Here is a 72,089-nt window from a genome sequence, read left to right as displayed (position 1 = left end):
AATCAACAAAAATTTTAATTTGTTGCATATCTATAAAATAAAATACACAGATAATTTTTTTTTAATAAAGGGATAATAGAAGAGGAAAAGATCAGAGACGCTTCTTTCTGAAAAGGATGAACGACGTTGGTAGAGAGAGGATGTGGAGGGAAGCGCTGGCGAATCTGGATGACGATGGATTTGAACTCTCGTAGCCCGAACCCTTCGAAAGAGAAGGAGGAGCAGAAGGGTTCTTGATGGAGGAGCAATAGCTATCGACGACAAAAAAAAATGAACGCAGAACATTCATCTACATAATAAAATTAATTGTAAAACCAGAACATTCATCTACATAATCAAATTTAAAAATAAAAATAAAGAAGTACAAGAAGATAGAAACAAAATAATCGTAGTACAATGATACTTACATTAATATTAATCAACTACAATCAAAATTTAACCGTCAAACTAAACTCAACCAAATCTGTGTTCAAATATTATTATCTAAAAAAGAAAAAATCTTTGAGGTAAAGTTGAAATAGATATAATAATGGACACCTGCAGCACTCACATTGACGGCGAGTCTGAAACGGTGAGGGAAGAGCGATGCGGTGAGACCCGTGACAAGGAGGGAAGGAGGCACGGCGAGATGCAGAAGCGCAAAGGTAAGAGGCAGAAGAGAGACAACACAATGGTGAGAGGAGAGGTTGAGTCGGCAGAGTTCCAAGTGAAGGATGCGGCTAGCAATGGCGGCAAGGAGATTGAGAAAGGCCGGAGGCGAGACAGTGGTATGATTTCTAAGAAAGAAAGAAAGAAATAAAGAAAGAAAGAAAGAAAAAAGGAAGGAAGAAGATAAGAAGGGGGTTGAGGCACTCACAAGGAAGAGAGAAGGGCCAAATAGTTTGGATAAATCTGAAATTTTCAAAAAATACTCAGGATAAATTTGTCAAAAATTTTAGTTTAATTTGTGTCTCACGATGAAAATTCGTATCTCATAATTTGGGAAAGACACAAAATACACGTATTTTATGTCCTCTTGTGTGTAACTATGTCTCTCTCTTTTTTATGTCTCACAAAATAAATAACACACATGTACTTGGACAAGAACACTAAACAAACACTACCTAAATGACTTAACCTGTTTTTAGTTAATCAAACATTTATTTTAACTTAATTAACCAAACTAATTTTACATGATAAAATTGATTATTAATGAATTAGAACATAAAAAAATATTTTTAAATATTTTTGTAAATAAATTGAATTTTTTTAGATTGAAAAACTGGTTTTTTACACCGAAAAGATGGGTTTTAAAAAAAAATCTGACTTTGAACAAAAACAATTTTCTAAAAAAAACGAACTTTTTTATTTTAAAATTGATTTAAAATTTAATTAGATAAATTTGTGAAAGTAAAAGATTAATAAAAATTATTAAATTTTAATTTTTTTATATTTTAAATGATATTATTAAATATTGATTAAAGAAAAATAAGCTATTTTTACTCAATTAACACTTGTTTTAAATTTTAACTTTTAATTGTTATTTTTTGTGTTTTTTCTTTCATTTCTTTTTGCATTTGTTCGTTGTTCCTTTTTAAAAATTTCGACTATCACTGATTTTTTACCCCTTTTTTTCATTTTAAATTCAAAAATTAATATTAAAATTCAATTTTTTATAGTTCAATAAATAATATGATAATGTATTGAATTTTTATGAACATATTTAAAGGTTTTGGGTAAACATTTAAATTTAGTGATGTATTATCATCCTAAAAAAATAACTATTTAAAAACATAAATTTAATTGTATATCACTCCTTTTAAACACATAAATTATTTTAACCACGTAATATAAAAAACATTAAGCTTACTAAAGAATTTTTTTTTTGTCCTTATAAATTTATTTGATTTTGAATTTTTGAAAATATAAAATGTAGAAGTAATTTATTTATATTTTAACTCGATACATTAGCACCATTTTAGCTTATTTCGTTATTATTTCATTTAATAATTAGTGCAGACCGTTAATTATAATTACGAAAATGGACTAATTTCAAATTTAATTGAAGAAAAATCAAAACATATTGTTAGGAAGAAAAAAAATATTTAAACCAATATTTTAAAAACTAGTCCGAATTGGCCAATCGAACCGTTTTGACCAGGAATCAGGAAAAAAAAGGTCTAATCCACTATTTATAATTTCATAAACCGTTTTAAAATTGTTGAATCGGCAAAAAATTAGCTGGTTGGATTGGATTAAAAACCGACGGAGTTTGTATAAACGACGTCGTTTTGATTTTTTAAAAAAAAAAAATCCACCTTGTCAGACTCCTCCACCTCTTTCCCAACGGAAATAGATCCTCTACATTTTTTTTGTCATTGGAGAGAATAAAGTGTAATCTCCTACCTTTAATTCTACAAGTGGGACCAGAAATAAATGAGAGAGAGAATGCAATGAAGGGTGAAATCTTTCACTGGATAACATCCAGTTTTTTTTCCACTGGAGAGGATCCACTCCCTTCCCGAACCCCCCTCGCTCACGAATTTCACACTCACTCTCAGACTCGGACACTTGACACTCTCACTCATCCCATCTGAAGTCCAAAATCCTAGCTTCCTCCGATCCTCAACAGTTTTGTCGCAATACCGTTGTCGTCCGTGGCTTCCTCCTTCCCTTTTTCCAAACCCAAGCCATTTCTTGTTGGCTGTAGCTCGGCACGTCGTCCTCATCGTCCCTGACTTCTCTGTTCAAGGCTTGGAGTAGTTCGCCGTCGTCTCGTTACTCGTCGTCTGTTTTTCCGTCAAAAGTTAGTGTCGCTGCTTTCACTTCTCCGTTTCTTCACTTCTTCCTTTTATCAATCTGTTTAGTCCGATGTTCTAAAAATTGGACCGGATTGGTCGGTTTGACCGATCTAACTATAAACCGACAACAATTACGGTTTAATTTGTCTCCTGAAACCGTTTCTCCAAAAACCGAGGAAGAACTGCCGAACTGGCCGGTTGAACCGGACAGGGAACCGACCGGTTTAAAAGAAACGGCGTCCTTTTTCGCAAATTTGGCTTACTTTCATCTTGGTTCTGAAGCTCCCTTTGTTTCTTTCTCCCTTTCTCCCTCCCTTTCTTTCATTCACAGAAACTTAGCCAAAAAACCCTAGCACTGTAAGCCTACACCACCGCCGCAAGGAGTGGCATACTGCCGCCGTCCGTCCGTCTATCTAGCTTCCCTCGTGCTCCAAGTCTTCACCACCCCTGTTCGCTGTCACCGATCGCAGCTGCTTCCTCGAGCTCGGCGTCCCTCGTCTTTGTCTGTTCAGCCGCGCTTCCGCCGCCGTTTGTTTGCCGTTCACGTTCGCGTCTTCGTTCAGCCGTCGTCTTCGTTCGCGTTCTTCGCTGTTCAAGTTTGCTCGGCGTTCACCGTTCGCGTTCACTCGCCGTTCACCCTTCGGGTTCGCATTCGCATTCGCATTCGTCTGGAAGCCACGTTGCTCTGCTTCAAACTCTGCGACCAACCCGCGCGCTCCACCTAGCCGTCGAACTGCTCTCTTTTGTCGCCGCCGTGAGTCCGCTAAACCCGCCACCAGACAATACACTCACTCAACACCAATACTCTGCTTCAAACTCTGCAACTTCTTATTTCTATTACAATAAGTAATTATTTGATTTAGTAGTGGTTTGGATTTTTTTCATAGACTGAATTAAAGTTTAAGTTTTACAATAAGTAATTATTTCGTTTTAAGTTTACCGCACTCAACATGTTTGATGAAATGCTTTAACCATATTTCGGGTTGTTTTTTATCATTTCTAGCTTTTAGAAACTTAGTAAGTTGATTGCATGTGAAATTAGAATAATCGGATCTTAGTAATTAGGAAATATTAGCTGCACAAATAGCATCTTTATAGAAAACATATTAGCATGATGATTCCACTTGCATTAGTGTTCTTCTTGTAAATTTTTGGGCTGCTGTTGTTTTAATTTGCTAAATTGTTAGGTTTCTGCGATTTAATTTGTTGGATTTTCTATTTAGGTCTTGTTCTTGTTTATTTGCTAAATAATTGTTGTGTATTTATTGTTGTCTTTGAGATTCTTGCTGGATATTGGTGATCATTGATTTATTATATGCTTCATGTTTTCATTGTTTTCTTCTTCTGAAGGAAAAAAAAATTATGTTTTCATTGTTTTGTTTCAGAAATTAATTTTTTGTGATCAATGCTCAAACTCTAAATGCTGTTCTGCTGGTTTTGCTGTGTTTGTTTTGTTTCAGAAATCATTTTTTTGTTATCAATGCTCAAACTCTGAATGTTCTGCTGTTTTTGTTTTGTTTCAGAAATCAATTTTTTGTGGTCAATGCTCATACTCTGAATGTTGTTCTGTTTTGTTTTAAGGCTGTGTTTGGAAGAGATGATTGATTTCTGAGTGTTGTTTTGTTTTTGTTTTAAAGCCGTGTATTGTGTTCAATTTTCATTTTGTAGGAAATTCTGAGGTATATAAGAATTAAGAAGGAAGACTATTTCAATGGTATTACTCTGTTGATTCTGGTTCGCTACAAGCTTGAACATAGAATTGAAGAGAGAAACCCTTTATTATTTCATCATTGGCCTATTTTTGGCATTGCATATCATTGTAGTTTGTTTATTCATAGAACTAGTTGTTTATGATCCCCTTTTGAAGTAAAAAAGTGCAGTAGAAGAGTGTTTAGAACCAGTTGCTTTATTCATTGAATTTTTATAGAATTAGGTGTTTATTATAAAACGGTTTTCCCTGTTGAATTACGGTTGAACCGGTTGAACCAATGAACTAATGAACCGGTAACTAAAACGGTTTGATGACCGGTCCGGTTTTCAGAACCTTGGTGTAGTCTGAAAGTTCTCTTGTGAGTTGTGAATCGATTAACGGAAAGGAAATCATTATTCAAATTTTGTGCTGCTACTCATTGATTTTGTGCTGTTGCTGTGTTTTTAATTTCTGTAATTTTTGTTGAAATTTGGTTGCTGCTGCTAAACAGGGAAATCAAATAAATACTGAAATTTTGTGCTTCTGCTCATTGATTTTGTGCTGCTGCTATGTTTTTAATTTCTGTAATTTTTGTTGAAATTTGGTTGCTGCTGCTAAACAGGAAAATCAAATAATTACTGAAATTTTGTGCTTCGGCTCATTGATTTTGTGTTACTGCTGTTTTTTCAGTTTCTAAATTTTTTTTTGAAATTTTCTTGCTGTTGCAAAAAATAGAAATCAAATCATTATTGAAATTTTTTATTTTTGTTTATCTTTATTGATTTCAGGTTTAGTGTGGTTACTTATGCTTGTTTTGTAATGTTTGTTGGGGATGCTGATTGTTCTTGATTCTTGGCTCTGTTTAGCCTCTTGTTAATGGTGTTTTTGATTGGGTTTATCCTTTGAGAGCTGCTGTTAGTGTGGTCTGGTGTTTATTATTGATTTCAGATATGGTCTTATGGATGATTATTTGATTTCTGGCTGTGCTGCTGCTGTTTTTAATTTTGTGCATGATTTATTAATTTGAGTTATGGATGATAGTATTAATCAAGAAGCAATTGCTAATAACAATGCATCTGTGAATAATGACTTGCCTGCCAATCATTCTACTTCGAATGAGGGCTGCTAATCCTAATCCTCCTAGTTCTAACGATAGTCAGTCACAAGGTTCTAATTTACGGGGAAAACAGATTTAGCTCAGAAATATGTTGCTCTACAAATAGTGAATGGAAAACCACAATATCAATGTTTATTTAGCTTCGAATAATTATATTTTAGGATGCTTATTTATAATTTATTTATTATTTTATTCTAAAACGGTTCTTCCGGTTGAACCACCGGTTGGACCAATAAACCAGTGAACCAGTAGTTAGAGCGGTTTGATGATCGGTTTGGTTTTCAAAACCTTGGTTAATAGGCTCCGTTGTTGCAGTGTGATTGTTAATAGCTTAATTGGAATTGATTGCTAATTGCCTAATTGATTGTTACTATTATTGGGTCAAATTAAGATATTATTGTAATATTGACTAATTTTATATTTATTTTTGTATTAGTTATTTTAGAATTTGAAATTTGATTATTGTTAAAGTGTTAATGAAGATATATATTTCCAAATTTAATTTTACATTCTTGATTATTTTATATTTTTATTTAAGTAGGATTGGATCAGCCGATTCAACCAATAAGTCATTGGTTGAGCAACTAAGACAAGATAAGCGGACTAGCCAGAAATTGTCTTGTAAAAAGTTTGCGGTCGTCGTCGCAAAACCTTGGTTAAACCTCTCGTACCCAGAGGCTTCAACTCAATCCTCTAAAGACTTCACAGAATAGAGAAAGAGAAAGAACATGTTGGGAAGGCGATTCCTAAGTTCAATTGTGAAGCGCAACAAGTATTCTTCATATCACAATCACCAACCCTTAATAAGAACAACAAAACCACCCTCTTCTTCCTCTTCATCCACCCATGAAACCATCAAGCTTCTCTCTCCTCCCATCATTGCTAGGCACTACTTCATCAATGCTTTTCGTCATCGTCCCCTTCTCAAGGTCTTTCATTTCCCATTTCCCTCTCCAAGTTTCAATTTTTATTTTTGTTTTCCTTTCATCCCTGTTATTTATTTATTTATTTTTTTAAATTCTCACAGCATCGAGATGCTTTGGTCCAGCATCAGTTTGTTGAACACGTGATTGTAAAATTAAATTTGAATTTTTCATTAATTAATTTATATACAATTTTGCTAAGCTAAGTGTTAAGTTTTCAACTTCCATACACCTAATTTCAATTGAATCATGTATCACAATTAAATTTCAATGTTCTTTTTGGGGAAGAAATTTTTTTAGCTTACTTCTTGTTGATCTAACTATATGTGTGAAGAATGGGTAAATGTAGTTAGATTTGTTGTTTTGTAGCTTCCTTCTTATCATTGTTCTTTCATTATAAACTCAATCCATTACATTAAAGATCTGTTTTTGGTTCTGATCTTCAATGTTGTTCATCTAGTGTGTGTGAATGTTTGGTACATGTGGTTTAATTGAAAGGGAGTTGTGGTTGTGCTTTGTAGGGACAGAATGTGCCTTGTTTCAGGAGCTTTTCTAGGGCAGCCTCTGTTGGAGCTGAGCAGAAAGAAGGGTTGAAACTGCTTGTGAATGGGGGTGTTCAAGCCCAGAAAGCGGTTGGAACATGGCTGTTTTGCTCAGCCGCATGGGTGTTTAGTTTGGTGGTACTTGGTGGCATTACCAGGCTCACCAGATCCGGTCTTTCCATGACCGATTGGAAGTTCACTGGTACTCTCCCTCCGATGTCTGACGAGGAATGGCATCAAGAATTTGAGAAATATAAGCAGTCGCCTGAGTACAAGCGGTAAGGCTCCAAGTGCTACTATGACCGGTTTCTTGCAAGCTCGCAGTGTCACCGCAAGCTTGCATTACATAGAGATGAGCATATGCTGCGGTAAACATGTTATTTATGAGGGTTTTTTAGGAATTACTGTATAATTTCACTCGTGCAAGAATGACATGATTGTGTATTTTAGGGTACAAAGGTTGCAATTACCATAGGATATAATTTTGTGGAATAGTTTACTACCTTACTTCATGAACCAATGCCCAAATGTTTTGTTTGGAACTACTCCAATACTCGTGTGCTGTTTCTATATGGAAATAGGGAAAATGCAGTTAACCCTTTAGCTCATTCCCTTCTCATAATAAACTTTAAAAATGTTTAATTTAATTGTTAATGGTACAAAAGTCCTTTATTAACTTTTCATTCAAAATTACTCATTGAATAATGGATAGTTTTGCCAATAAAACAAATTTTCTGAAAGGATATTGGTTAACAGGAGATCTTTTCCACGCCGTTCGACAATTTTAGGGACACAAATTGCAAATTTTAGAAGTTTAAGGTTTAAAGTGTTAATGGGCCAAATTTTAAGGGGGGGGGGGGGTAATTGCACTTTTTTTCCTTCTTAATGATCCTGTTTGCAGTTATTATGGATGTTGTGATGGTAATTTTGTTTCGCATTTGTCTCAGTGTTAACAAAGGGATGAAACTTGAAGATTTCAAATTCATATATTGGATGGAATATGCACATAGAATGTGGGGAAGGGCACTGGGAATTCTGTTTGTGTTGCCTTATTCATATTTTCTCCGGAAGGGGTACATTACAGTGAAATTGGGACTGAGACTCTGTTCTCTGTTTGCTCTGGGTGCGGGGCAAGGTTTCATTGGCTGGTGGATGGTTAAAAGTGGTTTAGAGGTTGGAGAATTGGATAAAATAAGTTGCTCTATTTGTTTGAAGTTAAATTGGATAGAACTACCTCATTCTAATAACATTTTCCTTCCTTAGGAACCACCATCAGAGTATGTGCAACCAAGGGTAAGCCCATATCGTCTTGCAGCTCATCTTACGTCGGCATTTGCTATTTATTGTGGTCTCTTTTGGACTGCATTATCTGTTGTTATGCCTGAACCACCAGCTGAATCACTAGCGTGGGTTCGTGGGGCTGCCAAAGTGAAGAGACTTGCATTACCTATCAGCTTACTTGTCGGTCTTACTGCTATCTCGGGTGCATTTGTTGCTGGAAATGATGCTGTACGGTAGCCTGGTTATTCAGCAGTTTCATCCCTTTGGTATTTGTACTTGACATAATAGTTGAACCTTTGATGAGGATGAAGGATAATTGTTCTGCTTGCATGTTGATTACCAGGGGCATGCATTTAATACATTTCCGAAGATGGGTGATACATGGATACCTGATGACATTTTTGAAATGACACCTCTGATTTGGAATTTCTTCGAGAATACGTCAACTGTGCAGGTAAATTATTTGTGCTGATATAAATGAAGAAGTTTGAAAAATCACAATACCTTTCTTCTCTTGACTTTTTGTATGGTTGGTTTTTTAAACCTTTTAAGTATTGAGATATTTGAAGTCATTGTTAAGAAATGCTTTTTGAAGCACCTATATTTGGCATGAAAGCCATATATTTATCCTTTTAAGTGTGTCTTGATAGGAGAAGTTTTGATTTCAAATCTCATTTCTTTATTCCTTCAAAGGTTTTTTAAGCCTATACATGGAAAATTTAACACAACCTTCTAATAATTGTTTTGCCTTCAACAGCTTGACCACCGTATACTTGCCACTGCATCTCTACTTTCAGTCGCCATTTTATGGTTGTCGACAAGAAAGCTGGACATACACCCTGCAGTAAGAGCACTGATTGGGGGCACTCTTGGCATGGCAGCTCTTCAGGTCATTACTTCAATTTTCAGTTTTATATCGTCTTTTAACATTTATAAGTATGTTCTTGACCAGCTACTTTGCAATAGTTACCTCTTCTCTCTTTTCTTGTTGATTGCACCTTCTAGACAGACAGTAGGTAGGCAAAAGAGTTAACAAGGTGTTAAGGTTTATCAAAACTGCAAGTTTTTGCCGAGGAAATAAACTGTTAAAGTTTCCAGTGCGATAAAAACTTAATGTTTCAAAATCTTAACAAATGCCCTTAAAACACTGGTAAGCAAAACCTTACTTTTATGATTAGATCATGAGGTATATTGTGGAATATGGTTACAGGTGACCTTAGGAGTTTCAACACTTCTCTCATATGTACCTGTTTCACTGGGATCTGCACATCAAGCTGGTGCCTTAACACTTCTTTCATTTATGATATTGCTTAACCACACAACTCGAAAGCCTTCATTATCCCTTCTCAAATCATTACCTGCAGTTGTCAAATCACAAAACTTCTGATAGTATCTATATTACTTGACAAGGGAATTGCTATTATTTTCAATTTACTTGATAAAGTTTTCATTGAATCTGGAAAATTCATGATGGTACCACCAATCTGTTAACTGTATCATCTGTGTGATTTATGCATTAAAAGTTAGTAGAGAATCATCATGTAATCTAATGTTTCTTACCTTTTTTTTCCCTTGTTATTTCTTACTATTACTTTTGATACATGCTTAGTTCAGTATAACAAATAAAAATGCTTAGTTTGGAATCATTTGATTAGAGCAATGTAATTGTTACCTTAAGCAATACTGCATCATGTAACACAATATAGTACTGATTGGCATGTGATTGAAAAGAAAATTCTAAACAAAATTGACATTTCATTTGTAAAATTTGAAATGGTTAACTTTAGTCTGAATTTCTCATGCAAAGCATAACAGCAACAAAAAAAAGGGACCATAATGGTTTATTCTTCATAGAAAGCTTACAGTAAAATGCTTTATTTCATTAATCACACCGCATGTGTGTCTGACTTATTCTTACAAATGCTTTATTTCTTCATAGAAAGCTTACAATAATGTTGCCACTAATCACATCCGATGTGTCTGACTTATTCTTACAAATGCTTTATTTCTTCATAGAAAGCTTAGAATAATGTTGTCACTGATCACACCCCATGTGTCTGACTTATTCTCACAAATGCATTTGTCATTTCACAAAAGGAAGGACCATCTTGAGACCAAGCTTTTTCTGCTATGTGCTTAAGCTCCTTAACTCTTTTCCTCATTGCACAACCTTCAATGTCCTCCTTATCCATTATCTTACATATAGTTTTTGCTATCTCTTCACTTCCAACTACATTTGTAGATTGTGTCACATTCAATCTAACTCCAATTCCAATTTCTTTAGTTATAATTTCAGCATTCATCATTTGATCCGCAAATAGAGGCCACGCCACAATTGGAACCCCACATGACACACTCTCTAGTATTGAGTTCCATCCACAATGTGACAAAAACCCTCCGGTTGATGAATGCTTCAAAATCTCCAGTTGTGGTGCCCAATCCATTACCACCAATCCCTTGCTTTGTATCTTGTAGAATTCATCTGGGAAAGAACTGACTGATGCTTGAGATATAGCAACGCCATTCGATTCGGCATTCTCGCCTGCCATGAGATAATGATCATCCCCAGCTTTTGTAGATGGTGATGTTAAAGACCAAACAAATTTCTTCCCACTTAGCTCCAACCCCAAAGCCATGTCTTTGACTTGTTCATGTGACATTGTGTATCCACTACCAAGTGATACATATATCACTGACTCTTCTTCTTGCTTGTCTAACCAATCAATAACATAATCTCTATTTTCATCCTCACAGCTTTGCTTTTTAGCTTCCCTAATCAATGGCCCAATTGGATAAACTGTTACCTTAGATATGTTCCCACTTCTTAGTGCCACAATTGTCTTAGCCTCTAGCTCATGAAAAGTGTTCACAAAAATCCCATCAACCTTTCTTATCTGCTCACAAATTTGGAGATATTCATGATACAATTGATCATTCCTATCAAGCAATGGTGTGAACAAATCACAAGGGCTTATGGGGTTGCAACCAGGAATTTGGATACACTCCTTTTGATCTGTGTACTCACCTTCCACCACTTCATCTAATGTTGGGGTGTGAAGTGTAAGTGCAACATTCCATGCATTAGAAGTGAAAAAAACAAGCTTTGACATGTTGAATTTTTCAGCAATGGGCATCACTAGTGATCCAAATAGGTCTGTGATGAGAATGGTTGGTTTTGGTGATGTCATGGTGGAGATTTCATGACAAATATGTGGGATTAATTCTCTCATTAGCATTGCTAGCTTTGTTCCTGTGTTTGTATTAGTAGGAATATCAATAGGTGGGAGATGAATGACATGAATGATGTGAAAGAGGTCATGCTTCATTAATGATTGAACAATATTTGTTGCCATTTGAGGCTTAGAAGAGTTGTTCTTTATTGAAGCTACGAATATGGTCAGTTTGGTAATTTTCTTGTGTGACACAAGTTTTTTGGTAAGTTCAAGAAAAGGGATTATGTGACCCAAGCCTGGTGGACAGAGAATTGCAGCATGATAATCATGTGACCCAAGCCTGGTGTTCATGATTGACATGATTATGGAAAAGTGAATAAGAGAAATAATGAATGAAACTATGCTCGAGATGATGTGAGATTTGATGATTACTGGAACTATTTTGTTGCTTTTATAAGTGAGATTTTACAATGAATGGATGTAATTCGTTATTTTTATAACTACTCATGCAACATTTTTTTTCTATACAATAACCCTACTATTTGATTAAGAAAAAGTACAGAACGATTTTTTAGTGAATAAATATTAGTTAATTTTTAAATTTTATTTTTCTTTAAATTTCGAATTTTAGATTTAAAATTTAAGATTAAGAGATTCTTTTATTTAGAAAATAAAATTTTGAGATAATAAAATAATTTAAAAAAATTAATTGATATTTTTAATAAAACAATTCATTTTTAATATTATTTTTTAATTATTTACACCGTGAAAACTAACATTGATAATGTAACAATTTATTTTTCTCAATCAATAAGTAGATTTTGACTTTTGAGTGAAGGAGTTGCTGATTAACCAATGTGGCCAAGTGGTATTTCTTGATGATATCACATTATCACCACATTCCACATTATACTGTTTGTCTATTTCCCATTTTGCTGAGTTGCATGAGCAGAGAAAATGAAGGAGCATAATAAGACAATTAACCCTGCACTCCATTCCAAAAACCACCTTTCATTGCATATGAGTATTTTAACATTAAAAATCAGTAATTAAATCAATTATTTATATAAAATATAAAAATATAAAAAAATATGATATTTACACCAAAAATTAATAATGTAATTATATATAAATACAAATTTTGTTTAACTTATTTTAATTTATATTTTGTATTTTGAAATGAATTTTATATAAATGACTAATTTAGCAATTATTATTTGTATACAAATAATATAATTAGATATAAATATATATTGAAAATACATGATAACTGATCTAATGATTGAATTTAGGAAGTATGATTTGTTGCATTATTGATCAATTCTAGCAAAATAAGAAGCGTCAACATTTTTAAGAGGAGGTGTTACTTTCGTTTTTTTTGAACTTCAATGCAAACTATAAGCTGATGATCACACTACTATGGTGTCATTTTTATTTTCATATTCTTTCCATATCTCTATTACTAATTGAAATGTTAAATTTTCATCAACACATTACCTTAGCTGAAATATGGTTGGCACCAACGAGAATGTAGTCCAATGCCCGAGAAAAAAAAACACGTTGCACAAAAGACAAAGCAGTGTTGACTCGATTGATCAGAAGTTTGGAATATAAGTTAAGAATAGTAGCTAAACATGTAGCTAACATCGTTTCAAATCTTAGTGCGAGTTGAACCCATTATTCTCATTGATACCTTAGGATACTATTTGTAATTGAAATAATTTTTATGCTAAGGTTGGTTAGTATAGTTACTACTAATATGTTAGTAAGAAATAGATTTTATTATGTTAGAATAAATAATTTTCGTTAATCCATATTAAATCATCAAAAATATATATACTAAAAACATATCTGTACTCATAAAAGTGATCAGAAGAATTTAGTTCTTTGATCTTCCTCAATCAAAACCTTATGTATTCTTAATAGGACGGAATCACAACTTATCTGATGGAAAAAGAGCTACGAAAGTGGCTTTCATATCTTGAGACCACAACTCTAAAATTACTATTTATATTTAAGCATGTCATCCATTAAACCTTAAAAAAAAGTATCTAAAACCCAAATAAAGATATTATCTAATTTTATTCTCATTTAATTCTAAATTAAAAGTAATGGTAAAGTATTAAATTGGTCCCCTATGTTTTAGTCTAATTCTGTTTTGGTCCCTAAAATTTAAAGTGTCTTATTTGAATTTAAAAAAATTTCATTTAGCTTCAATATAGTCTTGCCATAAAGTCAATGTTAAATAATTAGTACTTTACCTTAAAAATAATTATAACTTATTCAATTTAGCATTTATAACAATAAATGAGATCACCGTTATATAAATTATTTAATTAAAATAGTATAATTTGTAATTATAATTAATATATATATATTGTCCATAAACAAATTAAAAAATTAAATAGTTTTCTAACATATTATACCTATAAAAACAAGTTTATTTATTGGTCATTGTTGGTTTGACTATTTTACTATAACAGATTTGATGACTAATTATTTAATCTCACAAAGCTTCAAGTTCAACTCCTATGTTCAGCTACTATTCTCATCTCGTATTCCAATACTGGTTTTTGGGAGCTTCAAGTCTTCATTTTTGCATTGGACTTTTTCGTTGGTGCCAACCATATTTTAGATCAGGTAATGTGTTAATTAATGAAAATTTAACATTTCAATTAACGATAGAGATAGGAAAAGAATACCAAAAGAAAAACGAAAGTGTTTACCTTGTATTAAAAAATAAAGTTACTGTTTCTTATTTTGGGGTAGCACTAATCAATAATGCAACAAACTTATTGATATCAAACTTATTTAAATTTTATTATAAAGAAAATTAAATGATTTTTTATTGAGGTGTACGGAACTTGATTTGAGTTCATAGATCTAATTGGTGTTGGAATGAAGTTGTTCAGCTAATTTGCAAAATGCAAACACTAGTACTTAAAGTACTTAAAACTATGGATTTTTTGTCAGTTGAATGTGGTGAATATTCCATACCTTATTTTAGTAGCATTTTAGGTTGGTTTTACTTCAAGTACAAAGGATTCTCAGCATTTTCAGTTGTGTTTTTCCTTTATTTATTATTGTTTATGATACACAGGATTCCATTCATTAAAAATTGAGAGTCTAATTTTGTCTATACCTAGATTTATCACTACAAGACAAATTATATTCTAAGTTAAACCTACTCTTTTAAGTAATAATAAAAAGGGGCCTGCTACACATACAAGTAAAAAGGCCGTACAAGTTTTACAAGTTATCAGCCCAAACTTCATTAACACGCGCATTAACTCATTTTGAATGGAGCGTAACTACACGCGCCCCACTCAAACGGTTCTCTTCGTCTTCTTCTTCTTCTTCTCTTCTTCGTCTTCTTCTTCCTCTTCCTCTTCCTCTTCCTCTTCCTCTTCCTCTTCCTCTTCTTCTTCTTCGTTTTTTTTTCGATTTTCATGGTTTCTGAAATTTTTCTTATTCTTCTTGCTGCACGTTCTTCTTCCTCTTACTCTTCTTCTTCTCCTTTTCTTTCGTTTCTGCACGTTCTTCTTCCTCGTTTTCCTCTTTTTCTTCTTCTTCTTCATTTACGTCTTTTCTCTCTGTTTTCTCGTTTTTTTCGATTATTCATGGTAAAATCGTTTTTGAAGAAGAAGAAGCAGCAGAAGATGAGGAGGAGAAAGAGAAAGAGTTCTGAATTATGCATGATTTACAGGTACTATAATATGAAGTGGTGATCCAGATAGATTGGAACCCATATATGACGGTATGCATAGAGATCTGCATAATACACCCAAACACAGACTATAAATACACCCGATAACAAATTAAATTTACACCCCTGCTGCAGATTTTAACCCAACACTACCTGAAAGCCACTTGTTGTCCACAAGACCAAAATTAATTAAACTCTCTCTGGTGTATTCAAAATGTCTGATCTACAGGTACTATAATATGAAGTGGTGATCCAGATAGATTGGAACCCATATATGACGGTCTGCATAGAGATCTGCATAATACACCCAAACACAGACTATAAATACACCCGATAACAAATTAAATTTACACCCCTGCTGCAGATTTTAACCCAACACTACCTGAAAGCCACTTGTTGTCCACAAGACCAAAATTAATTAAACTCTCTCTGGTGTATTCAAAATGTCTGATTTACAGGTACTATAAGATGAAGTGGTGATCCAGATAGATTGGAACCCATATATGACGGTCTGCATAGACATCTGCATAATACACCCAAACACAGACTATAAATACACCCGATAAAAATTAAATTTACACCCCTGCTGCAGATTTTAACCCAACACTACCTGAAAGCCACTTGTTGTCCACAAGACCAAAATTAATTAAACTCTCTCTGGTGTATTCAAAATGTCTGATTTACAGGTACTATAATATGAAGTGGTGATCTAGATAGATTGGAACCCATATATGACGGTCTGCATAGACATCTGCATAATACACCCAAACACAGACTATAAATACACCCGATAACAAATTAAATTTACACCCCTGCTGCAGATTTTAACCCAACACTACCTGAAAGTCACTTGTTGTCCACAAGACCAAAATTAATTAAACTCTCTCTGGTGTATTCAAAATGTCTGATTTACAGGCACTATAATATGAAGTGGTGATCCAGATAGATTGGAACCCAAATATGACGGTCTGCATAGAGATCTGCATAATACACCCAAACACAGACTATAAATACACCCGATAACAAATTAAATTTACACCCCTGCTGCAGATTTTAACCCAACACTACATGAAAGCCACTTGTTGTCCACAAGACCAAAGTTTAGCAGAAAATCATTCCAATTCCTATCAAATGAGTCTTTGCTATGAGAGTTTCATTTTCCCTCTCTGCTACATGTAATCAATTGATTCTTAATCTCATTTTCCTTTCTATTTGTGCTCCGAACTCTTGTAGAAAAACCTGCAACCTTGGTATAGTTTCTATAAAACTTTCGAGCATCTTCAAGGGTGGTAAAGGTCATTCCAACCTTCGGAACAAACTGGTCATCAACAACAGAGAGGTTGCAGAATACACTATGTCAAAAACTATAAATACACCATGTCAAAACGAAGCTGGAGTTACAGAGAGAAAAACTAACGTCAATGACGAAGAACAAACCAATGAGAAAGGAGAGGAAAAGAACGATCGAAAAATCAGGGGAAGACGCGCGAGAAGAAGAACGATGAAATTTGAAAAGAAAGAAAACAAAGAAGGAAACAAATCTTTTAAATTTGGTAGTTATACAAACGCGGGATCTTTGTATGGCGCGTGTAAGTGACGTAGGAGTTGCAGCGTGTTTTAGCGGATTAGGCGTTAATGAACTTGTAATAGTTACAAGCCCTAATCGCTTGTATACTAAGCTTTTCTCTAATAAAAAATGTTAATTATATAACAATAGAAACATCATAATGATGTATAATCCTACTGTTTACAATCAACTATACTAAGTCCACATTAAAAATCAATTATCAATCCATTTCTATATATAGAAATACGTATTTAATATCTCATAATAAAAATTTTATTATACTATTATTCTTGATTATTCATCTATAGTAGATTTGACTATTCTATTATAATACATTTGATTATTTTAGTAACTAATTATTTAATTAAAAAATTTATAAAATATTAAATATATTTAAAAATAAATACATAATAATTAATTTAGTAGTTAGTTTTTTTTTATATGCATAACATTTCGGCTTACAATACTTATGACCCATTAGGATTGGTGAACATACCAAATTTCTGATCTTCACTCAGCAGATCAACACTCATACAAAATTCAAAATTCCAAAATAGCCCCTAGCTTACAGACCCAAACTTTTCCAAACCAGGCTACATCATGACCAAAAGGGGAAAAAAAAAACCAGGCTACATCCACAGTTTTTTAACGACTTAAGGCTTTAGGCAGCTACCAATTTCGATGATGCTTTGATAGCAACTGATACCAATCTGTAGAGGTGGAGGCTTCGGGGGTAATTATGGAGTTAGGCATGGAATTAAGTAGGTGGTGTTTCGGCCAACTTAGAAATGCTAATTTTGTTTTTGGTCGATTTTATTAATTAAAAATGAAGTTCCGAGGCATATACTCTTAAACTAAGTTTATACTTGTAATTAATTAAAAAACTATAGAACTATTGAGAGGTTTATTTAGATTGTACCTGATGATTTTAACTGTCAAGTGAAAAGTTAGATCTATGATCATGATTCTAAAGCTACTTTTCAGATCCAATAGGCTCTAGTGATGGAGAAGCAGGGTGAAGGATTTAGATGAACCTTAGGAAGGATTTATTGTTATTATTTATTAAGACCTTTGAAAAACTAGCTCTAGTACATGGCCTTAAGAATATTTGGCGGCTGAGGTTCTTGATCTAGGATTTCGTTACTTCCATGTGAAGTGTGATCTAATGGAGGATAGAGATGAAGTGTTGCTAGGAGGACCTTGGAGCCTTGGACTGCCTCTTTCCGGCCGGCCATGCAAGGAATCGACTTTAACATTCATCATTATGGTTATGTTTAGTTTAAAATAGGATAAGATAAGATACTAAAAATAAAGAGTAAATACCCTTTCCGGCCCCTGTCCATTTTGAAAATTGACTACCTGCCCCCTATCCTTTATAAATTATCAAATCGGCCCTTATCCATTTACTCCGTGATACCAATTAGCCCTTGAGTTGGTTTCTCCGTTCAAAGTCGACGGAAAATGCTGAGGTGTAACGTGCTATCCGTGACGTGGCTTTGGATCATCAAACGTGGATTGCTCTGTAAGTATGTGGACAAATAAGCCCCTGCAGACTTAGCAAAACAACGTCGTTTTGCTTGGCATCATTTTGCTCGTTTGGGGTGAAATCTCATTCTCCCCCTTGTGCACACCCCAATCACCATACATCACCCTCGTTCTATCCTGAAAATTACGAAGAAACCCTAAGAGACCGAAACGTCTCCCTCCAAGCAAGCTGACAGAGACTTCCAACAGGGAGGGTTTGACGGTGCTGCAGACGGAGGAATTGACGGCGCTACTAAGGTTAGTGTTGCTATCTGAGTCTTGAAGCTTCGTTAGCTTGTGTTGCTCCGTTTTTTTTTTTTCTGAACTTGGTTACTGTTAATGATGATTTAGATTAGTGATCACCCCATGCATGTTCTAAAATGTTAAAATGAGGCGTGATGGAAGTTGTTAATTAATTTCTAATTATTGCACATTGTTGTTCTAATAGATGTCATATGAAATAGTCCCTGTTTTTCATCATGGGGGTTCGTTTGAAAGGGATGAAGATGGTGCATTGTTCTACCGCGACGGAAGTGTTGAGACATTTCCTCCGTTAGACATAGATTATGTTAATTTCAAGGATTTGGAGGAAATGTTCAAGGGTTTAGGGTATACAAGTTACAAACAGATGTATTGGTATGATGGCAGTTCCCTTGATTTAGAGTCTGGGTTGCATGTTCTGAAAGGGGATAAGGAAATCAATGAAATGTGTGATAAAAAGATGGAGAATGTGGAGTCGGATTTGTTGGTTATTTACTTTGAGCATGATGTTAGTCAACCAGTATATGGCCCTGATGTTGTTGAGGTAGATTCACCTTCTTCCAATGACGGATATGAAACAACCGAAGACGAACCCTACAAACCCCCTCCAACTGGATTAGAATCTGATAGTAGTAGTAGTGATGAGGAAGTAAATGTACAGAAGAAGAGTGTGAGGAAGAAGCAGCCTAGTGTGAGGATGAAAGAGGCAATGGATGCTGGACAAAAGGGTGCTAGGAAGAAGAGTTGTGTTAGACAACAGACACCTAAGAAGAAGAAGAATGTGCCACCTGGTATTTTTGGTGATAAGGGCATGTCTCCTAGGACTAAGAAGAAGAAGGCTAAGAGGTATGTTGGAAGAAAAAGAAAACATGTTCTATCCCAACAAGAAACAGACAATGAGCCAAACAGTGGGCCTAGTAGAGATCAAGGTAATGGGCCAGGTGATGTTGACCCAAATGATGAGGCAAGGGATAAGCCCAATTCAGATCCAGTGGCTGAGGAGTTGGACTCAGACCTGGAAAAAGCCATATGAATATGAATCTGAGGCATTTAACTCCCCAATTTCTGACTCAGATGAGGAGCATAAGGCAAGATATCCTGATTTTAATGAGGATGCAGAGTATGGTGAAGTTCAGTTTCAGGTTGGACAACACTTTGAGACCATGGCAATGTTCAAGCAAGCACTTAAGGATTACTTTGTATATGAGGGAAAAGAGCTTATGTATTTGAAGAATGAGCCAAAGAGGATTAGAGCAAGGTGTGCTGAGGAAGGTTGTCCATGGCTGGTGTTTTGCTCTCATAATAGTCAGAGTCTCAGTTTTCAAATCAAGACATTCATTGGAGAGCATAACTGTGGTAGGAATTTGAGCAGCAACATGGCTGATAGATCTTGGGTGACAAGTAAGCTGGTAAAAAGGTTGGTAACTCAACCTCTGATGACTCCGAAAGAGGCACTAGAGCACATGAAGCAGGACTATAATGTCCATATAAATTATAGGATGATATACAGAGCCTTGAAAGCTGCTAGAGAGCAAGTAATTGGAAAGGAGCGAGAACAATATGGAAAGCTGCATGACTACTTAAATGAAATTCACAGAAGCAATCCTGGATCCACTGGTATGGTTGATGTCATTCCTCAACCGGAGGGTCGTCCACTCTTCAATAGGTTGTACATTTCACTGGATGCTTGTAAGAAAGGATTCAAGGCGGGCTGTCGCCCTCTGATTAGATTGGATGGATGCTTCTTAAAAGGGTACTTCGGAGGTCATCTGTTGTCAGCTGTGGGGCAGGATGCTAATAATAGTTTCTTTGTTATAGCTTTTTCTGTAGTTGAAGCTGAGAACACTGATTCCTGGAAATTGTTTCTTTCAATCCTGCATGATGATCTTGGTTCTGTGGGAGCCAATGGGTGGAACTTCATGTCTGACCAGCAGAAGGTTACATTCTTTCTTTCTTTGTATTTCCTTTTTGTTATATGGTTTGTGTTCTGTGTTTATAAATTAATTCAACTGTTCTTATGAACTGTTATTGCAGGGTTTGGCTAAGGCATTGCATGAGGTAATGCCACAAGCCCATCATAGGAATTGTGTCTTACATATATGGAAAAATTTCATCAAGCACTTTAAGAACAAGCACACAAAAGGGCTGGTTTGGAAGGCTGCTAAGAGCACAACAATGAGGGAATTCAAAGACTCAATGGAACTTGTGAAGAAGGTGAACACAGCTGCTTGGGAGTATCTACGGAAGTTTGATCCTGGTTCATGGACGAAGGCTTACTTTAGCCATGGCCCGAAGTGTGACAACATCACCAATAACATGTGCGAAGTTTGGAATGCCAAGATCGTGGAGTATAGAGAGAAACCAATTTTAACTATGTGCGAGGAGCTTCGAAGTTACATAATGCGAAAGATGGCAGGGCACAAGCACAGAATAAGCAAATGCAAGGGTAAATTGGCTCCAGTTCAACAACTAAGGCTGGATGAGTACATCATTCCTGAGAGCAATAAGTGGACAGTAGAGTGGGCTGGGGATGAGGCAAGGGTATTGTTTGAAGTTCAGAGGTACCAGACCAGAGTGGCTGTCAATTTACAAAGACATACATGTGCTTGCAACGTTTGGCAACTAACAGGTATAATCATCAGCTCATTTCTTGGCAATTATTTAAGTAAAGTTTGAGTGAGTAAAGGTCATTTCTGTATCTATCCTACCAGGGTTACCTTGCAAGCATGCAGTAGCTGCTATCTCAAGGTTAAGGAAACAAGGGCTGAAACCAAAGGATTTTGCACATAAATGGCTTACAATGGAAGCTGTTCGGGCTACTTATGGGGACTCCATTAAACCAATGAATTCTGAGGAGTTTTGGGAAGAAACAAACAGGCTGCGTCCAAAGGCACCAATCATTAGGAGACCCCCAGGGAGACCAACCAAAAAAAGGGCTGTTGATGTGGTGGCTGAGTCACAAATGCAGCAGCAAGGTCACAAGGTGAGGAAGTCTTTCCAAGTCACGTGCAGTAAATGTGGGCAAAAGAGACACGACCACATGACTTGCAAAGGAGCTCCTGCAAATCCGAATTGGCAGCCAAAACGAAAGAAGGCAAAGTAACAACAAACTGGAAACCAATCATCACAGCCACCTCCAGATCAGCAGGAAGCACAGGTAAGAGGCCTTCTACATATTTTTCTTTCCCATTGTAGTAGTTGTTATTTCCTCTATTCAATTGAAAAGTATAGTAGATGAGACTGTTATTTTTTTATTTGCACAGGCCGGGGAAGGAGTTAGAAGCAATGTTCCCCAAAATGTTACTGCCCCATCTATTGATCCAGTGGTAGTTTTTTGTTTGAACTTAATGTTCCCCTTAGCTTAAGTATTTTTTTGTTCTATCATGGCTGTGCTTACTTTGCTTCTCATATGTCTTTCACAGGGTAAAGCAAAAAGGCAAAAGAAAAAAGCCCCTAAGACCTCTAACACTCACTCAGTCCAACAAGAGACAAGGGTTGACACTCAATCTTCACACCCTGCCCAACCACCAGTAGACGTAATGTTATTTTACATATTCATGCTCTTTAACTATAAAATTAATTGGCCCAACAGCATTTACAATAAACTGAGTTGTTTTCATGTGGTTTAGGGTGTGGACTCCAATATTGAGCCCTCAAACCCTGCTACCCCAACTGCACTCCCCCAGGTGCCAAATTTCAGGCCCAAGCAAGCTATAACTAGACCTCCAGTACCTACAGTGCACCACTCTCAACAGCAGGCCACAGCCCCAATAGTTCAGCCACCTCTACAGCAAGCAACAACCCCAAACTCACAACCATCAACTCAGCAACAACTTCCACTTGAAGGAGTGGTGCGTGAAATTGTGATCACTACACAACTTTGCACAACTAACCAGCAAGTGCACTGGGTCGTCCAAGTAATACCTTACGTGAGTAAGGGTCGATCCCACGGAGATTGTCGGTATGAAGCAAGCTATGGTCACCTTGTAAATCTTAGTCAGGCAGACTCAATTGGGTATAGATGATGAATAAAACATAAAGATAAAGATAGAGATACTTATGTATATCATTGGTGAGAGCTTCAGATAAGCGTATGAAGATGCCTTTCCTTCCGTCTCTCTGCTTTCCTACTGTCTTCATCCAATCCTTCTTACTCCTTTCCATGGCAAGCTTATGCAAGGGTTTCACCGTTGTCAGTGGCTACCTCCCATCCTCTCAGTGGAAATGTTCAACGCACCCTGTCACGGCACGGCTATCCATCTGTCGGTTCTCGTTCAGGCCGGAATAGAATCCATTGATTCTTTTGCGTCTGTCACTAACGCCCTGCCTGCTAGGAGTTTCAAGCACGTCACAGTCATTCAATCATTGAATCCTACTCAGAATACCACAGACAAGGTTAGACCTTCCGGATTCTCTTGAATGCCGCCATCAGTTCTTGCCTATACCACGAAGATCCCGATTAAAGAATCCAAGAGATAAACACTAGAGCCTCATATGCTTGTAGAACAAGAGTGGTTGTCAGTCACTTTGTTCATGAGTGAGAATGATGATGAGTGTCACGGATCATCACATTCATCAAGTTGAAGAACAAGTGATATCTTGGACAAAGAACAAGCGGAATTGAATAGAAGAACAATAGTAATTGCATTAATACTCGAGGTACAGCAGAGCTCCACACCTTAATCTATGGTGTGTAGAAACTCCACCGTTGAAAATACATAAGAACAAGGTCTAGGCATAGCCGTGAGGCCAGCCTCCCAAAGAGGGTTCAATCATAAAAACATGATCAAAAGATCTAAGATTGAAAGATGAAAATACAATAGTAAAAGGTCCTATATATAGAAAACTAGTAGCCTAGGGTGTACAGAGATGAGTAAATGACATAAAAATCCACTTCCGGGCCCACTTGGTGTGTGCTTGGGCTGAGCAATGAAGCATTTTCGTGTAGAGACTCTTCTTGGAGTTAAACGCCAGCTTTTATGCCAGTTTGGGCGTTTAACTCCCATTTAGGTGCCAGTTCCGGCGTTTAACGCTGGGAAATCTGAAGGTGACTTTGAACGCCGGTTTGGGCCATCAAATCTTGGGCAAAGTATGGACTATCATATATTGCTGGAAAGCCCAGGATGTCTACTTTCCAACGCCGTTGAGAGCGCGCCAATTGGGCTTCTGTAGCTCCAGAAAATTCACTTCGAGTGCAGGGAGGTCAGAATCCAACAGCATTTGCAGTCCTTTTCAGTCTCTGGATCAGATTTTTGCTCAGGTCCCTCAATTTCAGCCAGAAAGTACCTGAAATCACAGAAAAACACACAAACTCATAGTAAAGTCCAGAAAAGTGAATTTTAACTAAAAACTAATAAAAATATACTAAAAACTAACTAGATCATACTAAAAACACACTAAAAACAATGCCAAAAAGCGTACAAATTATCCGCTCATCACAACACCAAACTTAAATTGTTGCTTGTCCCCAAGCAACTGAAAATCAAATAAGATAAAAAAGGAGAGAATATGCAATGAATTCCAAAAACATCTATGAAGATCAGTATTAATTAGATGAGCGGGGCTTTTAGCTTTTTGCCTCTGAATAGTTTTGGCATCTCACTCTATCCTTTGAAATTCAGAATGATTGGCTTCTTTAGGAACTCAGAATCCAGATAGTGTCATTGATTCTCCTAGTTAAGTATGATGATTCTTGAACACAGCTACTTTATGAGTCTTGGCCGTGGCCCAAAGCACTCTGTCTTCCAGTATTACCACCACATGCCACAGACACATAATTGGGTGAACCTTTTCAGATTGTGACTCAGCTTTGCTAGAGTCCCCAATTAGAGGTGTCCAGGGTTCTTAAGCACACTCTTTTTGCCTTGGATCACAACTTTATTTTTTTCTTTTTCTTTCTTTTTCTTTCTTTTTCGTTTTTTTTTCGTTTTCTTTTCTCCCCCTTTTTTTCGTTTTTCTCTCTCTTTTTTTTTGTATTCACTGCTTTTTCTTGCTTCAAGAATCATTTTAAATGATTTTTCAGATCCTCAGTAACATGTCTCCTTTTTCATCATTCTTTCAAGAGCCAACATTCATGAACCACAAATTCAAAAGACATATGCACTGTTTAAGCATACATTCAGAAAACAAAAGTGTTGCCACCACATCAAAATAATTAAACTGTTATAAAATTCAAAATTCATGCAATTCTTCTCTTTTTCAATTAAGAACATTGTTTATTTAAGAAAGGTGATGGATTCATAGGACATTCATAACTTTAAGGCATAGACACTAAGACACTAATGATCATAAGACACAAACATAGATAAACATAAGCACTAAAATTTGAAAAACAAGAAAATAAAGAACAAGGAGATTAAAGAACGGGTCCACCTTAGTGATGGCGGCTTGTTCTTCCTCTTGAAGGTCTCATGGAGTGCTTGAGCTCCTCAATGTCTCTCCCTTGTCTTTGTTGCTCCTCTCTCATGATTCTTTGATCTTCTCTAATTTCATGGAGGAGGATGGAATGTTCTTGGTGCTCCACCCTTAGTTGTCCCATGTTGGAACTCAGTTCTCCTAGGGAGGTGTTTAGTTGCTCCCAATAGTCTTGTGGAGGAAAGTGTATCCCTTGAGGTATCTCAGGGATCTCATGATGAGAGGGGTCTCTTGTTTGCTCCATCCTTTTCTTAGTGATGGGCTTGTCCTCATCAATAAGGATGTCTCCTTCTATGTCAACTCCCACTGAATAACAGAGGTGACAAATGAGATGAGGAAAGGCTAACCTTGCCAAGGTAGAGGACTTGTCCGCCACCTTATAGAGTTCTTGGGCTATAACCTCATGAACTTCCACTTCTTCTCCAATCATGATGCTATGAATCATGATGGCCCGGTCTAGAGTAACTTCGGACCGGTTGCTAGTGGGAATGATTGAGCGTTGGATAAACTCCAACCATCCTCTAGCCACGGGCTTGAGGTCATGCCTTCTCAATTGAACCGGCTTCCCTCTTGAATCTCTCTTCCATTGGGCGCCCTCTTCACAAATGTCAGTGAGGACTTGGTCCAACCTTTGATCAAAGTTGACCCTTCTTGTGTAAGGATGTTCATCTCCTTGCATCATAGGCAAGTTGAATGCCAACCTCACATTTTCCGGACTAAAATCCAAGTATTTCCCCCGAACCATAGTAAGCCAATTCTTTGGATCCGGGTTCACACTTTGATCATGGTTCTTGGTGATCCATGCATTGGCATAGAACTCTTGAACCATTAAGATTCCGACTTGTTGAATGGGGTTGGTAAGAACTTCCCAACCTCTTCTTCGGATTTCATGTCGGATCTCCGGATATTCACTCTTTTTGAGTGAAAAAGGGACCTCGGGGATCACCTTCTTCAAGGCCACAACTTCATAGAAGTGGTCTTGATGCACCCTTGAGATGAATCTCTCCATCTCCCATGACTCGGAGGTGGAAGCTTTTGCCTTCCCTTTCCTCTTTCTAGAGGTTTCTCCGGCCTTGGATGCCATAAATGGTTATGGAAAAACGAAAAAGCAACGCTTTTACCACACCAAACTTAAAAGTTTTGCTCGTCCTCGAGCAAAAGAAGAAAGAAGAGAGTAGAAGAAGAAGAAATGAGGAAGAAGGTAGTGGCTTTGTGTTCGGCCAAAGAGGGTGAGAAGTGATGTTTAAGTTGTGTGAAAATGAAGGGGTGAAGTAGGGTTTATATAGGAGAGGGGGGGTAGGGTTCGGTCAAGTGAGGGTGGGTTTGGGTGGGAAAGTGGTTTGAATTTGAATGGTGAGGTAGGTGGGGTTATATGAAGGATGGATGTGAGTGGTGAAGAGAAAGATGGGATTTGATAGGTGAAGGGTTTTTGGGGAAGAGGTATTGAGGTGATTGGTGAATGGGTGAAGAAGAGAGAGAGTGGTGGGGTTGGTGGGGGTCCTGTGGGGTCCACAGATCCTGAGGTGTCAAGGAAAAGTCATCCCTGCACCAAATGGCATGCAAAATCACGTTTTGAGCCAATTCTGGCGTTAAACGCCGGGCTGGTGCCCTTTCTGGCGTTTAACGCCAGGTTCTTGCCCTTTTCTGGCGTTTAACGCCAGTCTGGTGCCCCTTTCTGGCGTTAAACGCCCAGAATGGTGCCAGACTGGGCGTTAAACGCCCACCTGCTAGTCTTACTGGCGTTTAAACGCCAGTAAGTTCTTCCTCCAGGGTGTGCTGTTTTTCTTCCTGTTTTTCATTCTGTTTTTGCTTTTTCAATTGATTTTGTGACTTCTTATGATCATCAACCTACAAAAAACATAAAATAACAAAAGAAGATAGATAAAATATAACATTGGGTTGCCTCCCAACAAGCGCTTCTTTAATGTCAGTAGCTTGACAGAGGGCTCTCATGGAGCCTCACAAATGCTCAGAGCAATGTTGGAACCTCCCAACACCAAACTTAGAGTTTGAAAGTGGGGGTTCAACACCAAACTTAGAGTTTGGTTGTGGCCTCCCAACACCAAACTTAGAGTTTGACTGTGGGGCTCTGTTTGACTCTGATTTGAGAGAAGCTATTTATGCTTCCTCTCCATGGTGACAGAGGGATATCCTTGAGCCTTAAACACAAAGGATTCTTCATTCACTTGAATGATCAGTTCACCTCTATCAACATCAATCACAGCCTTTGCTGTGGCTAGGAAGGGTCTGCCAAGGATGATGGATTCATCCATGCACTTCCCAGTCTCTTGGACTATGAAATCAGCAGGGATGTAATGGTCTTCAATCTTCACCAAAACTTCCTCTACAAGTCCATAAGCTTGTTTTCTTGAATTGTCTGCCATCTCTAGTGAGATTCTTGCAGCTTGTACCTCAAAGATCCCTAGCTTCTCCATTACAGAGAGAGGCATGAGGTTTACACTTGACCCTAAGTCACACAGAGCCTTCTTGAAGGTCATGGTGCCTATGGTGCAAGGTATGGAAAACTTTCCAGGATCTTGTCTCTTTTGAGGTAATTTCTGCCTAGACAAGTCATCCAGTTCTTTGGTGAGCAAAGGAGGTTTATCCTCCCAAGTCTCATTTCCAAATAACTTGTCATTTAGCTTCATGATTGCTCCAAGGTATTTAGCAACTTGCTCTTCAGTGACATACTCATCCTCTTCAGAGGAAGAATACTCATCAGAGCTCATGAAAGGCAGAAGTAAGTCCAATGGAATCTCTATGGTCTCATTTTGAGCCTCAGATTCCCATGGTTCCTCATTAGGGAACTCATTGGGGGTTGGTGCATGCCCATTGAGGTCTTCCTCAGTGGCGTTCACTTCCTCTCCCTCCTCTCCAAATTCGGCCATGTTGATGGCCTTGCACTTTCCTTTTGGATTTTCTTCTGTATTGCTTGGGAGAGTACTAGGAGGGAGTTCAGTAACTTTCTTGCTCAGCTGTCCCACTTGTGCCTCCAAATTCCTAATGGAGGATCTTGTTTCAGTCATGAAACTTTGAGTGGTTTTGATTAGATCAGAGACCATGGTTGCTAAGCCAAAGGGGTTCTGCTTAGAATTCTCTGTCTGTTGCTGAGAAGATGATGGAAAAGGCTTGCCATTGCTAAACCTGTTTCTTCCACCATTATTGTTGTTGAAACCTTGTTGAGGTCTCTCTTGATTCTTCCATGAGAAATTTGGGTGATTTCTCCATGAAGAATTATAGGTGTTTCCATAGGGTTCTCCTAGGTAATTCACCTCTTCCATTGAAGGGTTCTCAGGATCATAAGCTTCTTCTTCAGACGAAGCATCCTTAGTACTGCTTGGTGCATTTTGCATTCCAGACAGACTTTGAGAAATCGAATTGACTTGTTGAGTCAATATTTTATTCTGAGCCAATATGGCATTCAGAGTATCAATCTCAAGAACTCCTTTCTTCTGACTTGTCCCATTGTTCACAGGATTCCTTTCAGAAGTGTACATGAATTGGTTATTTGCAACCATTTCAATTAGTTCTTGAGCTTCTGTAGGCGTCTTCTTCAGATGAAGAGATCCTCCAGCAGAGCTATCCAAAGACATCTTGGATAGTTCAGAGAGACCATCATAGAAAATACCTATGATGCTCCATTCAGAAAGCATGTCAGATGAACATTTTCTGATCAATTGTTTGTATCTTTCCCAAGCTTCATAGAGAGATTCTCCATCCTTCTGTCTGAAGGTTTGGACTTCCACTCTAAGCTTACTCAATTTTTGAGGTGGAAAGAACTTTGCCAAGAAGGCATTGACTAGCTTTTCCCATGAGTCCAGGCTTTCTTTAGGTTGTGAGTCCAACCATGTCCTAGCTCTGTCTCTTACAGCAAAAGGGAATAGCATAAGTCTGTAGACCTCAGGGTCAACCCCATTAGCCTTGACAGTGTCACAGATTTGCAAGAATTCAGCTAAGAACTGATGAGGATCTTCCAATGAAAGTCCATGGAACTTGCAATTCTGTTGCATTAGAGAAACTAATTGAGGCTTAAGCTCAAAGTTGTTTGCTCCAATGGCAGGGATAGAGATGCTTCTCCCATAGAAGTTGGGAGTAGGTGCAGTAAAGTCACCCAGCACCTTCCTTGCATTGTTGGCATTGTTGTTGTTTTCGGCTGCCATGGGTTCTTCTTCTTTGAAGAATTCGGTCAGGTCCTCAACAGAGAGTTGTGCCTTAGCTTCTCTTAGCTTTCGCTTCAAGGTCCTTTCAGGTTCAGGGTCAGCTTCAACAAGAATACCTTTGTCTTTGTTCCTGCTCATATGAAAGAGAAGAGAACACGAAAATGTGGAATCCTCTATGTCACAGTATAGAGATTCCTTGAGGTGTCAAAGGAACAGAAAAATAGAAAGAAGAGGTAGAAGAATTCGAACTTAATTAGATAGAGTTCAAATTGTGCATTGAGAAGGAGTAGTACTCCATAAATAGAAGGATGTGGGAAGAGAGGAAGAAATTTTCGAAAATCAAGTGAAATATTTTGAAAACATTTTTGAAAAACTCTAATTGATTTTCGAAAATTAAGAGTGGAAAAGGAATCAAGTAATTTTTGAAAAAGATTTTTGAAATTAGAAATCAAAAAGATATGATTAAAAGCTGTTTTGAAAAAGATGTGATTAAAAAGATATGATAAAAAAAATTATGCTTTTAAAAAGATATGATTGAAAAGATATGATTTGAAAATAATTTTAAAAAGATTTGATTTTAAAAATTAATGACTTGCCTAACAAGAAAAGATATGATTCAAACATTAAACCTTTCTCAACAGAAAAGGCAACATACTTAAAATGTTCAATCAAATCATTAATTGTTAGTAAGTATCTTTGAAAAAGGAAAGAAATTGATTTTGAAAACATTTGATTGAAAAGATATGATTTGAAAAAGATTTGATTTTGAAAAAACTTTGAAAACTTGAAAAAAATTGATTTTGAAAACAAAATCCTCCCCCTTGTGCCATCCTGGCGTTAAACGCCCAGAATGGTGCACATTCTGGCGTTTAACGCCCAATGCACTACCTTTTTGGGCGTTAAACGCCAGTCTGTCCTTCTTCACTGGGCGTTTTGAACGCCCAGTTTTTTTCTGTGTAATTCCTCTGCTGCATGTTCTGAATCTTCAGTTCCCTGTACTATTGATTTGAAAATAGAACCAAGATCAAATAAACAATGCATGCAAGACACCAAACTTAGAATTAGACACTAGACTCAAACAAGAAACATAAAATATTTTTGGTTTTTATGATTTTGAAAAATTTTTTTGGATTTTTTTTTTCGAAAATTATGTGAAAAAGAAAATAAAGGTACCAAAATTCTTAATGAGAATTCCAGGAATCATTGCAATGCTAGTCTAAGACTCCGGTCCAGGAATTAGACATGGCTTCACAGCCAGCCAAGCTTTCAAAGAAAGCTTCGGTCCAAAACACTAGACATGGTCAATGGCCAGCCAAGCCTTAGCAGATCATTGCTCCAATAGCAAGATTGATAGAAATCAACAAGCTCTTGTGATGATAAGTTGAAACCTCGGTCCAATAAGATTAGACATGGCTTCTCAGCCAGCCAGACTTCAACAGATCATCATGAAACTCTAGAATTCATTCTTAAGAACTCTGAAAAAAAAAAACCTAATCTAAGCAACAAGATGAACCGTCAGTTGTCCATACACGAAACAATCCCCGGCAACGGCGCCAAAAACTTGGTGTTGTTGCCGGATCAAAACATGGCACTGTTATTGCAGGGAACAAATGCGAAACTGTAGTTAGGACATTTAATTCCCCGGAAACGGCGCCAAAAACTTGGTGCGCGAAATTGTGATCACTACACAACTTTGCACAACTAACCAGCAAGTGCACTGGGTCGTCCAAGTAATACCTTACGTGAGTAAGGGTCGATCCCACGGAGATTGTCGGTATGAAGCAAGCTATGGTCACCTTGTAAATCTTAGTCAGGCAGACTCAATTGGGTATAGATGATGAATAAAACATAAAGATAAAGATAGAGATACTTATGTATATCATTGGTGAGAGCTTCAGATAAGCGTATGAAGATGCCTTCCCTTCCGTCTCTCTGCTTTCCTACTGTCTTCATCCAATCCTTCTTACTCCTTTCCATGGCAAGCTTATGCAAGGGTTTCACCGTTGTCAGTGGCTACCTCCCATCCTCTCAGTGGAAATGTTCAACGCACCCTGTCACGGCACGGCTATCCATCTGTCGGTTCTCGTTCAGGCCGGAATAGAATCCATTGATTCTTTTGCGTCTGTCACTAACGCCCTGCCTGCTAGGAGTTTCAAGCACGTCATAGTCATTCAATCATTGAATCCTACTCAGAATACCACAGACAAGGTTAGACCTTCCGGATTCTCTTGAATGCCGCCATCAGTTCTTGCCTATACCACGAAGATCCCGATTAAAGAATCCAAGAGATAAACACTAGAGCCTCATATGCTTGTAGAACAAGAGTGGTTGTCAGTCACTTTGTTCATGAGTGAGAATGATGATGAGTGTCACGGATCATCACATTCATCAAGTTGAAGAACAAGTGATATCTTGGACAAAGAACAAGCGGAATTGAATAGAAGAACAATAGTAATTGCATTAATACTCGAGGTACAGCAGAGCTCCACACCTTAATCTATGGTGTGTAGAAACTCCACCGTTGAAAATACATAAGAACAAGGTCTAGGCATAGCCGTGAGGCCAGCCTCCCAAAGAGGGTTCAATCATAAAAACATGATCAAAAGATCTAAGATTGAAAGATGAAAATACAATAGTAAAAGGTCCTATATAGAAAACTAGTAGCCTAGGGTGTACAGAGATGAGTAAATGACATAAAAATCCACTTCCGGGCCCACTTGGTGTGTGCTTGGGCTGAGCAATGAAGCATTTTCGTGTAGAGACTCTTCTTGGAGTTAAACGCCAGCTTTTATGCCAGTTTGGGCGTTTAACTCCCATTTAGGTGCCAGTTCCGGCGTTTAACGCTGGGAAATCTGAAGGTGACTTTGAACGCCAGTTTGGGCCATCAAATCTTGGGCAAAGTATGGACTATCATATATTGCTGGAAAGCCCAGGATGTCTACTTTCCAACGCCGTTGAAAGCGCGCCAATTGGGCTTCTGTAGCTCCAGAAAATCCACTTTGAGTGCAGGGAGGTCAGAATCCAACAGCATCTGCAGTCCTTTTCAGTCTCTGGATCAGATTTTTGCTCAGGTCCCTCAATTTCAGCCAGAAAGTACCTGAAATCACAGAAAAACACACAAACTCATAGTAAAGTCCAGAAAAGTAAATTTTAACTAAAAACTAATAAAAATATACTAAAAACTAACTAGATCATACTAACAACACACTAAAAACAATGCCAAAAAGCGTACAAATTATCCGCTCATCAAGGAGCAACTGACTCAGGGACTGCCACAACTCCCTTCATGTTTATCCCCACACCAGGCCTAAATGCACCCCACAAATTCAAGCCAACATATGGGTTTAGGCCACCAAGGATTCAGAAATGACATAATCCTAGTTATAGTTATGAATATTTTGGTGTAAAGTTTTTTGGTTGTCAAGTTATTGGAAGTAATACACTAAACAATATGGAACATGTTCTCTGTTTTGTGAAGTCAGACCTTTGCTGATGATTTTGGCTCACTATGTAAATGCCTTTGTGCTTAGCAGTATGAATATAAACATTATGCTTTTACCTTATACAACATTGTGCAGAGTTATCTTGGGTTCAGTCTTTACATTATAACAAAGAAAAATTCACATTCATTTCATTTAGAATCTACAATTACAAAGCAAATTAACACAAATCTCAACAGATATCCATGCATCACTTAAAGCAACACAATATACCCTAAAACACTACAAACACAACTGCTGTTAACACAATTAACATTGCCAGCATAACAAACACACTATGGCTATTACTACATTTTTTTGATTTTGCTTCATATTCATCTTCAATCTTGAATTCCAATTGCTCCAACCTTTTCTCCATCAACATCAGTCTTCCTTGAATGTCATTGTCATCTTCATTGCCAGAACGTTTAGCAATCACCTCGTCCAGCCAAACAAAAAAGTTGCAGTGACGTTGCTCCATCTGCAATTGCCATTATAGTGAATACAACTTGTTAAACAACGTAGGAAGTTGATTACATAAACTGAAGATGGGTGCACACTTACGCCATAGTTGGAACAACCCAGGAAAATTCTGTCTGGGTTCTTCGCTGTCCCAGACTGTTGCATGACTGCATAGGTGCCACACTTGCATTTAGGGTGCTGGAACTTGGCCTTCTTGCCCTCACTTGCATTGCTACTCGAACCCACCAAATTCTTCCTCCAGACACGGCGTGTGTTACAGGTTGAAGATTGCTCAGGATCGCTCATGCTTCAGTCACTAGTGTTAGGGTTCAGGAATGGGGAGACTGAGATTTCGCCCTAAACGAGCAAAAGGACTTCTTTTTAAAACGACGTCGCTTTGCTGAGTCTACAGGGGCTTATTTGTCCTCATGCTTACAGAGCAATCCACGTTTGATGATCCAAAGCCACGTCACGGATAGCATGTTACACCTCAGCATTTTCCGTCGACTTTGAACGGAGAAACCAACTCAAGGGCTAATTGGTATCACGGAGTAAATGTATAAGGGCCGATTTGATAATTTATAAAGGACAGGGGGTGGGTAGTGGTGCACGAAATTGTGATCAATACTTTTCACAGCTCAAATAATCCCCGGTAATGGCTCCAAAGACTTGGTGCTCAACACCATGGCATAAACACAACTTCGCACAACTAACCAGCAAGTGCACTGGGTCGTCCAAGTAATACCTTACGTGAGTAAGGGTCGATCCCACGGAGATTGTTGCTATGAAGCAAGCTATGGTCACCTTGTAAATCTCAGTCAGGCAGACTCAAATGGGTATAGTGATAAACGAATAAAGCATAAAGATAAAGATAGAGATACTTATGTATATCATTGGTGAGAGCTTCAGATAAGCGAATGAAGATGCCTTCCCTTCCGTCTCTCTGCTTTCCTACTGTCTTCATCCAATCCTTCTTACTCCTTTCCATGGCAAGCTCGTGTAGGGTTTCACCGTTGTCAGTGGCTACCTCCCATCCTCTCAGTGAAAATGTTCCCATGCTCTGTCACAGCATATGGCTAATCAGCTGTCGGTTCTCGGTCAGGCCGGAATAAAATCCATCGATCCTTTTGCGTCTGTCACTAACGCCCCGCCTGCTAGGAGTTTGAAGCACGTCACAGTCATTCAATCATTGAATCCTACTCAGAATACCACAGACAAGGTTAGACCTTCCGGATTCTCTTGAATGCCGCCATCAGTTCTCGCCTATACCACGAAGACTCTGATCTCACGGAATGGCTGGCTCGTTTGTCAGGCGAGCACTCGGTTGTCAGGCGATCAACCATGCATCGTGTTATCAGGAATCCAAGAGATATTCACTAAGCCTCATATGCTTGTAGAACAAGAGTGGTTGTCAGTCACCTTGTTCATGAGTGAGAATGATGATGAGTGTCACGGATCATCACATTCATCAAGTTGAAGAACAAGTGATATCTTGGAACAAGAATAAGCGGAATTGAATAGAAGAACAATAGTAATTGCATTAATACTCGAGGTACAGCAGAGCTTCACACCTTAATCTATGGTGTGTAGAAACTCCACCGTTGAAAATACATAAGAACAAGGTCTAGGCATGGCCGTGAGGCCAGCCTCCCAATGATCTAAGAACTAGATGTCCGAAGATGATCAAAGGATCTAAAAATAATCCAAAGATGAAAATACAATAGTAAAAGGTCCTACTTATAGAAAACTAGTAGCCTAGGGTGTACAGAGATGAGTAAATGACATAAAAATCCACTTCCGGGCCCACTTGGTGTCTGCTTGGGCTGAGCAATGAAGCATTTTCGTGTAGAGACTCTTCTTGGAGTTAAACGCCAGCTTTTATGCCAGTTTGGGCGTTTAACTCCCATTTAGGTGCCAGTTCCGGCGTTTAACGCTGGAATTTCTTGAGGTGACTTTGAACGCCGGTTTGGGCCATCAAATCTTGGGCAAAGTATGGACTATCATATATTGCTGGAAAGCCCAGGATGTCTACTTTCCAACGCCGTTGAGAGCGCGCCAATTGGGCTTCTGTAGCTCCAGAAAAACCACTTCGAGTGCAGGGAGGTCAGAATCCAACAGCATCTGCAGTCCTTTTGAGTCTCTGGATCAGATTTTTGCTCAGATCCCTCGATTTCAGCCAGAAAATACCTGAAATCACAGAAAAACACACAAACTCATAGTAAAGTCCAGAAAAGTGAATTTTAACTAAAAACTAATAAAAATATAATAAAAACTAACTAAAAGATACTGAAAACATACTAAAAACAATGCCAAAAAGCGTACAAATTATCCGCTCATCAGGTAGTCAATTTTCAAAATGGACAGGGGTCGAAAAGGGTATTTACTCAAAAATAAAATACAAAGGACAGAGACACAAAAATTAGCTCATTAATTTTCATATGACAAAGTAACGTGTGTAACTCAACATTATGATGTTTTGAGGAGATAATACAGTAATGTGACGGCGTTAGTTAGCTGAATAGGGACTAGAAATTGGACCGTCCGATTTCTTTGTTGGAGAAGGGGGTGCACAAATCGGACGGTTCGATTTGTGAGTGAGGGAAAATATCTAGCATAGTAATCGGACCGTCCGATTACATGAGGCTGAGATATTTTTGGTTTAGGGAACTTAAATCGGATGGTCCGATTTGATGCATGTTTAAAATTTTGAATTTTAAGGTTATCAAAATCGGACGGTCCGATTTCAGAGCGTAATAAAATTTAACTGTTGGCATGCGGTCGGACCGTCCGATTTATGGTTTTATATATACCTCAACATTACCCGAAGTGTCCATTTTTTGTTAGTCTCTCTTCTGAAACCTCTTTAATTCTTTCTTCTTCTTCTTCATTGTTTCGGCACCAGCTTTCATTCTTCTTCTTCATTATTTCGGCACCAGCTTTCATGTTTATTGTTTGAAGATTCTATTTGCAACAAGTTTGAGAGTGTTTTCTGTGAGTATATCATAATGGATAATAGAGTATTGTTAAAGATTTATTATCATGGGCAGATTTTATTACAAACAGCTGAAGGTTTAAAATTTGTGTATGAAAATCCATTGAATATTGTTATTCCATTTACGTTGTCGTTTGAAGAATTAAAAGGTGTAATTTCTGAGAAGATGGATTCTCAAATATGTAGGAGAATATCGTGCATTTTGTACAGGAACCCAGTATCTGTATTTGGTGGATTCGTTCAGTTTCAAACCAAATATGTAACAGATGAAGCGAGCATGCAAGATATGTTTTCAGTGTACTTGGAAACTCGCTCACAGATATCATTCATCGAGCTGTATATTGAGTTTGAGCAGTCAGAAGCAGACCGGAATATTGAGCTGGAAAATTATAATAGTGATAGTGAGGAGGAGTTCGAAAGTAATTATGAATGCCTTGATCCGGGTGGAGATGGAGATCAGGCCGACGACACTATGCAGGCAGATATGGCCGATGTGGCAAATGCACTAGTAAACCAGCATCCGTTTGTTGAGCCTACTTTCATGCGCTCGCTGGATTTGGAGACCATGCATACACCGGAATTTCCTGAGTATATGAATGCAGGTATGTAGTTTTGATACAATGTTTGATAGAATAATATGACAGATTGATTAGTTAGCATGAGGAATGGACCGGACCGGTTCGACAGGTCTGGAACGGTTCTAATGGATTGAACCGGTTCGACTAGACCGAACCGGGTCAACTAGACCAGACCGGTTTGAATGGACCAGACCGGTTGGAACCAAACCGGACCGGACATTGGTATATTAGTATATTGATATTGATTGTGTTATTAGCAGGTGATGCACTTATTCAAAGCAGATGATGCTTGAACTTACCTATTAGCAAGCGGAAAGACTCGAGGATTGCCTGGTATAGGCGAGAGAAATAGTAAACGAATCCAAGCCCAGGTAAGCAGAAGGGTCAGTGGTCCATCAATCTCCTTGCAGTCGACACGAGTAGCCCTACACAATGCTCTATACAAGTGCGCCAAACATGTCGAACCCCAACTAAATTCTCTGATCCCGTCGAAGTTACGGAGCAACGGCAGAAATTTCCAGTGCACTCCTACCCCAGACTTGTCCCCAAACATAATCGTCCCAAATAATAACATTATGTGGCACTTTACATACCTCTGAATCTGAATATCATTATCTAAGACTATATGATCTTTTAGTCTCCGAAACCAAGTCAGCTTTACAAAACTTCCTCTACATTCTGTCTTCCTGGGTGCAACACCAAAATGATGGAGGGATTCGAACTCTAATGCCTCATAACTACTCAGAGTCGGTCCTGTAACCATTTGTCGGAAGACCAAAAATTACTGCCACATCCTCCAACGTCACGGAACACTCGCCAATTGAAAAATGGAAAATATGAGACTCGGACCGCCAACTTTTGATCAGAGCATTAACCAATGCCGATTGACATTGGACAACTCCAATCTGCGAAACGTGATAAAATCCAGTCTCCCGCAAATGCCCCTCCACAATTGGATTATATGAATCTGATGGCAAATAATGATCACATATTAACATCCGTAAACCCTACAAAACATAACCATATATCACATTAATCAAATATAACCATACTTAATTAACATACCATATTTCTATAAAAACTATATTTTCTAATATCTATATACTATTCATTTCTTAATAACAATTTCCATTCCTTTAATGTAAATAGAATGTTAAACTCAAATAAATTTAAAATTAAATCTAATTTTTATTATTACTCGACAGCAATATAAATATATATATATATATATATATATATATATATATATATATATATATTAATTCTAATATCTAAACTTTAATTCTATTTGGTTTATATTAATAACTATTAAGAATACCTAATTTATATTTATATAACTGATTCCCACTTTTTTCTTACATATTATTATTATTATCGGGCACATATCAAAATTAAATTAACAACCATACATAATCTATTCTACTAACTAACCATAATATACCTAAACTAATTAACTATCTGAACTAGTTTAAATTAGTAAACCTAAACTAAACTAACGGTCACTAGATAATAATAATAATAATAATAATAATAATAATAATAATAATAATAATAATAATAATAATACCTCGATCAGGAAAAATAAATTTATGTTACTTAGTTCACTAATTATACTTACACAACTCTAACACTTGAACTAATTAACATTATACATTAACTAAATATTCAAATAACATGTAACCTAATTATTATTATTTAAATTAAAAAATTAATTTAGTAAAATAAACTTACATAATTAGGATGATCAAGATAATTAATAATGTGTAACTCTGGTCGATTAACATCTTTTATTCTTCGTCTCCTTGGCATTGTTTAATTTGGTCTCCTTCCTTAAATTTTTCTGCTACTACTGGAGCTTCAATGAAAGAAAGAAAGTGGATTTTGAGAGAGATAGAAGGGTCTGAGAGTGAGAGAGGAACGAAGTGGGGGACTAGATTGAAGGCTGGGGTTTACACGAGAGTGAGAAGGGATCTACTGGCTGCTTGCTGCATGTGCGACGCGTGGCAACCGTACGCAAATCGGACGGTCCGATTTGTTTATTCTCCACGCCAGTAATTGGACCGTCCGATTACATACCCCCTAAATCGGACCGTCCGATTTCACTTAGGCAGCCCTACACCCATGTAATGCACGCCAAACCCCAATAACCCTGGAATACATCAACGCTACTCTCATATTAAAATTAAAAAAGTGACAAAAATTAATGTTTTTTTATTCTATTTAATAATAAATTAGAACAAATTATAAAAGTTTAATTTATTCTTATTTTTTTATTTAAAAAATTAAAAAAAAGTATAATAATCAAAACAAACGCCAGCCCATGTTCTTGGCCAGCTACTTTGCAGTAGTTGGCTAGTTGCCTCTTCTCTCTTTTCTTGATTGCACCTTATCTTGGGTGCTCTTTTTTTTTTAATATTTTATTGTTTGGATAAAAGAATTTTATCACAAAATCTAGCTAGACAAGAAAACTGTTCCAATCTCTTAACGTATTTAAGATGAATGATATTCTTAATGGAACTCGTAGATACTTTGAAGCAGGATTTTTTTGCAGGCTGGGACAGGTTCAGATTTAGGTTCAGGGGAAATCTGTCCTTACTCACCAAGAAAATCCATGAATTAATTGTATCATCTATGAAAATTCTGAAAAACTTTTACATATGCCAATCATTTTATTAGAAATTTGAAATTTAAGTCATTACATCTGTTCTGTTTTAATAAAAATAATGTTAATAGTTGTGATTGATCGAAAGCAAGTTGATGTGCATTCTTTAAATATGGGGTGTTGCCCTGGCTTCAACCCGTAGTTTCGTTCTCTGAGGCAAGAAAAAAAATTTGGCTGCCATTGGTATCTTCGGATTTGTCCATGATATCCCCAATCCGAACTAATTTGTTGCGAATCTTAATTCTATTTAAAGGTTTGTCACTCAATGGGTTACGGATTTGAACTTCCGACACTTGTTTAAGTAGATATTATTCGACTAATTCAAGTTGGTTACGGGCAAAAAATTTTTAATTAGGACAGAACAGAAACACGGAGACACAAAATCGTGTTTAACATATGAGATATGGACAGAGACATTGTGTCTAAAGACATTGAATTAGTGTATTTCACTATTTTGTATCTATCCTGATAGAAAGGACACAGAAACACTAATAAGAAATACAACTTATTTTTTATTTTTTTTATTATTCTTGTTAATTTTTTATAATTATATTTTTTATTATTGTATTTTTATTTTTAAATTTGTCAAATAAAAAATAAATTAAATTAAATTTTTATAATTTATTTTAATTTATTATTAAATAAAATACAAATACATAAAATTTTGTATTTTTGTGTTTTGTATCTTATTTTATCCTCTCCTCATAAACAAATGTAGCCTAACATATTCCGGGGCCAGAACTAAGCAAGTGAGGCGATTAAGGAAAGCCGTATAGCTAATGGGCTTAGCTTAATGAGTGCAGTTGGGTCTGAAAGAATTGATGAAAATGGTGGATTTCATCTGTACTGGATAAACTTTAATAGAAGCCAAGCCCAAAAAAAAAAAACGTTCATAGAAGCAATTATGGCTTATGCGTAAGGTGGACTCGGATAAGGTGGAAGTTGGAGCTTGGAACCATTTGAAAAAAAATGTCGACGTTGCTAAAAAGAGAGAACGGTAGAAGAATCTATCCAAAATTAATAAAAAAAAATTTCGAACTTAATAATTCATTTTAATTTAGATATATATATATATATATAATTAATAATTAATGGACAAAGCCAATTAGGGTATAATAATATTAATTATATTGTTAATATAGATATAAATATTAATAATAATAACTACATCTTAATTTATTTGAGAAAAAAAATAATTCATAATAAATATAATATAAATATTATATACAAAAATATTAAATCAAAATTAATTTACAAATTTAAAATAGAAAGCTTAGTAACTAAACTTACACCCTAAACCCCTAAAATTTTACTGTCCCATAATTATAAACCATAAATTCTTAATAAATAAGTAATTATATAATATTATAAATATAATTAAATTTTTTTAAGGTAAATCAATGCAATATTTGTTAAACTTTTTTAAAAAATTGCGTACTAAATATATTACCTTAAATTCTAAAGCTTTAACTCTAATAGTAAGTTTTACACCTTAATTTTTTATAAATGAATAATTAAGAATAGTAATTATAATTAGCCATAAAAAGAATAGTAATTATAATTAATAACTAATTTTAAATTGAATATTGTTATTAGAAGGATAATCAATATATCAATAGTCACTATAACTACACAAAGAATATGAATGATAAATCTATTTTATTGATTATTAGAAAGTTTACGAAAAAGATAATTTGTATATTCATTAGTTAATATAATTAATCAAAGGACATTAATTATATATTTTAGTGATGCAATAATTCAAATAAAATTAATTTAATTTAACATAATAATCTATATATGCATAATTTGCTTATCTATTGTTAGTATATATAAATATAGGTTTAATTACTCTGTTGGTCAAATAAACAATAGAATCATGAGTGGAGGAAAGAGCGGGAGAGAGTGTTCGAGGGAGAAACACAGTGAGAAAGCCGGCAATGTCGGCGACAAAGATAAAAGGGGAGAGTGTATGGGGGTTTGTATCTGAGGACAAGGAGGGGATCAACTTGGGAGAGATGGTCAAATCCTTAAAGGTGTCTTTTAAAGATAAAGTGGTGGGTGCTAAGACGGCTAAGACTTTCACATGGGCAGAATCTCTTTTTGGAGATAGCATGACTATAGTGACTGGAAAGTAGAGAGACTCCACACCACTACGTATAACTTTTTCGAAGAAAGCTAGATCTTCTTTGGCTGAACCATATATGGATGCAGTGGTTATTAAGGTGTTAGAAAAGCATTTCAGTTACACAACGCTTCTTCACAAGCTTAAAGTCGTATGGCGCCTCAAAGGTAGTTTTGAATTGTTAGATATTAGGTTTGAATATTTCATGGTTAAGTTTGATCTCTTTAAAGTAGGAAGAGAGTGATCTTAGGTGGTCCATGGCTAGTTGTGGGATTTTATGTGGCTGTAAAATCTTGGTCCTATGATTTTAGACCATGTGAGACCTCTTTTGGATCCACCATGGTCTGAATCCGCATCTCTGGACTTCCTATATGATACTACCAGGAGGAGGCAATGATGCACATAGCAGCGACAGTGGAAAAGTCAATTAAAGTTGACTTAGCTACAAAATCGGCAGAGAGAGAGGCAAGTTTGCACGTGCATACGTCTAGATCGACTTCGGTATGGCGATGATAAAGAAAATAATTGTTAATGACTATGAATATGAGGTAGAATACAAGAGTCTCCATCTTATTTGTGGGACTTGTTCATGCTATGATCATGTAGCAAGGGAGTACAAGAGTGCTTCTTCTTACATTGATGAGGGTGTGGAAGGAATTGTTTTAAATGAGAACCATAGAAAGGTGTCGTTGGAAACCAACAAATTGTGGGAGATGAGGAATGTAACAGTTGATAAAAAAGACAATTTTTTGAATTTGGAAATTATATTGGTGAGGAGCCAAAAAATAGGGAACGTTTGAATTTTTCGGAGACCGTTTCTCATGCAAATCACGTTGATTTAGCAACAAGTGATAAAGAAGAGGGGTAGACTAAGGTGATTAAAAAAGGAAAAGCTAAAGTAGGTTTAAAAAAGGGTAAAAAACCATAATAAGCCAACTGGCTCAAAAAATAACGTAAATACGCCAAAGCAAAAATCGTTTCAGCAATAAGCCAAACCGCATTTTTATATAATTCGAACCAGCTTGGTTCGAACTAGAAATGGTAGTAATTCGAACCAGGGTGGTTCGAATTAGGTTATTTTATTTGTTAATAAATCGAACCAACCTGGTTCGAATTATGAATGAATGTAATTCGAACCAAGGTGGTTCGAATTAGGTTATTTTATTTGTTAATAAATCGAACCAACCTGGTTCGAATTATGAATGAATGTAATTCGAACCAAGGTGGTTCGAATTATAGGGAGAAAGGGTTTTCCGTGTAAATCGAACCGGGCTGGTTCGAATTACACAAATCATAGGTCGAACCAGACCGGTTTGAATTAGGGTGAGACTGACTGAGCTGTTTATCTATGGACGAGGCAGATCCGAATCGGCCAAAGAGGTGCGGCCTATGGCGCCAACCCGGCCTATGTCACCATTCATAGTTCGAACCAGACCGGTTTGATTGTTTATGAATAATGCAACACTTTCCGTGGATGCACAATTTAATAAGAAAAAAATAATCACTAAACTGTTTCAAGATTCGTTGATCGTAGGAAGTGAATGTCCCACAAGAGAAATAAAAAAAAAAAAACATAGGTGAACAGACTACAACATAATAAAGTAAATGAACAAAATTGGTGGAGTGAAAAAATGGGTGACAAGACATAACACTGTCACCGAATTTCAAATATGATGACGGAAAAGACTCTAACATGCCTCTTTGTTTGAAATGCTCTTCTTTGGGGTTAACTTAGCGGAGAAGTATTATTTAAAGACAATAATTAAAATAAAATATTATTCAGTAATAAAAATTAAATATTGGAAAGTGTCCAAACTATGGAAAAAAAAGTACAAACCACTATCATACATGATTGAACTTTAAAGAAAAAATACATGAAACATGACTCATCTAAACAGATGCGACCCAGTGCCACAGCGAGGGGGTACCCGTGCCCTCTGACCTCGGCGGATCAACGGCTCCACATCCTCGATGTCATCCTCGTCATCCGGTGGGGCAGGCTGTGCTGGTGGCGCAACATGCAGGGGTGTCGCCGAAATCCCTGCGACAGACTGTGATGCAGCGGTGAAGGCGGATGGAGGAGTACCTCCGAGACGGAACTGGTGACCAGCGGATGAGGATGGAGGCTCATTCAGATCAACATCTAACGGGGCCTGTGTGCCTGAGGTCTGACCACCACTGCGCGGAGTGGCCTCCCCCTGCATGATGGCGCTGATCTCGTCAAGGAAGCGTGGACTCCCGAAGTCCCCAACAAGCGTGTCTGACCCAATGAAGTCTGACCACTGTGATCCGGGGATGCGCCAAGGTGTCCCCCCCTGCTCAGGCTGGTCATCGGCTGGCACACCAACGAAGTAATCTCCAAGAGGGCCTGATCCAAGTACAGCATCACCTGTGTAAGCCCCGGCACCCATCCCTGTACCATACAACTCACCTGCATGACCATGATCGTGTGTGGTAGTACCAGCAGATGCAGCAGCCCCTGAACCACCCCCACCAACGGGCCGATGCTGATCGTCGGTGTCGTCCCGATGGTCAGGACGACCCCTCGCCCTACCTCGCCGGCCTCGTCCTCCGCCTCTAGCGGGACCGGCGTCGTAATCATCGTGCACACCAAGGTCAGGGAACCTCCACTCACGCTGGCTCCTCCGTGTCCCCACACCCATCCTCCTATCAACCCTACGCCTGTCCGGCACGTCCTCCTGACGATCCATGTCAGGAACTCGCCCCGGACCCCGCTGTGAGGCCTCTAATGGAATAGGAACTGCTCTAGGATCCCCCAACTGCGACTCCGGAGACAAGAACCTCTTACCATACTGACGCCACCAGTCAAGGAACGCATGCGAAGGACCGGGGTCGCCTACAACGTCGAACCTCAGCACACAGTCCTGACGAGAGTCCCAAAGGAGATGCCACCTCTGCAAAGTAGACGGGAACCATCGATCGCCGCCTCTACCGTCCTTGGACATCAAAAGTCAATGTTCAGGGCGGGATGCGGAATGGGCTGAACCCCACCAAACTGCGGAAGAACACGATCTATCTGATGCCACTCTATGACAGCAAAGTAGATCAGCGCCGTCACAGAGCGCCACAACGCCATATGCCGAGGCTCCAAAACCTCTGGATGCACAACCTGAAGTACGTCCGGAGTAGTATACGGCATCCATAGAAACTGCAAAAGGAACTCACCCTTGTCAGGGCAACTTTATCACACAACTAGAAATGCTAGATTCTAAAAGGAGACTTGTTAAGTAGCATACTCACCTCCCCATCCTGTAACATGTCTATCCTGAGCCTCCACATCTCCACTCTAGGACCCTTCTCGCTCCCGGAAGGGTTGTAACCTGACCATCTGCACCATACACATTTGTTACATGAACAGAAATATTAATGACTACGCAGTTATGTATGTCAAATTGAAATAGAGAAGGCATAGTATAGTACCTGGATGCCAATGGCCAGCTCGACTCCTCATATCCTGCTGGCCTAAATCGAGGAAAGCGCCAAAAGATCCAAGACTGGAGCAGCTGAAGCGGGCCCGCTAACTTGACCACATGTCTGTTTGCCACTCGGCACATGCACCGGTACAACCAAGCCAGTGCGGCGGAACCCCAGCTGTAGGTACCCATCTCCTCCAGCCTAGCTACGTACGGGAGCCATCTGATGTGAATCCGGTTCCCGGACTTGTCCGCAAACAGCTGCGTGCCCAACAACATCATGATGTACGCACGGGCATAACGGCGCACAGTCTCATCATCAGCATCCTCAGGGCACTCCCCGAAGGTCTCCTGAAACCAGCTGCAGTTCACTGCGTACTTCTGAACCTGGCTGGGAGGAGGTATAACTCCGAGCAACTCCTGGAACCAGACCCAGGCTGGACGGCCACCCTCGATGTATATATGGAACTCGGACAAGCACCCGCTCACGTAACGGCCGTCCACTGGCAAACCCAGCTGGTATGCCACGTCCTGGAGTGTGATGGTGCACTCTCCGAACGGCATGTGGAACGTGTGCGTCTCTGGACGCCATCGCTCTACGAAAGCACTGACAAGAGCCTCGTCTAGCCGGAACCATCGGTCGTTCAGCCTTGCAAGATGGTATAGACCTGCCATCTGCAAGTACGGAACGTATCTGTCATCAAGTCGCATGCCCTGCTGCCGCCGCATGCTCCTAATGCATCGCTGGGGCTGCTCACAAAATGAAACGCTCAGTTAGAACCGGCTTGAAATCCAACCACAACCATAAGCAGCATCATAAATCATCAACATACCATTCTGCTAAATAAGACCGCATAACATTACATGAAAGATAACCATAATAAGAAAACAAATCCATAGACCGCACAACTAAACCGCATAAATAAACCAGCCTAACGAGAATCACCTACCCTAAACCACTAACATAAACCGTTTGCATAAACCACTCGCAAAAACCGCTAACACAAACCACCAACATAAACCACCAACAGAAACCACTAACAGAAACCACTAACTTAAACCACTAGCATAAACCACTAACAAAAACTACTAACATTACCCACCTACATAAACCACTAACATAAACCACTAACATAAACCACCATCTAACCCACGTGCAAAACCACTAACATAAACCACCAACAGAAACCATTAACTTAAACCACTAGCATAAACCACTAACTTAAACTACTAACATAAACCACCTACATAAACCACTAACATAAACCACTAACATAAACCACCATCTAACCCACATGCAAAACCACTAAGGCACAAATACCGCTAGAATAAAAAATATTTCCGTACTAACCTCCTCCTCGATGACCCCGGCTATATGAGCGACTCCGTCCAACCGATATAACCGTGCCGGATCGTCCCCCATGAGCAGAGTATTCCGTTCAGCTATTATTCGGAGAGAATCTCGGTCGTTTTCTCTGAGATTTTGTGGGGTAGGGGGAGGAATAAGAGTTCGAATGAGGGTGATTCGAACTCCTTATATAGCCGAATCAAGAGTAATTCGAACCACATTGGTTCGATTTATGAAGGAGAGTAATTCGAACCAGCTTGGTTCGAATTACATGCTTTGCAATGGTAGTAGTTCGAACTAGCCTAGTTCGAATTATGTGTGAGTGAAGTTCGAACCACCTTGGTTCGAATTACGTTGAAATAACAACCTCTAATTCGAACCACCCTGGTTCGAATTACTACCATTTTGAGTTCGAACCAAGCTGGTTCGAATTATATAAAAATGCGGTCTGGCTTATTGATGAAACGATTTTTGCTTTGGCGTATTTACGTTATTTTTCCACTCATTTGGCTTAATATGGTTTTTTACCCTTTAAAAAAGGGGTGGAGTTTTATATGGGCCATCTTCCAACAAGGCCCACAAAGATAAGAAAGGAGTTACCTTGAAGGACTTAGTGAATTTGGGCCAAAACAAACAACAACATGCACCCAAATAAGAAATTGCTAAGAAATGCAAAATTGAAGAACCATCTGCACTAAAAATCACATAATAGAACCTAAAGAAGGGTACAATCCCTCGAGTGCATACTTTTCTCTTCGGAACTGGTAGAGAAAGACCAAGACCAGCATCCCTCCAAGCATCCCTGGTGGATAATGACTAAGTTCATAAGGGGCCTAAGAATGGCGAGAAGCAAACCGAGGTGAAACAGAGAGATGGCCAGATTGGAGTGAAGGCTGAGAATTAGAACCCCTATTTTTTTTTCTTCTTTGATATTATTGTTTATGGATAGTCTTAATATAGTTTGGAATATTATATGTGTCTCTAACAAATTGGCACAGATTCATTGCAAAGAGCTGGTGAGAAAATATCGTCCTACCTTTTTCATTATTATGAAAAATCATTCACCTTTTTAGAATCTTAAAGTGTTTTGACAGAGACTGAAATTTCATTCTATTGGTATTGTAGAGGTTTCAGGTCATAAACAAGGTATTTGGTTTCTCTCTTCTATTCCAAATGTTCCTTGTAGGTTTATTAGTAATTTTAATCAATGTCTCACTTTTAAATTTTGCCAAGGCAATATGAATTAGAGATGCAGTGCAATGTATGCTAGTCCTCATTTTAATAGTAGAGTCTTGTTGTGGAAACATCTTTTATCTTTGGCTTCTTCTTTTGATGGTATGTGGCTTGTGCTTAGGGATTTTATGAGGTCAAAGGAGGCTCCCTTTCTGTTTAAAGGGCTGAGATCTTTGTCTCGATCCTAGAAGATTGTGGCTTACTTGACCTTCGTATGATTGGTAGGAACTTCACTTGGTATAGAAGAATTCAAAATTATAGAGACATAGAAGAGAAGTTAGACAAGACTCTTATCAATAGTTCTTGGTTTTCACTGTTTCTAAAAGTTTATGCAGAAATTTTCAATAGACTTCATTCAGACCACTACCCAATCTTAGTGAGATGTGAAGGTGCTCCTCAACTCAACGATGCTTGTCTCTTTAGGTTCCAAGCTGATTGGGCTACTCACCTAGCATATAGACATGTTGTGTAGTAAAATTGGAGGCGTGGGGTCTTGGTGTGTAACTGAAAATCTTCACAAGGTGCAAGAAGGTTCTTTGAATTTTAATTCCAAAATTTTTGGTAATATTTTTGTGAAAAAGAAAGCTAGAAAGCAAATTGAATCCATCTAGAAGAGGCTTGAGTTGGTTGATTCTCTTTCTCTTAGAACAAAGAAAAGGAGCTTACAGATGAGTATAATTGCATTCGTTTAGAGGAAGAATTTTTTTGGTTTTAAAAGTCCCGAGAATAGTAGGTTCATTTTGGAGACAGGAATACAAAAGTTTTTCACCTCCAATCTCTGAATCATAGGAAACATAATAAGATTAATGGGTTGTTTTTAAATGATGGTACTTGGTCTATGGATCAAGATGCTTTTTAAAATGAAGCCATATCTTTTTACAAGCAACTTCTTTGTTCAACATAGGAAGTGAATTTGGATTGTCTTGGGGATATTCGCTTACCCTCTTTAAGTGATGAATCTTGTCAGAATCTCACTATAATAGTAACGCTCGCTAAGGTAAAAGAAGTTATTTTTGGTATGAATTTCTTTAAGGCTCCAGGCTCGGATGGCTTTCAAGCTTTTTTCCTTTAAAGAGTATTGGGAGATTCTTGGTTTGGATATTTGGAGGCTTATTCAGAATGCTTTCTCAGATAGTTACATTGACCCTTCATTTATGAAAATTCTCATAGTGCTTATTCCCAAAGTGGAGGTGCCTAATTACATGAAAGATTTTAGGCCGATTAGCCTGTGTAATGTGGTGTATAAGATTATCACCAAAGTTTTGGTGAACCGGCTCCGACCTTTTTTGACAGATATCATTGGACCTCTTCAAGGCGGTTTCATCCAAGGCATGGGGCACACCAGAGAACGTTATCATTGCTAAGGAGATTCTCCATTTCATAAAGAAAACATAATTGCACAAAGGAACGTTGGCCTGTAAAATCGATTTAGAGAAGGCTTATGATAGGGTTGACTGGAGCTTCCTTGAGCATTCCCTTAGGGGTTTTGGTTTTCCCACTGCTACTATCAAACTTATCATGTCCTGTGTCCAAGCTTTCTCTCTTTCAATTCTTTAGAATGGCAGCAAGTTAGATAAGTTTGTCCCTAAGAGGGGTCTTCGGCAAGGAGATTGTATGTTCCCTTATTTGTTTGTTATTTGTATGGAACATTTAGCTTGCTATGGTACTAATCAGGTTCATATGGGTATATGAGGTCCAGTGACTGTTTCTAAAGGGGGACCTAGGGTCTCCCATCTTATGTTTACTGATGATTTGTTGCTTTTCTGCAAAGCCAGGAAATCTCAAGTCCAAGTTGTTATGAATTACCTGAACTTATTTTGCAAAGCTTCCGAGATGAGAATTAATTTAGATAAATCCAAAGCTCTTTGTTCCAAGAATATTTCTAATAAAAGGAAAGAAATGTTCATCGAAGTTTCTACCATTAGATTCACCCAGGATCTTGAAAAGTATCTCGACGTCAATATTAATCACTCCAGGGTGTCCAGAGCTTCCTGTAATAGTGTCATGGATAAAATAAGGAGTCAGCTTGCTAATTGGAAAGGGCGTCTCTTGAATAGGGCTGGGCGGCTCTGTTTGATTAATTCAATAATGGCCTCTTTACCAGTTTATCAAATGCAGGTTTCATTCTTTTCTATCAATGTCACTAATAAGATATCTTTGTTAATGCACTGATTTCTTTGCAAGGGCCAGATTGATGGAAGGTATATGAGTCTTGTCAATTGGAGGACGATGGTCACCCCGAAGAAGTTTGATAGACTTGGGATTAGAGATCCTGCTTGCGCCAATATAGCACTGTTAGGCAAATTTGTTTGGCAATTTTTTCAGTGTCCAGAGAAACTTTGGATGCAAATGCTTGCTACTAAATATAAGAACAGAAGCTTGTCCTCCTATAAGAATGCTTCCTATATTTGGATAAGTATTGTGAAGGCTTATCAAGTTTTGAAAGAGGGTTTTTCTTGGTGTATTGATTCTCTAAATGGTTCTTTTTAGTTTGATTCTTGGAGAAGAGAAGGTGTAGTCGCAAATGAGTTTCCATATGTCTGCATCGCAGATACTGACCTTGCTATTGGTGATCTTTGGAGAGATGGTTATTGGAATGTCAATGTAATTTACACTACTATACCTGATATTTTGTCTCTAAATATTAATTCTTACAATTCTGATGTGGAATCTGGGGACATAGCAGGTTGGAGATAGGATGCATCAAGTTAAAAAATTTACTCTTCTAGTAGTGGTTACTTATGGCTTTGCAAGCATAAATATGGATGGGAGGAGACTGAAGAGTGGCTCTGGCTTTGGAGAACCTAGGTACTTGAGAAATTTAAATTTCTTGTTTGGCTTTGCCTCCATAATGCTCTTCCAACTGCTATTTTTAGACATCATCGTGGGCTTTCTTCTTCTGATTTATGCCCACGTTGCTCCCTAGCTCCAGAAACCGTCCTTCATTGTTTACGTGATTGTCCAAAAGTTAGTGCAGTTTGGCAAATTTTACATTTTAATGATGTTCACTGTCTATCCTTGAAACAGTGGGTATCTGAATGTAAGAATGTCAATGCTACTTTTTTTCTTCTTCTTTAGTCTTTGGTGGATTTGGAGAGACATGAATAATGATGTTTTCAATCCTATGAATTCTTGGCCTTTTAATAAAGTGCTATCATTAATCTTAGCATATGATAAGGAATTAAAATATTTGTTCACTAAACTTAATGATGTCCATTTATCTTGCCCGAGCTCATCTTGGTCTCCTCCTCCTGGGGGGATGTTTAAGATTAATAGTGATACTAGTATCCATGACGATTGTACTGGCTTTGGCTGTATTATTAGAAACTCGGATGGTGTCTGGAAAGGTGGTTGTATTGGGGTTCTGCCGCTAGGAATGGTTCTTTGTTGTGAGCTTTTTACTATTTGCAAGGAATTACTTTTGACTTGGGAGGCAGGGTACATGCAGGTTTCTTGTGAGACAGACTGTTTGGAAGCTTTTCTCCTAGTTCAAGATCATTTTTATTAACATCCAAAGTGCTTATCATGATTTGGTTTCTAAAATTTATAAGATTTTGACTTGGAATTGGAGAGCTAATATCAAGGTAATTCAAAGAACAGCCAACCATGTTGCAGATGCCATGTCAAAGTTTGCAGCAGTGAACAATATCCCTCAAACTGAGTTATTGAGGCCTTGGGATGAGCTTCATGTCTTACTTACAAGGGACTTAGCTGCTGGTTTTTAGGAGGCTTTCCTCTCCCTTTTGTTTCTTTTGTTTTTTTTTCTTTCCTTTCTTGTCTAGTCACAAAAAAATTACTCTGTTAGTTTCTATAGTTTTATCGAATTTTCAATTAGGTTCTTATACTTTTTTTCCTTTCAATTAGTTCCTACACTGTTTTTAATTTTATAATTAGGTCCTTTCTAGTGTAAAAAATATTAGAATTAACTAAATATTTCTTTGCAAATTGAAAGTATTCATAATTAAAAATCTAACTATATCTTTGACTATATGTATTTTGGGAGAAATATTCTATTAATTTTATTGAACCAAACAAATAAATCACTCACAAGACCTACTTTATACATGGCACATGACCTATTAACTATTGCTTAAAGAGCTGTCCATTAAGTTGTGAAAGCAAATGCATGACTTTGAAGATGATGGGGGCAGGCGCCGTTTCCAACCAATGGCGGCGAGGCCGGCGCTGTTCACGGTGGACCATTGTAGAAGCTAGCAATTGAGGAGAGGAAAGGTTTCAGCAAGCGTGAGAGGGAAGAGGGGTTGCAATGCCGGGTTAGGTTTCTGAGTTGAGCATGGGTTCCTGTTTTGTTTAGGTTTGTGCTAGGTTGCTGGTTCAGTTTCCGACAAAAAAAATTACTCTGGCTCACAGTTAGTCCAATCGAGAAACCAACATCATTAGCTATCTATTTTTGACTTTTTAGATGTCATTTCATGTCCATTATTATCATTTTGTATGGCCTTAAAATGATAAATGACCTGTTATTGTCTGTACATGAAATTCAAATTCTGAACTTGCAACAAAACACTTGCATACCAAAAACTATTCCTATATTTCTTTCCTTCTTTTTACTCCTTTAATACTTAGTTCTTACTATTTATGAGTAAATACTTAATCTGGCTTCTGATTATTATTTTGAAGGACAAATTGCATCTTGAAAAAAAAAAACAGCCCAATTTAATCTCTGTCCTTTAAGGTAGGGTTAATAGTCAAATTGGTCCCCAAAAGATAGGTCGATCATTATTTTCGTCTTCGAATAATTTTTTTAATCAAATTAGTTCCCGAAAGATTTAACACCAATCTTGTTTGTCCTTCTGTTAAAAGGTTAACACATTTTGTTAACGTTTTTTCACGTGTATTGTTAAGTGACAAATAAGTAGTAGTGATAAAACGATGCCTTTTTGTGATGTTAAGATGTGTGGTGTTTGAAACGAAGTCATTCTCTAATATTATTGAGGTAACTCTTCACCTCCATTTACAATCCCTTTTTCTCTTTCACTCTTCTCCTTTCACTAATCAAAACACAAAAACATCACAATACCCAAAGAAAAGGTGATCAGAGCTCTGTTCATTGGAAGGGCTAAGGAAGCCATTGTCAGCGACACTCCACAGAGTGCGACGACGCTTGTTCTTCGCGTTTTAGGCTACCCTTGGTAGGACATTGTTGGCGTTGTCATCGGGTGAGCAGTACAAACTCTTTTGTGCCAATTTTCCCTTTTTTTTAATTTTTTTTTTGTTTTCTGGTGTGAGTGTTGGTATGATCTTCTTTCTAGTTGATTCTTGACTGGTTTTGAGTTATGGCTTTTCTATTGGAGGTAGTTTCTGCTAGGGCTTTGTAAGTTTCTGTTTGATTTGTTGGTTGAAAAATGTGGATGCTCTGTTTTTAAGGAACCAAATGCTTATTTTGTGGATTGTTATATTTTTTTGTTTAGTTCATGTTAAGGGTAGGATTTGGTGTTATGGTGGTCTATATTGATTAAGATCGTGATTGTGGTTTTGTTTCTAAAACATGATTAAATTGTTTACAAAATATAAAAGAAACGAAAAACAGAGTGCACTGTGTGATTGATTGTTATCAATTTTTATTTGTAGATGGAGAATTATCCGATGACATTTATTTTTCATCATGGTGGAAAGTTCAAGAATGATGAAAGTGGATCAAAAATTTATGAACCAAATAATATAGAAGTTTTAATGGAGGTTAAAGGGGGGATACTCTGGATGTTTTCTTTGTAAATGGATACCATAAGGAAGTAGGATATGCAGAGGTGAATGGTTATTTCTGAAAAGTATTGAAAATGTCACTTGAAGTCGGGTTGAGAAAATTAGAAGTAGATGCTGATTTATTAAAAATGGTCAAGGATTGCCGAAGAAATCACAATTTGATAAACATTTATTTTGTTTTCGGAGTCTCAGCATGGTGGAATATATGTGTGAGGATGAGGATGAGTTGGTTATTTTAGAAACCAGCAACACCTATAAATTCAAGGCCACAAATACCCCTAGCCTAATAAGAGATACTATTTAAAGTCCAAATCATTTCCCATATCTAGGCCCAACAATACTCCATCACAGCCATTACCTCGCCCAAACCACAAGTCATGTCTTAACCCAAACCACAGCCTGAAACACAATTAAATCTTCACGACAAATCCTTGAATTTCTCAAATTAGCAACCAAAGTCTTCTAGACAACTCTTCAAAGCTCATTCCCAACCCCAAATACTCATAGCCAACCCTTGAAAACTCATTCCCAACCTCCAACACGCATAGTCAATTTTTGAAGGCTTCTTCCCAACAACTTAAGCTATTCAGCAACCCACTTCTCAGCCCATATCTCAACCTTTCAAGAAGTCTACAATTGGAGATTAAAAATAAAAAATCAATGAACTTCACCACTGTGACAAGGACTGATAGAGTTGTTAAGCCATCTTCACTTAAGGAGGACGGTTACTCTTTCGATTCGTACGAGAGTATCGAAGATAGTCTCTATAAACCTCCAAAATAACAATAAGCACTATTACAAAATTTTACCAATACTCTTAACAGGATCTAACAAAATAACAAGATCACCAATACTTTTATAATTTTTTTACTTTTCCATAGATGACATACAAAGTACTCCAATAACTAACTGATAAGGAAAAAAGAGGATAAATAAGAAGACAAGAATGTAAACGGAATAAAAAGATACATTGAAATTAAAATAGAGAATAAAATGGATAGATTAAAATTGAATACAAAGAAAATCACTCTACTTTCTACCTAATTTATTGTCCCAACAAAAAAATGACTCATCAACCTAACTTGTCCATGCCATAGTTTGAGAATTGAATTGAAGGGACTCCACAACCTTCTACTCAATTTTCCGATGCAACGAGAGAGACTCACTCAACCTCAATTGTCCACACCATGGTTTCATCATGAAACCAAAAAGGGAGATTTTTACACTTCTAATAACTGAATGACGACTACAATAATTTATGAGGTATTTATAACCTCTTATTAGGTTAAAATAAAAAAATCATAAGCCCATAACATAAGGCCCAATTTAATAATTAAATAAACAAAATAAAAAAATATCAAAATAAATTGAACATTCTGAAATATAAACTAATAACTTCTAAATAATACTTGATATCTTCATATCACGAACATTTGAAGCACGTATTATTCTCCTTCTCTTCAAAAAAGATTCATCTTCAAATCTTGTCGTTAAAAAATTAATGTATGAAAAGAACAAATATAAAGAAGATAATTTCTTTTTTTTTTCCTCTTTGCATTGTATGTTTTTTTTTAAATAATGAAATCAACAAGAACAACAAAAACAATAATGAAACACAAGACAGACAAAGATGATAAGAACATAAAAAAGAACGCGAGAAACAATGAACTCTTTTTTGTTTGTTTGACACAAGAAGATTAAATATAGATTAATAAGGATTAATCTAATACCTTATTTCTGATATCAAATGATAAGGAAAAATAGGATAAACAAAAAGACAAGAATTTAAACAGAATAAAAAGATACATTGAAATTAAAATAGAAAATAAAAGGGATAGACTGAAATTGAATACAAAGAGAATCACTCTACTTTCGAACCAATTTATTGACGCAACAAGAAAGGGACTCCTCAACCTTCTACCCAATTTTTTGATACAACAAGAAAGGGATTCACTCAACCTCAATTGTCCACACTATGATTTCATCACGAAACCAAAAAGGAGGTTTTTACACCTCTAATCACTGAATGATGACTATAATAATTTATGAGGTATTTATAACCTCTTATTAGATTAAAATAAAGAAAACCTAAACCCATAACATAAGGTCCAATTTAGTAACTAAATAAATAAAATCAAATACATTTAACTAAATTGAACATTCTAAAATATAAACTAATAACTTCTAAATAATACTTGATTTCTTCATATCGTGAACATTTGAAGCACATATCACTAACATAAGCACTATTACTCCAGCAAACATGAAAATACCCAACATCTTAAGTACTCTGACTTCAGCTTCCAAACTACCTATTCTCCAATCTAGTTTCACTTTTCAATCTTCATAGTCACTCTCAACTTCAAACTCTACTTCTGTCCTACCATTTATAACTTCAAAAACTTCATATTTATTATCATCTATCTAACTAAAGTAGTTACAGTAGCTGTCTTTCTACATATGTCAAGGGCAAAAGTTGAATCCCACATTAGTGGTGAAAGGAGTTTAAAAAATTATAGTTCATACTAATTTAAACTCATCCAAAATCTTAGACAAGTGTGAAACAACCTTCTTGAATTTTCTGGTGTCCTAGATCTCTTAATCATAGGTTTTTGCCCACGAAAATAGGTTCTGTCCATGTTCATACTCTTTTTTTCAATGGAGGAGTTAGAAACGAAGCTACCCAGTGATTGCGGCAACAACCCACCAATTCGTCTTCCACCAGCGCTTCGCATCATGACTTCTAAACATAGGTAATTGCTCTGCGCCACTGCAACACTACTCAACAAGGTGGGTTAATGTCTCCGTGAATCTTGGGATTACAGTTTATACAAATGGGGTCAGGGACTATTTTGACATAATGTAGTGAACATATCCTATCTGCCTCTATCTGGGCACACAATTGTCAACACATGTGACAGTTAACAACCCACGTGTATAACTATTGACAGAAATTGTTAGTCCAAAAACAGAAGTACAAACGAAATTGATGTTAGATCTTTAAGAGATTAATTTGATTAAAAAAATCATTTGAGGACGAAAATGACGATTGCGCTATCTTTCAGGGAGATCAATTTGACCATTAATCCTTTAATGTAATAAGACAACATGATTTTTCTCTCATTTCTACAGTTAACTCATAACGAAAAATTGCTTAGATGACACGTTTAGGTGATGAGCTGGCACGTTAAGTGTTATGTTGTCACTGTCAAATTAGTTAAAAATCTGTTTGTCCCTAAATCCAAATTGGTCATAAATTTATATGTCCTATTCATTCCAACAAAAATAACATCATTTTAAGGTCAAATTGATTAGCGACTTTTTTGTCAAGGACCTATTTATCCTAAAAAAATTTTGATATAATAATTTTTTTCAAATTAAATTTTTATTATTATGATATTCATTATATTAATCTTTTTCATTAAATTATTAAACGTCCAGTATAATAAGTATAAACTAATTAAAAAATTATTCAAATTTAAAATATAATTTATTATGAAACCAAATAAGTAATTCTAATTGTAATTTTTAAATGTATAAATAAAAAATTATTATAAGACAAATTAAAATTCAGTGAACATATTTATTTGACATTGGTGACATATATATATATATATATATATATATATATATATATGATCGTTATAATAATTATACTAGACTTTGAATATTATTTATAGCCATATATAAGGGGTAAGTATTGTTTTAGTTCCTAAAGTTTAGGGTCAAAATCAAATTCGTCCCCAATATTATTTGAATTTAAAATCATCCCCAATGTTTTATTTGGTATCAAAATCGTTCTTTCGACTTTTTATGGACAAAAATACCCTTCACTACCACCATCTTTACCACCACCACCACCACCTCCCTTACTCCCACCAAATACCAATAATCAGATTCAAGAACACCAACAATAACACATTATTCAAATTCGAAAACTAACAACATCAAATTCAACAACAAAATCAATACACAACTACAATAAAATCAGAAAAATTACAAATCAAAATCAGAATCAGAAACAGAATCAGAATTAAAGTAAAAACAAAACAGAAATAAAGCAGAAGCAAAAGCAGACACAGACATAGAAGTACAAGAAACAGAGGCAGAAGTAGAATCAGAAGCAGAAGCAGAAGCAGAAACCAAAGCAGAAGTAGAAGCCAAAACAGAAGAAGAATCTGAATCGGTGATGTGCATGATAAGTGGATATTTTATACGCTTTTTGGGGGTAATTTCATGTAGTTTTTAGTATGTTTTAGTTAGTTTTTAGTATATTTTTATAAGTTTTTAGGAAAAATTCATATTTCTGGACTTTACTATGAGTTTGTGTATTTTTCTGTGATGTCAGGTATTTTCTGGCTGAAATTGAGGGAGTTGAGCAAAAATTTGATTCAGGCTGAAAAAGGATTACTGATGCTGTTGGATTCTGACCTCCCTGCACTCGGAATGGATTTTTTGGAGCTACAGGAGTTCAATTGGCGCGCTCTCAATTGGGTTGGAAAGTAGACATCCAGGACTTTCCAGCAATATATAATAGTCCATACTTTGCTCGAAGATAAATGACGTAAACTGGCGTTTAACGCCAGTTCTATGTTGCATTCTGGCGTTGAACGCCAGAAACAGGTTGCAAGTTGGAGTTAAACACCAGAAACAGGTTGCAACCTGACGTTTAACTCCAAAAATAGCCCAGGAACGTGAGAAGCTTAAGTCTCAACCCCAGCACACACCAAGTGGGCCCCAGAAGTAGATTTCTGCACTATCTATCTTAGTTTACTCATTTTTTGTAAACCTAGGTTACTAGTTTAGTATTTAAACAACTTTTAGAGACTTATTTTGTACCTCATGAAATTTTAGATTTGAACTTTGTATTTTCTGACGGCATGAGTCTCTAAACTCCATTGTTGGAGGTGAGGAGCTCTGCAGCGTCTCGATGAATTAATGCAATTATTTCTGTTTTCTATTCAAACACGCTTGTTTCTATCTAAGATATTCATTCGCACTTCAATATGAAGAAGGTGATGATCCGTGACACTCATCACCATTCTCAACCTATGAACGTGTGCCTGACAACCACCTCCGTTCTACATTAGATTGAATGAGTATCTCTTAGATTCCTTAATCAGAGTCTTCATGGTATAAGCTAGAATCCATTGGCAGCATCCTTGAGAATTCAGAAAGTCTAAACCTTGTCTGTGGTATTCCGAGTAGGATTCAGGGATTGGATAACTGTGACGAGCTTCAAACTCATGAGTGTTGGGCGTAGTGACAGACGCAAAAGGATCAATGGATCCTATTCCGACATGATCGAGAACCGACAGATGATTAGTCGTGTGGTGACAGCGCATTTTGACCATTTTTACTGAGAGGATGGATGGTAGCCATTGACAACGGTGATCCACCAACACACAGCTTGCCATAGAAGGAACCTTGCGTGCGTGAAGAAGATGACAGTAGGAAAGCAGAGATTCAGAAGACAAAGCATCTCCAAAACTCCAACACATTCTCCATTACAGCGTAACCATTACTCTTTTCATGCTCTTTCACTTTTTACAATTGAAACTAAAGAACCTTATTGGTATCCTGACTAAGAATAATAAGATAACCATAGCTTGCTTCAAGCCGGCAATCTCTGTGGGATCGACCCTTACTCACGTAAGGTATTACTTGGACGACCCAGTGCACTTGTTGGTTAGTTGTGCAGAATTACATAGTGTGAGTGTAATTTTCGTACACCAGTGCAGTGGCGAGGACGCGGAGTGGTGGCGAGATCAGTAGCAGCAACGGCAGTGGCAGAGCGCGACTCCCTGGCTCGTGTCTCCTCTCTCCCTCGCGAGCTCTCTCTCCCTTTAGTTCTGATTCCAGTCGACGACGACAGCTCCAAGTTTCGTCGGCACCTTCCCCCCTTCCCCATCTTCTTCTCCCCCCTTAAAGTATGTGCTAATTAACTTTGTTGACTTAATAGTTAATATCACTTCTCATGATTTTTTATTGTGTAATTTTTTGCATGTTTTTAAATAAAATAATAATCATAAAAAATTTATTATTTTTTAAGCATTATGAATGTTACTTGTTTAATATCTAATAATTCACTCATTTATTAAGTATTATTATGAAATTATTACAAAAGAGTACAAGAGATTTTAAATTCTAATTACAATTAAAAAAAAACTAGTAATGTATTACTAATTTACAGAGTTGCTTCTCTTTAAATTATAGTACAAATTTATTAATTATATTTTAGTTTTTGCTAGTATCCTTTGTTTTTAATTACATAATTTTTTATTTATATATTTAAAAATTTCATTTAGAATTATTTACTTGATTTTGAAATTATATTTTAAATTTGAATATTTTATTAATTAATATATACTTATTATACTGTCCATTTAATAATTTATTTTAAAAAAATAATATAATGAACATAATAATAATAAAAACTTGAATTTTAAAAAAAGTATTATATTAAAAGTTTTTTTATGACAAATAAATTCCTAATAAATAAGCTCTTGAATAATTTAATCTCAAAATAATATCGTTTCTCAAAAAAAATAAAGACAAATAAGTTCATAACCAATTTAAATTTATAAATAAATAGGTTTCTAACTAATTTGATGGTGATAACATGATACTTAACGTATCGGCTTCTTATCACCCAAATATACCATCAAAGTAATTTTCGTTACGAATTAACGATAAAAATAATGGAGGAATCATATTGTCCTATTGGGCTGGGACTATACTGAGCTTTCTTTGTCAAATAACGTTTTGTGCTACGAAATAATTGTCAGACACTGGATAAAAATATTGGCCAAAAAATGACCATTCAAATTAAAAATGTTTGTTTTATACTAATTTGGAATCGTTTGACTAGAGCACTAAATTGTTACTTTAAACAATAATGCATCACGCAACGGAATATAGTAATGATTCGCGTGTCATTGAAAAGAAAAATATAAACAAACACGTTCAAAAGTCAAATTTGACAGCAGAAAGTAGTTGCTGCTGCTTTAGTTTTAGTTTTAATTTTATTTCATTTGTAAAATTTAAAACGGTTACTTGATTCACAATTTCTCTAGTTAGTCAAGCATAACAGAAACAAAAAAAGGGATCAACAATTGTAAAGAAAAAATTCAAGCAAACATGTTCATCAATATTTTATTTCTTCATAAAAATCTTACACTAGAGTTGTCACTAATCACACCCCATTTGTGTGACTTATTTTTACAAATGCATTTCTCATCTCACAAAATGAAGGACCATCTTGAGACCAAGCTTTTTCTGCTATGTGCTTAAGCTCCTTAACCCTTTTCCTCATTGCACAACCTTCAATGTCCTCCTTATCCATTATCTTACATATAGTTTTTCCTATCTCTTCACTTCCAACAACTTTTGTAGATTGTGCCACATTCAATCTAATTCCAATTCCAATTTCTTTAGCCATCGTTTCTGCATTCATCAATTGATCTGCAAACAGAGGCCACCCAACAATTGGAACCCCACATGACACACTCTCTAGTATTGAGTTCCATCCACAATGTGACACAAACACTCCAATTGATGAATGCTTCAAAATCTCCAATTGTGGTGCCCAATCCATTACCACCAAACCCCTGTTTTGTATCTTGTGGAATTCATCTGGGAAAGCACTAACCGATCCTTGAGTTTTAGGGACGCCATTCGATCCGGCATCCTCGCCTGCTGTGAGATAACGATCGTTCCCGGCTTTTGTAGATGGTGGCCTTAAAGACCAAACAAATTTCTTCCCACTTAGCTCCAATCCCAAAGCCATCTCTTTGATTTGTTCATGTGACATTGTGTATCCACTACCAAGTGATACATATATCACTGACTCTTCTTCTTGCTTGTCTAACCAATCAATAACATGATCTCTATTTTCATCGTCACAATTCTGCTTCTTAGCTTCCCTGATCAATGGTCCAATTGGATAAATTGGTACCTTGTATATTTTTCCACTTCTTAGAGCTAAGATTGTCTTAGCCTCTAGCTCAAGAAAAGTGTTCACAAAAATTCCATTAACCTTTCTTAACTCCTCACACATTGGAAGATATTCATGATACAATTGATCATTCCTATCAAGAAATGGTGAGAACAAATCACAAGGGCTTATGGGGTTGCAACCAGGGATTCGGATAAACTCTTCTTGATCTGTGTACTCACCTTCCACAACTTTATCTAATGTTGGTGTGTGAAGTGAAAGTGCAACATTCCATGCACTTGAAGGCCAAAATACAAACTTTGACATGTTGAAGTGTTCAGCAATAGGCAGCACCAGTGATCCAAATAGCTCAGTGATGAGAATTGTTGGTTTTGGTGATGTCATGGTTGAGATTTCGTGACAAATAAATGGGATCGATTCTTTCATTATGATTGCTAGCTTTGTTCCCATGTTTGCATTAGCAGGAGCATCAATAGGAGGCAGATGAATGATGTCAAAGAGGCCTTGTTTCACTGATGATTGAAGAATATTTGTTTCTACTTGAGGCTTAGAAGATTTGTTGTTAATTGAAGCTATAAACAAGGTTACTTTGGTAATTATGGTATGTGACACAAGGTGTTTGGCAAGTTCAAGAAAAGGGATTATGTGACCCATACCTGGTGGACATAGAAGTGCAGCATGATAATGAGTTGTTGAAGTGTTTGTAATTGTCATGGTTATGGAAATATGAATAAGAGGAATGATGAATGAAACTAATGTTAGAGATGAAGTGAGATTTGATGATGAATAATAAAAGTAACTTGTTATTTTTATAAGTGAGATTTGTTGAAGAATATAAGTAATCTATTATTTTAATAAGTATTCATTCAACATTTTTTTAATATAATAATAATCCTCCTATTTAAATATTTAGGCTGCTGTGATTTGGATAGTCAGCATTGATAATGTTACATTTTTTTTTATTTCTTCCCAGTCAAGTCAACTTATATTGCACTATTGCTTGATGATAACACCACATTCTTTGGTGCATAAACAAACAAATGAAGGAAAATAAAACAATTAAATGTGATTGGTAAAACGTGAAAATTCAATGCAGAATGAAGACTTGAAGTTTCCAAAAAACAAAGGAAAAAGAAAAAGAGGTGCACAAAATGCAAAATCAGTTTTCAGTGAATTGATCAAAGGCTTTTCGTGAGAATAATTCACAGATTTTTCAGGGCACGAGAATTGGAATATAATAAGTTGAAAATCTTGGTGCGAGTTGAACCAGTTATTCTCATTGATACCTTAGAATATTATTTGTAAATGCGAATTAATTGAATTAGTTTTTACTTTTTAGGCTAAAAGTTGGTTGGTATAGTTACTAGTTATTAAGAAATGGATTTTAATCTCACAGAGCTTCAAGTTCAACTCCTATAGCTAACTTGAGATAATGATAATCTATAAACATTTTTTTAAAACGGTTAATAGAATAATTGATGTCAAACTTATTTAAATTTTGCTATAAACAAAATTTAATTTTTTTGTTGGTTTTGTAATGAATTTGCACACACAAGGACTTGATACTTTGATTTGAATCTTTCGTCAATTGAATTTGATGAACTATGAAGCGCGAAGTGTTTAGATTTGCGTCTCAAACATATTTCAGGCATAATGCTCATTCCACAATCGATACTCATCTAATATATTTGTTTTATGTCAATTGTGTTTTAACAAAAAAAATTAAACATATTTAAACACACCTAAATAATAAATACTATTATGTATCGACATGTTCAATCTTATTCTTTTATTATATTTTTAAAATTAATTTTAAAATAATATATATTATTATTTATTAAAAAAATATTTTAAATATTTTATACAATTAAAAAAGATATTAAAAATATTTAATGATATTAGTTTGTTTTTAATATTAAAAAAATATAAAAAATTTATTATAATTCTTTTAAAATATAGTTTAATACGATATATATCGTGTTATTCTATCTTACAAAAAAAATTAAAATTAATATATTTATGTGTCTTATATTATATCGTATCTCATATTTTAATATCCAGGCTTTATAGGTGATAAATATTATAGGAAGGCTTTCCAATGCTCCAGTCAACTTTTTTGGATCTTTGGTGATCCAGGGTGCAGTACCATTGAGATATATTATTAAAAATGTTGAGGGTGCAGATTTATTAGGATTATTATGGTGTAGAACCATAGAAAAAGGGTGCAAGGTGTTCCCAAAACCTATTGAAGAGGTGACAAGCAAAAGCTACAGGAGTTTTCCTAGTTTGGGGGCAGTTGTAGTGTGTTGTTAAATTATTGAGCCACAGCTATTAAGCCAGCTCGGTAGTGGAGTGGTAGCATGGAGTTGGTTTTTTTGTGGACTAAATGGGCCTGGTTGTTTATGTTGGATCGGGTAAGTTATAAAAACCATCTCCCACCCCCATTTCATTACCTGAATATAATTATTCGTAACCTAGCGCAGCCATCGTAGAAGAAACTAGGAACCCCTCTCTCTAAACGCGATACCCAACCCCACGCAGTTCTCCTAGGACCTCGCAAACCGTCGAGGTCGCGCGGAAGCAGCACCTCACAGCCACTCCCAGTCCCAGGAACCAACGCCCCCTAACCCCATGCGAGTCCCGTTGAAGAACCGCCTCCAAGCAGCTCCGGAGAGCCAAGAAGCAGCGTGGACCATCCCCTCCCAACAGTGGCATACCGGCGAACCTTACCCCTTCGGAGAGCCAAGAACCTTAATACCTGGCAGATCCAGTAGTTCCAGCTGCATGCATCATATGGATAGAAATGGGTTGCCCTTGTTGTTTGATACTGATGAGCGGATAATTTGTATACTTTTTGGCATTGTTTTTAGTATGATTTTGGTAGTTTTAGTTTAGTTCTTAGTATATTTTTATTAGTTTTTAGTTAAAATTCACTCTTCTGGACTTTACTATGAGTTTGTGTGTTTTTCTGTGATTTCAGGTATTTTCTGGCTGAAATTGAGGGATCTGAGCAAAAATCTGATCCAGAGACTCAAAAGGACTGCAGATGCTGTTGGATTCTGACCTCCCTGCACTCGAAGTGGATTTTCTAGAGCTACAGAAGCCCAATTGGCGCGCTCTCAACGGCGTTGGAAAGTAGACATCCTGGGCTTTCCAGCAATATATAATAGTCCATACTTTGCCCAAGATTTGATGGCCCAAACCGGCGTTCAAAGTCACCTCAAGAAATTCCAGCGTTAAACGCCGGAACTGGCACCTAATTGGGAGTTAAACGCCCAAACTGGCACTAAAGCTGGCGTTTAACTCCAAGGGGAGTCTCTACACGAAATTGCTTCATTGCTCAGCCCAAGCACACACCAAGTGGGCCCGGAAGAGGATTTTTATGTCATTTACTCATTTCTGTACACCCTAGGCTACTAGTTTCTTATAAGTAGGACCTTTTGCTATTGTATAGAAATCTTTTGATCACTTTTAGATCTCTAGATCATCTTTGGACATTTTAGTTCTTAGATCATTGGGAGGCTGGCCATTCGGCCATGCCTAGACCTTATGCTTATGTATTTTCAACGGTGGAGTTTCTACACATCATAGATTAAGGTGTGGAGCTCTGCTGTACCTCGAGTATTAATGCAATTACTATTGTTCTTTCATTCAAATTCCGCTTGTTCTTTATCCAAGATATCACTTGTTCTTCAACATGATGAAGGTGATGATTGACGCCCATCACCATTCTCACTCATGAACAAAGTGACTGACAACCACTCTTGTTCTACAAGCATTCGAGGCTTGGTGAATATCTCTTGGATTCCTGATTGCACGATGCATGGTTGATCGCCTGACAACCGAGTGCTCGCCTGACAAACGAGCCAACCATTCCGTGAGATCAGAGTCTTCGTGGTATAGGCAAGAACTGATGGCAGCATTCAAGAGAATCCGGAAGGTCTAACCTTGTCTGTGGTATTCTGAGTAGGATTCAATGATTGAATGACTGTGACGTGCTTCAAACCTGTAACCTACTGGGCGTTAGTGACAGACGCAAAAGAGTTATTCTATTCCGGTAGGGGAGGGAACCACACCGGTGATTGGCAGCACTGTGACAGAGTGTGTGCATTAGCTTTCACTGCGAGGATGGGAGGTAGCTGCTGACAACAGTGAGACCCTATACAAGCTTGCCATGGAAAGGAGTAAGAAGGGTTGGATGAAGACAGTAGAAAAGCAGAGAGACGGAAGGGAAGGCATCTTCATGCGCTTATCTGAAGTTCCTACCAATGAATTACATAAGTATCACTATCTTTATCTTTTATGTTATTTTCGTTCATCACCATATATATCTGAGTTTGCCTGACTAAGATTTACAAGATGACCATAGCTTGCTTCAATACTAACAATCTCCGTGGGATCGACCCTTACTCACGTAAGGTTTATTACTTGGACGACCCAGTGCACTTGCTGGTTAGTTGTGCGAAGTTGTGTAATGCCATGGTATTGAGCGCACCAAGTTTTTGGAGCCATTACCAGGGATTATGAGAGTTGTGAAAAAGTATAGTTCACAATTTCGCGCACCAAGTTTTTGGCGCCGTTGCCGGGGATTGTTCTAGTTTTGAGCAAGCCTTTGGTAACATCAGTGCCAAGATCCGGCAACAACATCAAATTTTTGGTGTTATTGCCCGGGATTGTTCAGGCTGGACAACTGACGGTTCATCTTGTTGCTTAGATTAGGTATTTTTTTTTCGAAATTCTTGAAGATGAATTCTAGAGTTTCATGATGATTTGTTGAAATCTGGCTGGCTGAGAAGCCATGTCTAATCTGATTGGACCGATGTTTCAACTTATCACCACAAGAGCTTGTTGATTTCGTATCAATCTTGCTTTTGGAGCAGTGATTTGCTAAGGCTTGGCTGACCTTTGGTCATGTCTAGTGTTTTGGACCGAAGCTTTCTTTGGAAGCTTGGCTGGCTGTGAAGCCATGTCTAATTCCTGGACCGGAATCTTAGACTAGCATTGCACTGATTCCTGGAATTCTCATTAAGAATTTTGATACCTTCTTTTTCCACTTAATTTTCGAAAAACACAAAAAAATTAAAAAAATAAAAAAAAAATCATAAAATTCAAAAATATTTCTTGTTTGAGTCTAGTGTCCCATCCTAAGTTTGGTGTCAATTGCATGCATTCATATGTCTTAGTGATCTTCAAGATGTTCTTGATGATTCACTTGCTCTGATCTTTGAATTCTATTGACTTGAGTATTTTGTGTGTCTCATATGCATTTTCAGTTCATTAGTGTCAGTAGTATACAAACTGCTAAGTTTGGTGTCTTGCATGCATTGTTAATTGATTCTTGTTGCATTTTAATTATTAAAAATCCAAAAATATTTTTAATTTGTATCTTTTCAAGTCAATGATACAAGGGATTGAAGATTCAGAACACACTGCAGAGGAATTATACAGAAAAAGCTGAGCATTCAAAAATGCCCAGTGAAGAAGGCAGACTGGCGTTTAAACGCCAGCCAGGGCACCTGGTTGGGCGTTTAACGCCCAAAAAGGTAGCATTTTGGGCGTTAAACGCCAGAATGTATACCATTCTGGGCGTTTAACGCCAGGATGGTGCTAGGGGGAAGATTTTGTTTTCAAATCAATTTTTTTCAAGTTTTTCAAAATCAAATCTTTTTCAAATCAAATCTTTTCACTCAAATGTTTTCAAAATTAATTTCTTTCCTTTCAAAGATACTTACTAACAATTAATGATTTGATTGAACATTTTTTGCCTTTTCTGTTAAGGAAGGTTTTATGTTTGAATCATATCTTTTCTTGTTAGGCAAGTCACTAATTTTCCAAATCAAATCTTTTAAACTAATTTTCAAAACATATCTTTTAAAATGGTTTTCAAATCATATCTTCTCAATCACATCTTTTTAAGACAATAACCTTTCAATCATATTTTTTTTTATCATATCTTTTTCAAATTAGTTTTCAATCAAATCTTTTTAGTTTCTAATTTCAAAATCTTTTTCAAAAAATCACTTGATTTCTCTTCCACTTTCAATTTTCGAAAATTATCAATCAAATTTTCAAAATGTTTTCAAAATCTTTTAATTGAATTTTCGAAAATCCTCTTCCCTCCTTCTCACATCCTTCTATTTATGGAGTACCACTCCTTCTAAATGCACAATTCGAACCTTATCTAATTAAAGTTCGAATTCTTCTTCTCCTTCTTCTTTCTATTTCTCTTTTCCTCTGACATTTCAAGGAATCTCTATACTGTGACGTAGAGGATTCCACATTTTCTTTTTCTCTTCTCTTTCATATGAGCAGGAGCAGAGACAAAGGCATTCTTGTTGAAGCTGATCCTGAACCCGAAAGGACCTTGAAGAGAAAGCTAAGAGAAGCCAAAGCACAACTCTCTTTAGAGGACCTGACCGAATTCTTCAAAGAAGAAGAACCCATGGCAGCCGAAAACAACAACAATGCCAACAATGCAAGGAAGGTGCTGGGTGACTTTACTGCACCTACTCCCGACTTCTATGGGAGAAGCATCTCTATCCCTGCCATTGGAGCAAACAACTTTGAGCTTAAGCCTCAATTAGTTTCTCTAATGCAACAGAATTGCAAGTTCCATGGACTTCCAATGGAAGATCCTCATCAGTTTTTAGCTGAATTCTTGCAAATCTGTGACACAGTCAAGACTAATGGGGTTAACCCTGAGGTCTATAGACTGATGCTATTCCCTTTTGCTGTAAGAGACAGAGCTAGAATATGGTTGGATTCTCAACCTAAAGAAAGCCTGGACTCTTGGGAAAAGCTAGTCAATGCCTTCTTGGCAAAGTTCTTTCCACCACAAAGATGGAGTAAGCTTAGAGTGGAAGTCCAAACCTTCAGACAGAAGGATGGAGAATCCCTCTATGAAGCTTGGGAAAGATACAAACAATTAATCAGAAGATGTCCTTCAGACATGCTTTCTGAATGGAGCATCATAGGTATTTTCTATGATGGTCTCTCTGAACTATCTAAGATGTCCTTGGATAGCTCTGCTGGAGGATCTCTTCATCTGAAGAAGACGCCTGCAGAAGCTCAAGAATTGATTGAAATGGTTGCAAATAACCAATTCATGTACACTTCTGAAAGGAATCCTGTTAACAATGGGACTAGTCAGAAGAGAGGAGTTCTTGAGATTGACACTCTGAATGCCATATTGGCTCAGAATAAGATATTGACTCAACAAGTCAATTTGATTTCTCAAAGTCTGTCTGGAATGCAAAATGCACCAAACAGTACTAAGGATGCTTCATCTGAGGAAGAAGCTTATGATCCTGAGAATCCTTCCATGGAAGAGGTGAATTACCTAGGAGAACCCTATGGAAATACCTACAATTCTTCATGGAGAAATCACCCAAATCTCTCATGGAAGAATCAAGAGAGACCTCAACAAGGTTTCAATAACAATAATGGTGGAAGAAACAGGTTTAGCAATGGCAAGCCTTTTCCATCATCTTCTCAGCAACAGACAGAGAGTTCTAAGCAGAATACTTCTGACTTAGCAACAATGGTCTCTGATCTAATAAAGACCACTCAAAGTTTCATGAATGAAACAAGGTCCTCCATCAGAAATTTGGAAGGACAAGTGGGACAGCTGAGCAAGAAAATTACTGAACTCCCTCCTAGTACTCTCCCAAGTAATACAGAAGAAAATCCAAAAGGAGAGTGCAAGGCCATCAACATGGCCGAATATGGAGAGGAAAGAGAGGAAGAAGACGCCACTGAGAAAGACCCCAGTGGGCGTGCACCACTCTCCTCTGAGTTCCCCAATGAGGAACAATGGGAATCTGAGGCTCAAAATGAGACCATAGAGATTCCATTGGACTTACTTCTACCATTCATGAGCTCTGATGAGTATTCTTCCTCTGAAGAGGATGAGTATGTCACTGAAGAGCAAGTTGCTAAATACCTTGGAGCAATCATGAAACTAAATGACAAGTTATTTGGAAATGAGACTTGGGAGGATGAACCTCCCTTGCTCACCAAAGAACTGGATGACTTGTCTAGGCAGAAACCGCCTCAAAAGAGGCAGGATCCTGGGAAGTTTTCTATACCTTGTACCATAGGCACCATGACCTTCAAAAAGGCCTTGTGTGACTTAGGGTCAAGTGTGAACCTCATGCCCCTCTCTGTAATGGAGAAATTAGGGATCTTAGAGGTGCAAGCTGCAAGAATCTCATTAGAGATGGCAGACAACTCAAGAAAACAAGCCCATGGACTTGTAGAGGATGTTCTGGTTAAAGTTGAAGACCAGTACATTCCTACTGATTTCATAGTCCTAGAGACTGGGAAGTGCATGGATGAATCCATCATCCTTGGCAGACCCTTCCTAGCCACAGCAAAGGCTGTGATTGATGTTGACAGAGGAGAGTTAATCATTCAAGTGAATGAAAATCCTTGGTGTTTAAGGCCCAAGGATATCCCTCTGTCATCATGGAGAGGAAGCATGAAGAGCTCCTCTCAAAACAGAGCCAAACAGAGCCCCCACAGTCAAACTCTAAGTTTGGTGTTGGGAGGCTACAACCAAACTCTAAGTTTGGTGTTGAAACCCCACATTCAAACTCTAAGTTTGGTGTTGGGAGGTTTCAACACGGTTCTGAGCATTTCTGAGGCTCCATGAGAGCCCTCTGTCAAGCTAATGACATTAAAGAAGCGCTTGTTGGGAGGCAACCCAATGTTTTATAATTAATTATTTTCTTTTGTTATTTTATCTTTTTTGTAGGTTGATGATCATAAGAAGTCACAAAAACAATGAAAAAAGCAAAAACAGAATGAAAAACAGGAAGAAAAACAGCACACCCTGGAGGAGAAGAAACTAGCGTTCAAACGCCAGTAATGCTAGCTGTTGGGCGTTTAACGCCCAGTCTGGCACCATTCTGGGCGTTTAACGCCAGAAAGGGGCACCAGACTGGCGTTAAACGCCAGTAAAGGGCAAGAACCTGACGTTAAACGCCAGGAATGGGCACCAGCCCGGCGTTTAACGCCAGAAATGGCTCAAAACGTGATTTTGAGCAACATTTGGTGCAGGGATGACTTTTCCTTGACACTACAGGATCTGTGGATCCCACAGGACCCTACCATCACTCTCTCTCTTCTTCCCCCATTCACCAATCACCTCAACACCTCTTCCCCAAAAACCCCTCACCTATCAAATCCCATCTTTCTCTTCACCACTCACATCCATCCTTCATAAAACCCCACCAACCTCACCCTTCAAATTCAAACCACTTTCCCTCCCAAACCCACCCATAATGGCCGAACCTTTACCCCCCTCTCTCCTATAAATACCCTTCTTCAACTCTTCATTTTCACACAACCTAAACACCCTTTCTTCCCCCTTCTTGGCCGAATACACCACCATCTCCCTCTTCTTCATTTCTTCTTCTTCTACTCTCTTCTTTCTTCTTTTGCTCGAGGACGAGCAAACATTTTAAGTTTGGTGTGGTAAAAGCGTTGCTTTTTCGTTTTTCCATAACCATTTATGGCATCCAAGGCCGGAGAAACCTCTAAAAAGAGGAAAGGGAAGGCAAAAGCTTCCACCTCCGAGTCATGGGAGATGGATAGATTCCTCTCAAGGGTGCATCAAGACCACTTCTATGAAGTTGTGGCCTTGAAGAAGGTGATCTCCGAGGTCCCCTTTTCACTCAAAAAGGGTGAATATCCGGAGATCCGCCATGAGATCCGAAGAAGAGGTTGGGAAGTTCTTACCAACCCCATTCAACAAGTCGGAATCTTGATGGTTCAAGAGTTCTATGCCAATGCATGGATCACAAAAAACCATGACCAAAGTGTGAACCCGAATCCAAAGAACTATCTCACTATGGTTCGGGGGAAATACTTGGATTTTAGTCCGGAGAGTGTGAGGGTGGCGTTCAACTTGCCTATGATGCAAGGAGATGAGCATCCTTACACTAGAAGGGTCAACTTTGATCAAAGGTTGGACCAAGTCCTCACAATCATATGTGAAGAGGGCGCACAATGGAAGCAAGATTCAAGAGGAAAGCCGGTCCAATTGAGAAGGCATGACCTCAAGCCCGTGGCTAGAGGATGGTTAGAGTTCATACAACGCTCAATCATCCCCACTAGCAACCGGTCCGAAGTTACCATAGACCGGGCCATCATGATCCATAGTATCATGATTGGAGAAGAAATAGAGGTTCATGAGGTTATAGCCCAAGAACTCTATAAGGTGGCGGACAAGACCTCCACCTTGGCAAGGTTAGCCTTTCCTCATCTCATTTGTCACCTCTGTTATTCAGTTGGAGTTGACATAGATGGAGACATTCCCATTGATGAGGACAAGCCCATCACCAAGAAAAGGATGGAGTACACAGGAGATCTCACTCATCATGAGATCCCTGAGATTCCTCAAGGGATGAATTTTCCTCCACAAAACTATTGGGAGCAACTAAACACCTCCCTAGGAGAACTAAGTTCCAACATGGGACAACTGAGGGTGGAGCATCAAGAACACTCCATCATCCTTCATGAAATTAGAGAAGATCAAAGAATCATGAGGGAGGAGCAACAAAGACAAGGAAGAGACATTGAGGAGCTCAAGCACTCCATAGGATCTTCAAGAGAAAGAAAGAGCCGCCATCACTAAGGTGGACCCGTTCTTTGATTTCCTTGTTATTGTTCTTCTGTTTTTCGAATTTTAATGCTTATGTTTATCCATGTTTGTGTCTTATGATCATTAGTGTCTTAGTGTCTATGCCTTAAAGTTATGAATGTCCTATGAATCCATCACCTTTCTTCAATAAAAACGTGCCTAATTGATAAAATAAAGAATTGCATGAATTTTGAATTTTATAATAGTTTAATTATTTTGATGTGGTGGCAATATTTTTGTTCTCTGAATGTATGCTTAAACAGTGCATATGTCTTTTGAATTTGTGGTTCATGAATGTTGGCTCTTGAAAGA

At 37.2% G+C, this 72,089-nt stretch overlaps 5 protein-coding genes and 1 non-coding gene across 6 annotated transcripts; 2 read left to right on the top strand and 4 right to left on the bottom strand.

Annotated features, from left to right (window-relative positions):
* Window positions 1-529: 529 nt before the first annotated feature.
* LOC130963400 (cytochrome c oxidase assembly protein COX15) lies at window positions 530-9,978 on the top strand. Its single transcript, XM_057889522.1, has 9 exons — window positions 530-767; window positions 2,847-3,053; window positions 3,140-3,534; window positions 7,032-7,330; window positions 8,000-8,225; window positions 8,316-8,561; window positions 8,677-8,787; window positions 9,091-9,222; window positions 9,544-9,978. Exons 1-9 carry the CDS (start codon window positions 530-532, stop codon window positions 9,718-9,720), a joined length of 2,031 nt encoding a protein of 676 aa, XP_057745505.1. The 3' UTR covers window positions 9,721-9,978.
* A 397-nt stretch (window positions 9,979-10,375) lies between these two features.
* LOC130963399 (anthocyanidin 3-O-glucosyltransferase 5-like) lies at window positions 10,376-11,686 on the bottom strand. The gene has a single exon (XM_057889521.1). It carries the CDS (start codon window positions 11,684-11,686, stop codon window positions 10,376-10,378), a length of 1,311 nt encoding a protein of 436 aa, XP_057745504.1.
* Window positions 11,687-19,727: 8,041 nt separating this feature from the next.
* On the top strand, window positions 19,728-32,836 carry LOC130963397 (uncharacterized). Its single transcript, XM_057889519.1, has 7 exons — window positions 19,728-20,501; window positions 20,599-21,193; window positions 21,276-21,658; window positions 21,828-21,890; window positions 21,987-22,100; window positions 22,194-22,415; window positions 32,717-32,836. The coding sequence occupies exons 1-7, from the start codon at window positions 19,728-19,730 to the stop codon at window positions 32,834-32,836; spliced, it is 2,271 nt and encodes a 756-aa protein (XP_057745502.1).
* An 11,565-nt stretch (window positions 32,837-44,401) lies between these two features.
* Window positions 44,402-46,352, bottom strand: LOC130963396 (protein MAIN-LIKE 1-like). The gene is made up of 4 exons (XM_057889518.1): window positions 46,222-46,352; window positions 44,878-45,620; window positions 44,698-44,785; window positions 44,402-44,605 (listed from the first exon to the last, which is right to left on the bottom strand). The coding sequence occupies exons 1-4, from the start codon at window positions 46,291-46,293 to the stop codon at window positions 44,402-44,404; spliced, it is 1,107 nt and encodes a 368-aa protein (XP_057745501.1). The 5' UTR covers window positions 46,294-46,352.
* A 13,952-nt stretch (window positions 46,353-60,304) lies between these two features.
* LOC130960195 (UDP-glycosyltransferase 72D1-like) lies at window positions 60,305-61,929 on the bottom strand. The gene has a single exon (XM_057885522.1). The coding sequence runs from the start codon at window positions 61,844-61,846 to the stop codon at window positions 60,371-60,373; it is 1,476 nt and encodes a 491-aa protein (XP_057741505.1). The 5' UTR covers window positions 61,847-61,929; the 3' UTR covers window positions 60,305-60,370.
* Window positions 61,930-67,979: 6,050 nt separating this feature from the next.
* On the bottom strand, window positions 67,980-68,087 carry LOC130964321 (small nucleolar RNA R71). The gene has a single exon (XR_009080421.1). It is a non-coding gene; the product is annotated as a small nucleolar RNA R71 (small nucleolar RNA).
* Between the last annotated feature and the right edge of the window lie 4,002 nt (window positions 68,088-72,089).

The sequence above is a fragment of the Arachis stenosperma genome, chromosome 2, assembly GCF_014773155.1.
Source record: "Arachis stenosperma cultivar V10309 chromosome 2, arast.V10309.gnm1.PFL2, whole genome shotgun sequence".
Taxonomy (NCBI): Eukaryota; Viridiplantae; Streptophyta; class Magnoliopsida; order Fabales; family Fabaceae; genus Arachis; species Arachis stenosperma.
The sequence above is the reverse complement of the archived record's forward strand: the minus strand, read 5'-3'. Positions and strand labels throughout refer to the sequence as shown.

Excerpts from the sequence above, each read along its gene's own strand:
- LOC130963400 (XM_057889522.1), top strand. The coding sequence starts at position 530 with ATGGACACCTGCAGCACTCACATTGACGGCGAGTCTGAAACGGTGAGG. Across the intron at positions 768-2,846 it reads AGGCCGGAGGCGAGACAGTG|TCCGATGTTCTAAAAATTGG; the intron begins GTATGATTTCTA and ends CAATCTGTTTAG. Across the intron at positions 9,223-9,543 it reads TTGGCATGGCAGCTCTTCAG|GTGACCTTAGGAGTTTCAAC; the intron begins GTCATTACTTCA and ends ATATGGTTACAG.
- LOC130963399 (XM_057889521.1), bottom strand. The coding sequence starts at position 11,686 with ATGGCAACAAATATTGTTCAATCATTAATGAAGCATGACCTCTTTCAC.
- LOC130963397 (XM_057889519.1), top strand. The coding sequence starts at position 19,728 with ATGGCAATGTTCAAGCAAGCACTTAAGGATTACTTTGTATATGAGGGA. Across the intron at positions 21,659-21,827 it reads GGCAGCCAAAACGAAAGAAG|GCCGGGGAAGGAGTTAGAAG; the intron begins GCAAAGTAACAA and ends TTATTTGCACAG. Across the intron at positions 22,101-22,193 it reads CTGCCCAACCACCAGTAGAC|GGTGTGGACTCCAATATTGA; the intron begins GTAATGTTATTT and ends CATGTGGTTTAG.
- LOC130963396 (XM_057889518.1), bottom strand. The coding sequence starts at position 46,293 with ATGGGGGACGATCCGGCACGGTTATATCGGTTGGACGGAGTCGCTCAT. Across the intron at positions 45,621-46,221 it reads CCGGGGTCATCGAGGAGGAG|CCCCAGCGATGCATTAGGAG; the intron begins GTTAGTACGGAA and ends TTTTGTGAGCAG. Across the intron at positions 44,606-44,697 it reads ACATGTTACAGGATGGGGAG|TTTCTATGGATGCCGTATAC; the intron begins GTGAGTATGCTA and ends TTCCTTTTGCAG.
- LOC130960195 (XM_057885522.1), bottom strand. The coding sequence starts at position 61,846 with ATGACAATTACAAACACTTCAACAACTCATTATCATGCTGCACTTCTA.